The 65,483-nt window shown below is 46.5% G+C and overlaps 6 protein-coding genes and 1 long non-coding RNA gene across 7 annotated transcripts; 4 read left to right on the top strand and 3 right to left on the bottom strand.

Moving 5' to 3' along the window:
* Positions 1 to 4,993: 4,993 nt before the first annotated feature.
* On the bottom strand, positions 4,994 to 6,790 carry LOC115551371 (C-type lectin domain family 4 member C). The gene has a single exon (XM_030367081.1). The coding sequence runs from the start codon at positions 6,446 to 6,448 to the stop codon at positions 5,681 to 5,683; it is 768 nt and encodes a 255-aa protein (XP_030222941.1). The 5' UTR covers positions 6,449 to 6,790; the 3' UTR covers positions 4,994 to 5,680.
* Positions 6,791 to 11,785: 4,995 nt separating this feature from the next.
* LOC115551474 (natural killer cells antigen CD94-like) lies at positions 11,786 to 13,846 on the top strand. The gene is made up of 2 exons (XM_030367253.1): positions 11,786 to 12,210; positions 13,563 to 13,846. Exons 1-2 carry the CDS (start codon positions 11,820 to 11,822, stop codon positions 13,808 to 13,810), a joined length of 639 nt encoding a protein of 212 aa, XP_030223113.1. The 5' UTR covers positions 11,786 to 11,819; the 3' UTR covers positions 13,811 to 13,846.
* Positions 13,847 to 14,773: 927 nt separating this feature from the next.
* Positions 14,774 to 17,408, bottom strand: LOC115551681 (uncharacterized). The gene is made up of 3 exons (XR_003978184.1): positions 17,160 to 17,408; positions 16,289 to 16,378; positions 14,774 to 15,485 (listed from the first exon to the last, which is right to left on the bottom strand). It is a non-coding gene; the product is annotated as an uncharacterized LOC115551681 (long non-coding RNA).
* A 5,377-nt stretch (positions 17,409 to 22,785) lies between these two features.
* LOC115540650 (natural killer cells antigen CD94-like) lies at positions 22,786 to 23,926 on the top strand. Its single transcript, XM_030352162.1, has 2 exons — positions 22,786 to 23,491; positions 23,922 to 23,926. Exons 1-2 carry the CDS (start codon positions 22,858 to 22,860, stop codon positions 23,924 to 23,926), a joined length of 639 nt encoding a protein of 212 aa, XP_030208022.1. The 5' UTR covers positions 22,786 to 22,857.
* A 7,322-nt stretch (positions 23,927 to 31,248) lies between these two features.
* On the top strand, positions 31,249 to 33,062 carry LOC115551378 (C-type lectin domain family 4 member C). The gene has a single exon (XM_030367090.1). The coding sequence runs from the start codon at positions 31,586 to 31,588 to the stop codon at positions 32,351 to 32,353; it is 768 nt and encodes a 255-aa protein (XP_030222950.1). The 5' UTR covers positions 31,249 to 31,585; the 3' UTR covers positions 32,354 to 33,062.
* Positions 33,063 to 41,320: 8,258 nt separating this feature from the next.
* Positions 41,321 to 57,126, bottom strand: tti1 (TELO2 interacting protein 1). Its single transcript, XM_030365937.1, has 14 exons — positions 56,987 to 57,126; positions 55,767 to 56,523; positions 54,637 to 54,992; positions 53,091 to 53,391; positions 52,445 to 52,628; positions 51,480 to 51,811; positions 50,621 to 51,028; positions 50,131 to 50,290; positions 49,590 to 49,787; positions 49,023 to 49,159; positions 48,765 to 48,905; positions 47,888 to 48,092; positions 42,283 to 42,370; positions 41,321 to 41,924 (listed from the first exon to the last, which is right to left on the bottom strand). Exons 2-14 carry the CDS (start codon positions 56,499 to 56,501, stop codon positions 41,693 to 41,695), a joined length of 3,477 nt encoding a protein of 1,158 aa, XP_030221797.1. The 5' UTR covers positions 56,502 to 56,523; positions 56,987 to 57,126; the 3' UTR covers positions 41,321 to 41,692.
* Positions 57,127 to 57,378: 252 nt separating this feature from the next.
* On the top strand, positions 57,379 to 63,724 carry zgpat (zinc finger, CCCH-type with G patch domain). The gene is made up of 7 exons (XM_030365751.1): positions 57,379 to 57,704; positions 57,987 to 58,650; positions 59,138 to 59,271; positions 59,759 to 59,917; positions 61,000 to 61,122; positions 61,704 to 62,106; positions 62,974 to 63,724. Exons 2-7 carry the CDS (start codon positions 58,040 to 58,042, stop codon positions 63,110 to 63,112), a joined length of 1,569 nt encoding a protein of 522 aa, XP_030221611.1. The 5' UTR covers positions 57,379 to 57,704; positions 57,987 to 58,039; the 3' UTR covers positions 63,113 to 63,724.
* Positions 63,725 to 65,483: the final 1,759 nt, after the last annotated feature.

Below are 65,483 nucleotides of genomic sequence, written 5' to 3'. Positions count from 1 at the left end.
CATGTCTTCATGTGCATTTTGATTGCTTTGAAGTAAGTAGAATAATCAGAACATTATTTTTTATTGTCACATATTCATCTTTATTGCAATAAATTACATTGTGTAGGCCTACTTGAGCAAGGGTCTTCATGTTGAACCCTCACGTGAACATTGATCTAACGGTGGCAATTACGATAACTGTCTCCGATTAGAGAGGGGCGTGGAGCAGAACCAATATGTATTTGACTCGATGGACAGATGAGAGCTGTTGGCCCTTCTACCCTCTGGGTAGAGGGAATCTGTTGACTGTAGCGCTGCTATCTTAGACACGCCCCCTGAAGGCTGATTGGTTGTCTGCAGCTCAGCCTCACCTGAAACACAGAGGAATAAATACGTGTGAATTAATTGTGTGTGTATGGGAGCGGGGCAAGTCTAGTGGGTAGGGCGTCCAAAGGGTCCAGGTTCGATCCCAGAGGTCCTCTGCTTCTCTCTCCAGGATGATGGCTGTTAAATGTAGGAGTAGGAACCAGAGAGGGAAATGTCTTTAACAATAATTCAGTTATCTTTAAGGAGCTTAGTTTGCTCCTGGGAATCCCGTCTCTGCCACACTGTACACTCAAGAACACAAAACGCAGCTTGCAGTTTCTTTAGAAATTACAAAGTCTTGTTTGACCACACGGGGGCAGACTTGTACAGTATGTAAAGTCAGGCTGTGGGAGCAGAACCACGAGCCTAATAGCAGAATACAAGTCTGCTGTTCTGTTATCTGCCCACCAGATGGCAGTACAGCTTTGAATAGACATCAATGTTGCCAGAAGTATTTGTTAGTTGCGTTTGGCAAAGGAGCAGTAGGCATTTGTGGAGTGTGTGTGGATGATGGCTGGTTGAGGCAGCCTCACATGGCCCGAGTCAGACTGATTGAACCCTGGGGCTGGGTGGGACAGTACATCAGTTCTGCATTGAGTAATCAATGCGGCAGGTTAAACCAGCCATCACCACAACACTCAAGGAGATCTGCTGCATGGCAACATGGAGCACCAGGTCATGCCACCTAGATGGTGTGTAACGTCGTCCTTGCTCCAGTCCTCATGATTGTTATAGATGATGGTTGTTATGTTACGTATTTTAAGAATCTAAGCTACCCACACATAGACCCAATGATGCAGGACCAAACATATAAGCTGCGTTACCCTCACATAGCCACAAGGGGAGCATGATGTTATTGAAGGCTGCTCCCTCTTCACCTTTAATTAAGTGAAGAAGCCGAAGCCATAACGTCACCCCGGCCACGCCCCCACTAGGCAACGCCCACTGCATAGGCCACACCCACTTGACGTCCTGTACGGAGGACGTCGAGTGAACAGGCCAGAGTTCAATAGGTAGACGGCGCAGCAAGCCACCCGGGCCTTAGCCCGGGGGGCTTGAAGTAGATCACGGTATTTTCCTCTCACTCGCGTTAGAAACAATTCCCTCCGTATAGCTTCACTTACCATGCCGAAACATGCCGACTTTATAATAAATGAAGTGAGTTAAAGCAACCCGGGATTGGATAACTTTCTTCGAGAATACTCAACAGAGCCAACTCTAGCCGGCCGGCTCTCCCGCCTATCCTGCTCTCCAACGTCCGCTCCCTGGAGAATAAACTGGACTACATCCGACTACAGCGGACTACTCAACGGGGGACTAGGGACTGCTGTGTCTGTGTTTTTACAGAGACATGGCTCAACGATCGAGTCCCGGATGCGGCCATTCAGCTAGCTAGACGGACTAACCTCGCATCGAGCCGACAGGGACTCATCACTGTGCGGCAAGACCCGAGGTGGCGGACTGTGTGTTTACATCAACACTGACTGGTGCAACAACTCTGCCCTAGTCTCAAAGTACTGTTCATCGCTGGTGGAATACGCGGTTGTGGGATGTAGACCCTTTTATTTGCCACGAGAGTTCTCCTCCCTGCATGTGGTAGCTGTTTACATTCCCCCCAGTGCAAATGCTAAGGATTCGCTGGCCGCACTTTACGGAGCCATTAGCGATCTCCAAAACACTCACCCAGAAGGACTGCTCATTGTCGCTGGAGATTTCAACCATGCAAATCTCAAACTGTGCTTCCTAAATTTCATCAACATGTGGATTTTGCGACGAGAGGGGCGAGCATGCTGGACCTTGTTTACACCAACGTAATTGGTGCGTACCGGGCTGAGCCCCGCCCCCACCTCGGATACTCTGATCACATCTCCGTCAAGCTGATCCCAGCATACAGACCGCTCGTCAGACGCTCCAGACCAGCCAAGAAACAGGTGAAAACCTGGCCAGCAGGAGCCATCTCTGCCCTCCAGGACTGTTTTGAGTGCACCGACTGGCATATGTTTAGGGAAGCAGCAACCACCGACGGCTTCATTGACCTGGAGGAGTACACAGCATCAGTGACTGGTTACATCAGTAAGTGCACTGATGACGTCACTGTAACCAAGTCCATCACCACACGCTCCAATCAGAAGCCATGGATGACTGCAGAGGTACGTGCACTGCTGAGAGCCCGAGACATAGCCTTCAGAGCAGGTGATAAGGAGGCTCTGAGCATAGCGAGGGCAATACTGGCCCGGGCTATCAGGGACGCTAAGCGTGCACATGCTCAGAAAATCCACGGCCACTTCAGAGACAGTGGAGACACACGGCAGCTATGGCAGGGCATCCAAGCCATCACCAACTACAGGACATCTACACCAGCCTGTGACAGCGATGCCTCATTGCCTGATGCGCTGAACGTGTTCTACGCCCGGTTTGAAGCAAAAAATGATGTGGTGGCGGAGAAGAACATTCCCTCTCCCGACGAACATGTGCTACGTCTGACCACGGCTGAGGTGAAAAAGTCACTGCGCAGAGTGAATCCGCGTAAGGCTGCTGGCCCAGACAACATTCCCGGGAGTGTGCTCAAAGGATGTGCAGACCAGCTGGCAGATGTTCTCACGGACATCTTCAACATCTCCCTGAGCAGTGCCAACGTCCCATCGTGCTTCAAAACTACCACCATTGTCCCTGTGCCGAAGAAGTCACCTGTGTCCTGCCTCAACGACTACCGCCCCATAGCACTCACTTCTACCATCATGAAGTGCTTTGAGAGGCTGATCCTGAGGCACATAAAGAGCCTCCTGCCTCCCACCCTAGACCCCCTGCAGTTTGCGTATCGAGCAAACCGCTCTACCGATGACGCCATCTCATCCACCCTCCACCTAGCACTCACCCACCTGGAAAAAAAGGACGCATATGTTAGAATGCTGTTCATAGACTTCAGTTCAGCATTCAACACAATCGTCCCCCAGCACCTGATCACGAAGCTGGGCTTGCTGGGCCTGAACATCTCCCTCTGCAACTGGATCTTGGACTTTCTGACGGGGAGACCCCAGACAGTCCGGATCGGGAAAAACACCTCCAACACCACCACTCTGAGCACAGGGGCCCCTCAAGGCTGTGTGCTCAGTCCACTGCTGTTCACACTACTGACGCACGACTGCACGGCGCTACACGGCTCGAATTACATCATCAAGTTCGCCGACGATACGACCGTGGTGGGTCTGATAGAAAAGAACGACGAGTCAGCTTACAGAGAGGAGGTGAAACAACTGCTAACCTGGTGCAAAGTCAACAACCTGTCCCTGAACGTAGACAAAACCAAAGAGATTGTTGTTGACTTCAGAAGAGCACAGAGGGACCACGAGCCGCTGGACGTTGATGGCTCCCCGGTGGAGATCGTGAAGAACACCAAATTCCTTGGTGTCCACCTGGCCGAGAGCTTAACCTGGTCCCTCAACACCGGCTCCACGGTTAAGAAAGCCCAGCAGCGCCTCCACTTCCTGAGAAGGCTGAAGAGAGCCCACCTCCCACCCCCATTCTCACCACTTTTTACAGAGGGACCATAGAGAGCATCCTGGGTAGCTGCATCACTGCCTGGTTCGGAAACTGCACCAAACTGGACCGCAAGAACCTGCAGCGAGTAGTGAGGACAGCTGAGAAGATCATCGGCGTCTCTCTCCCCTCCATGTCAGACATTTACACCACTCGCTGCATCCGCAAGGCAACCAGCATTGTGGATGACCCCTCCCACCCCTCACACAAATTTTTCTCACCCCTTCCGTCTGGCAGAAGGTACCGGAGCCTCCGGTCCGCCACAACCAGACTACAGTACAGCTTCTTCCCCCAGGCCATCCGACTCCTCAACTCTAAGGGACAGATCTGATCATCTCTGTTGCCCTTGGTTTATGCACTATTGCACTATTGCTTTATATTCATATTTATTATATTCATATTTATATTCCCGCACTACTCAGACACATAGTCATATTTATATTTATATTCCCGCACTACAAATTCCACACAGTCACTTTACTGGTTTGCAGTTATATGTAGCATGTTGTTGTTGTTGTTGTTGTTGATTTTTTGTTATTATTGTCGCTCTATGTTGCACCTTATGTTCTTGGGAAACGCTATTTCATTTCACTGTATACTGTGTATATGGCTGAAATGACAATAAATTATCTTGAATCTTGAATCTTGAATCTTAATATGCAATGCAAAAATTCAGTTCAACTAATGTTTAAACTGGCCTGACTCTATCCTGGAGCTGGTGGATGTTTGAGGAACGGAGTTGACAAGAAAGAACCATCACAACCAGGTTTTGCTGCAGGAACAAAAGAGATAGGACCTAAAAGCAGACGAGAACTCGGGGAGATTTAACATAAAGGCGTTGATGAAGAACTCAAAAACCTCAGTAACATGAACTGGCATTGCAGAGACTGATGCCACGTTTACATGAAGGGAAAACGCAGATATTTCCACGCGGTTTGGCCTCTCATTTACACGAAAACGCAGTTTTTATCACAGAAAACGATCATTTCTAAAAAACTCTGGTCATTTTGTTCCGTAATTTGTTTCCTCCATTTGATAGCCACATGTTGGAGCTGGCTGCAAAGTGTTAAGAAGAAGGCAACACTTAAGGAGATAAAATGAAGACACTTGCTCTAGGACACAATGTAATTTATTGCAATAAAGCTGAAATGTGAAAATAAAATTTGTATTAGTCGCTCCAACATCAATTGTGATCAGATACCTGAATATCAATGATGTGTAACATGTTTATACACTGATATCCTCTTAGAAACGAGTTGGAATTGGTTTCTGTTTGAAGAGAACAAACACAGCACCTTAAAATATTTATTTTCGACAGATAAAAAGAATAAGAGGATTTCAAATATTGTTTCATATACAATTTGTTAATGATAAGAGTGGGATCAAAATTCAAAAGATGGTACAACATTTTTCATGATGGATTTTTACAACAAGAAACAAATAACTAAACTAATTAAATTAAAAAAATAATCTAGTTTAAAACATCTGCTTTGAACACACATGTTATAAATGACAATTCCATTTTGTAAATGGTGATCTTCACATCGTTGAGGGGACAAAGGCAGCCCTAGATAGAGAACTAGTCTGGTTTGCAGCAGCTGAAAACCAACCTTTACCTCTTAACCAAGAGCAACAGTGAAAAAAAGCAGCTATGTACATCTCCTGCAGTGACCAGTGCATCTCATCTCCCTTTAAGGAACAACTTGCAGCCAATCACAGCTCTTATTGAATGAAGGAACCCATCAAGTATGAAACAAAACAGCTGATGTATGTTGCCATTAAGAAATGTATTCATCAATCATTTTATTACATTTTGTTCACAAAGCCCCAATGTTATGGTATCACAGCTCTCATCTGTCCATTTGAATTGGTTCAGCTCGTAGGCCCTCAATAAGCAGTTCTTGCCCTCACCACCTTGAGGTCCCCCTGTACTCCAGGAGGGGTTATCCAGTGACAGGACGGTCCCATCAACCCATCTCCACATCCCTTCACCGGCCACATCTGTCGCTCCGAACCAGAAGTACGAGTCGTACCTGCTGATGAAGTCCATTTTCTCTTTACTGTCCACCACCACCAGATCTGCTCCTTGGGAAAAACAGAACTCCCTGCTCTTATTCCAGGATCCCAACACGTTGGAAATCCGGTAACATTTCATACCAAACTTATCCCAACCACTTGGACAGCACTGTTGACTGTTGACTGAGTCTCTCTGTTCTGTTACGTTCTTCAGCCTTTGGAGAAGTTGCTCCACGTCTCTGTCCATGCTCACAGTCTTCTTGTGTTGCACTGCCAACCCAATCAGTCTGGCCAGCATTACCACAGACAACAGGCCCAGAAGCACCACCACTGCCCAGATCTGACACTTGGTAGCGATCACAGCGTCCGGCCGCTGACTTCTTCCTGTTCCCAGAGACTTGGAGGACTCCTCTGTCCCCACATAGTCCTGCTGTTGATCTCTGAGGCTCTCAGGACAAACCACGATGTCCACTATCCTCTCCTCTCTCTCTCCTCGTGTGTTCCTTCCCTTGGCAATCACGTTGGGTCTGGTGTAAATCACTTCAGCCATATTCTGGTATAAAGTGTTTTCAGAGTGTATATCTTATCCTCTTACCCCTACGAGTGCTTGGCCCTTCTGTGTGTTTTGTATGACAGCATGTCAAAGTCTTAAGAGCAACTTTGATGAAACAGCATTTTGACCACATGCTACTTTCTACTTCTGCTTATAGAGACACTGTGTGTCAGTGGAACGTCCGCAGCATGACTTAGGGTAATTTCAGTTATGTTCCGATTATTCTACTTGCTTCAAAGCGATCAAAATGTGCATGAAGACATGTTTAAATTAGTGCTGTCAAGCGATTAAAATATGTAATCGCGATTAATCGCATTAACGCCATAGTTAACTCGCGATTAATCTAAAAAAATATATATATTCGAAATATCCCTTGATTTCGTGCCGCTATCCTTTTAGTGAGATCAGGGATTGTTGAGAAGGACAGTGTTACGCGTGTGGTTGTTTTCCTGTGTCTCCCCTCTCGTTCTCTGTAGGTCTGAGGCCATTATATTGGAGTGAACGGAGCTATCTACTTCTTGGTCCCTTGAATCGAGGGAACAAGATCACAGCCCGCTTAAACACTTGGTTTGCTGTTGTGCCCTGCTTTGTTGTTCTCCCAGTCAGTGCAACACATTGGATGTGACTAAACAAATGGCTTTTGTTCCGCAGTTCCGGGAATCGGAAATCGATTCTTATTTTGTTGTGTTTGAACGCATCGCAGTTTCTATGCAATGGCCTAAGGAGGTGTGGCCCCTCTTGCTTCAGTGTAAACTATCTGGTAAAGCTCAAGAGGTGTTGACGTCCATTTCGTTGGAGGACAGTCTAGATTACGAAATTGTTAAAACCACTGTTCTTCGTGCGTATGAGTTAGTGCCTGAGGCATATAGACCAAAGTTTAGGAGTTGCAAAAAGTCTCCTGATCGTACTTTCATGGAGTGTGCTCGAGAGAAGGCCACCTTGTTTGATCGGTGTTGCACCGCCACTAAAACTACAGATTTTTCCACTCTTCGAGAATTAGTCCTGCTGGAGGAATTTAAGAATAGTATATCCGAACGAATAGTAACATACCTGAATGAGCAAAAAGTGATGTCACTGTCCCAGGCAGCTGTATTAGCGGACGAGTTTGTACTGACCTACAACCCCGCTCATGTGTTCTCTACCTCTCCCACCACTCAGTTTCGCAAGTCAGTTTCGCTTCCTTTACTCTCTAGGGAGGAACGGGAGTGTTTTTATTGTCAGGAACTTGACCATTTAATTGCTGACTGTCAGCTTCGTATGAGAAATCATCCACCGCCCGTTCAACAACCAAAGGGGGTTGGCTTGATAAGTACAGTTTCTCGCTCTGTGGCAGCTATGCCGAATGTGTGCGTTTCTGACCTTCCTGACCCCAGCTACAAACCATTCATTTTGAGTGGTCTCGTGTCACTGACCGGTGATCCAAAGGACCAGCAAAAGCTTCCGATTCTCCGAGACACTGGGGCGGCCCAGTCGTTTATCCTCTCTGATGTAGTGCCATGGTCAGGTGATTCATTCTGTGGTTCCAGTGTTTTGGTTCAGGGCATAGAGATGGGGTTTGTGCCAGTCCCCTTGCACCTGGTACATTTAAAATCTGATTTGGTCAGTGGAATTTTCAAAGTCGGGTATCCCGATATTGCTGGAGGCAGAGTGCTGCCTATGTTAGAGGTATTGGACTGTCCCGAAGCTAACGGAAAACCAAACCAGGTTATTCAAGCCGCTACTCTGTCCGATACCCGTGTTAGTCGAGCCTTTTGAGCATGTGTTTGATGATTGTGTGGACACCATTGGGTCTGCCCGGTACGTGACAAAGCTGGATCTGTTAAAGGGATGTTGGCAAGTCCCACTTACTGCTCGTGCTTCGGAGATCTCTGCATTTGTCACTCCAGACAAGTTTCAGCAGTAGGCCTACTCTGTGATGGCGTTTGGGATGCGGAATGCACCTGCCACTTCCCAGCGCTTGGTGAATATCACTTTAGCTGACGTCCCACACTGTGCTGCATACCTCGATGATGTGGTTGTATATTCGTCTCATTGGGCCACTAATGTAAATATCTTGACAACAGTGTTCAAATATGATTAAAAATTAGCATTAGTGGCTCCAACCTCGCTTGTGATCAAATACCTCGATATCAATGTGTTACCAATAACTTGTTTCAGTTTGAAGACATTGACTCTGTATGTGTGTGAATGCATATACAGGTGCTGGTCATATTATTAGAATATCATGAAAAAGTTGATTTATTTCATTAATTCCATTTAGAAAGTCAAACCTGTAGAATGTATACATTCATTCCAAACAGACTGATACATTATAAGTGTTTTTTGCCAAAAAGAAGATGATTATAGCTGACAACCAATGAAAACCCTAAATTCAACATCTCAGAAAATTAGAATATGGTGAAAAGGTCAGATATTGAAGACACCTGGTGCCACACTCTAATTAGCTAACTAACTCAAAACACCTGGAAAAGCCTTTAAATGGTCTCTCGTTTTGATTCTGTATGACACACAATCATGGGGAAGACTGCTGACTTGACAACTGTCCAAAAGATGACCATTGATACTTTAAAGAAGGAGGGCAAGACACAAAAGGTCATTGCCAAAGAGGTTGGATGTTCCCAGAGCTCTGTGTCCAAGCACATTAATAGAGAGGCGAAGGGAAGAAAAAGATGTGGTAGAAAAGAGTGTACAAGCAAGAGGGATAAACGCGCCCTGGAGAGGATTGTCAAACAAAACCGATTCAAAAATGTGGGGGAGATCCACAAAGAGTGGACTGTAGCTGGAGTCAGTGCTTCAAGAAGCACCACACACCGACGTATGCAAGATATGGGCTTCAGCTGTCGCATTCCTCGTGTAAAGCCACTCTTGAATAAGAGACAACGTCAAAAGCGTCTCGCCTGGGCTCAAGACAAAATGGACTGGACTGCTGCTGAGTGGTCCAAAGTTATGTTTTCAGATGAAAGTAAATTTTGTATCTCCTTTGGAAATCAAGGTCCCAGAGTCTTGAGGAAGACAGGAGAGGCACAGAATCCACGTTGCCTGAAGTCCAGTGTAAAATTTCCACAGTCAGTAATGGTCTGGGGTGCCATGTCATCTGCTGCTGTTGGTCCACTGTGTTTCCTGAGGTCCAGGGTCAATGCAGCAGTCTACCAGGAAGTTTTAACACTTTATGCTGCCTGCCGCGGACCAACTTTATGGAGGTGACGATTTCATTTTCCAACATGACTTGGCACCTGCACACAGTGCCAAATCTACCAGTACCTGGTTTAAGGACCATGGTATCCCTCTTCTTGATTGGCCTGCAAACTCACCTGACCTTAACCCCATAGAAAACCTATGGGGTATTGTGAAGCGGAAGATGCGAGATGCCAGACCCAACAATGCTGAAGAGCTGAAGGCCACTATTAAAGCAACCTGGGCTCTCATAACACCTGAGGAGTGCAACAGACTGGTCGACTCCATGCCACGCCGTATTGCTGCAGCAATTCAGGCAAAAGGAGCTGCAACTAAGTATTGATTGCCATACATGCTGAAACTTTCCATGTTCATACTTTTCAGTTGGCCCACATTTCTAAAAAAATCATTTTTTGTACTAGTCGTAACTAATATTCTAATTTTCTGAGATACTGAATTTGGGATTTTCAGTAATTGTCAGTACTAATCATCCAAATTAAAAGAAATAAACATTTCAAATATATCACTCTGTGTGTAATGAATTGATATAATATGTAAGTTTCACGTTCTGAATATAATTACTGAAATAAATCAACTTTTTCATGATATTCTAATAATTTGACCAGCACCTGTATATGCACCTTCAAAAGTGTTCCAAAAGTGAATTTTTTAATTGTCTTGTTTGACCACTAGGGGTCACGCTTGTACAGCTTGTAAATTCCGTCTCTTGGAGCCACTAAAACAGTCCGAGCGCAGACCTACCTGTTTATTTCACCATTATTAATTCAGGAAGGCCTGTTCTATCTGAACACCGTAGAACAACCAGACAATTTATAAACAAGTTTTTTAAAGTGATAAAACCACATGGTAACAAAGTCAAGATACAATTTAACATTTAACTACTGTATTAATATTTTTTCATACGTCTACTTTGAATACAATGTTGTAAATTAGGTACGAGGTATATGTACAAAATAGGCATAGAAAAATATTTTATAAATCCTTTTATTAAATTAATTTCACAAAGCACGCGCATACATGGCCAACATTTGTCATCTGTCCATCGAGTCCATACATATTGGATCTGCCCCACGCCCCTCTCTAATCGGAGGCAGTTATCGTATTTGCCACCGTTAGGTTCCCCTCCGCTCCAGGAGGGGTTATCCAGTTACAGGACGTTGGGTTGATGGGAAAAATTTCCTCACACATAAAATGATATAGAACGCTATGTTTATTCAGCATTTTAATGAGCGAGCACAAGTCAACGTTACAACTGCTCGAATCTGCTCCTGCAAGTCTCAGCTGGGGTTTTTTTGCAGGTAGTTTTGCAACACGTCTAGGTGGTACATGTGTAGCAAAAGTGATTTGTATCCATGAGGCAGAGCATCCGTGAGCGGGAAAAAATTAAAGCAGTAACCATTAAAGACCATTAAATGCATTGAAGGACACTTGCGGCGTGTTAATGCAATATTTTGGGGGGAATTCAGTTAAGCTAAGTAATTTAATTTAACATAATGTAAGATACCCAACTCCGTCGTGTAAGATGCCTTCTTGTCTACTTTCAATACTCCAGAAAGTAAGAGTTTGCTTGGAAAAATGAACCCCTTTATGGAAGCATATATGTAGCAAAATTCAAATGGCAATGCAATTTGGAATTACATTATGCATTTGACAATTCATTATGCAATTTTATAATGTAATTTGTAAATACGTTATTCAAAGTGTATTTTAACATGCAAAGTGACAATGCAATCCTCAATTAAATTTGCAAAAGTTATAACAATACAAAAAGAGTAACATTTTGTCCAATTATTTGAGTTCCTTTATACAAATTGAAAAGCTATAGGCTATCTGTTGTCCTGCTGGCTGGACTGCTTGGATATGCAGTGAAATTCAAGACCGACCTGAGGAAGACCGTCAAAAGATTTTTAAATATCTTTTGGACTGAAGGCTTCAGTTGACACTCCACAATTTCTTCAGCTTCCATCCTTTAAATTGCAGTGTTTTCCCTGAACTTTCCCTTTACCATGTACCAAACATTCAATAATATCTCACTCCAAACAAATTGTCTATTAAACCCACAAATAATATTATCTAACATTGAATATTAAATTTAAATTTTTATTTAAATTTTAAAGCACTCATAGGGGTAAGAGGAAAAGATAAACTCTCTGAAAACACTTTAGACCAGAACATGGCTGAGGCGATTCACCCAGGGCCCAACATGATGACAGAGGTCAGGACCACACGAGGAGAGGGAGAGGAGAGGATAGTGGACATCTTGGTTTGTCCTGAGAGCCTCGGAGATCAACAGCAGCACTCTGTGGGGACAGAGGAGTCCTCCAAGTCTCTGGGAACAGGAAGAAGTCAGCGGCCGGACGCTGTGAGCCCTACCAAGTGTCAGATGTGGGCAGTGATGGTGCTTCTGGGACTGCTGTCTGTGGTAATGCTGGCCAGACTGATTGGGTTGGCAGTGCAACACAAGAAGACTGTAAGCATGAACAGAGACATGGAGCAACTTCTCTTAACGCTGAAGAATTTGACGGAACAGAGAGACGCACTGCTCTGTAAACCGGAATGTCCAGGGGCCTCATGTACTAAGGTTGCGTACGCACAAAACGGGGCTGAAATTGGCGTACGTGACTTTTCACGCCAAGGTTGTGATCTATAAAAAACCAACTTGACGGGAAAATGTGCGCAGCCCTAAGCAAACTCTGACCCATGCGTACGCATGGTTTGGAGGAAAAGGAGAATTGGCGACACAGACGGTGTGGTGGTGAACTGAAGTCAGACCGAAGAATTGCAGAGTGAGAAGAACGATTATGTTTTATCATCGCCCTTCATCAATTTAATTTCAACCCGTATCATGCGTTAAATCCTAATCAGAATAATTTAAGTCCACTGCGTTATTTCTCAGTTATAACTCCAGAAATATCTCCTTAGAATAGAAATAAAAAGAAATTCTCTATATTTAATCCCGTCACTCCATACTGTCCACTGACGGCGCGACTGCATGGAATAAAGCATCTGTCCAACATGTGTCAATAACATAATATTTTTATGTGACACTGTAAACACATGATCGAATGTCAATTAAATCCCAAGTGTGAAAAACCAAGCCACACTCATCACAATCGTTGTCCGTTACTCTTGATGCTTTTCATGACAAATCAGGCATTAAAAAGGGGTTATGTTCAAGAACATTTTACGTGGGTAATTACAAACTGATTATCCAAGGCGTTCTCGTCAGTCTTATTACCGTAACCCTATAAATACAGAGGTGAGCGCCGTGGTAATGCTGCACCATATGGCACTTCTGGCGGACCATGCAAATGGCAGGATTCGGAGGGAGAGGGTATTTAGGGACCATAACGATTTATTGGTAGGCTAGATAAAAATATGTAACTATGTCAGACCACTTCTTTTTTTAATTCTGGGACAGTGCGCTCCGTGCTACTGACAGAGTTCACTGCTGCAGCAACATGTTGCCACTCACTCTGCTTTTTGTTGTTGGCGATCCCAATCCCGTGACCGCCGAACAAAACTACCTTTCGGGCCTCCATCTCACCCACAAGTGTCTCCACTTCAACCTCCGTGAAATTTCGCTTTTTTGATTTTCTCAGTACTTCTGCCATTGTTTCCAACAAGACATAATACCGGCATCTGAGTCTGTTTTATATGCAGATCGCATTCATGAGGTCATTTGCATTGACCATTTATGGTTAAAAAGGGGCGTGTAGAGGGCGGAACGTGAAGCTGATTCAGCTGCGCACAATTGTAGTCAGTATGTGATTTATAAAGCAAAGATTGCGTACAGGTGTGCGTACGCAGTGTTTTATAAATCTGAATATTTTTTGGCGCACACAAAACTTGGCTTCTGGGCGTACGCACATTTTTAGTAACGATCCTACGCACAGTTTTATAAATGAGACCCCAGATGGTTGGAAGAAGTTTGGTTGTAAATGTTACAAGACTTCCGACACGTATCTATCCTGGAATGAGAGCAGGGAGTTCTGTGTTTCCCACGGAGCAGATCTGGTGGTTGTGGACAGTAAAGAGGAGATGGACTTCATTAGCAGGTGGTACAACGTGTACTTCTGGCTCAGAGCGACAGATGCGGCCGGTGAAGGGACGTGGAGATGGGTTAATGGGACCGTCCTGCCACTGACGGTCCCACCGTCCTGACACTGGACGGTCCCATCAACCCTGATGTGTTTAAAGTGAGCGTGAAAAAACATAAGCACTCTCTGAGAAAAAAAAGATGAGAAACTCGTCTCAAGATCACCTTCACAATTGTCACGACTATGGAACCACGTACCGAGTCCGTGATTGTACGGTGTCTGGTGAGGCCCCACTGTGCGTGGCGAGAGTAGGACACCTCGCGGTCGCTGCAGCTCTGCCGCTTGGCAGTTTGCCCTGAACTGTTCATGTAGCCTATATATTTTAATCATTGGTTCCAAACATTGTATAATATCTCACACGAAACCAATTGTATATTAAACCCTAATTTTTAATCTTCTAACCTTCTATATTTAACTTTAACTTTAAACATTTATTTTCGCATAGGCATATGGCAAAAATGTGTATTCAAAAAAGGTCTTCATGTATATTTTGATCGCTTTGAAGTAAGTTGAATAAGCTGTTCATTGCTGATTTGACCCTAAATGATGCAGCAAAAGTACCAATGACACAGTGTCTCTATAAGCAGAAGTGGAAAGTAACATCTGGTCAAATACTTCCTGTTTGATCACAGTACACTGAAAGAAATTTGGAGTGACATTTACTTAAAAAAACTAAGGCATGTTTTTCCACACAGAAAGTGCTAGTAATCTTTACTCAGGCTATTTCTAAGTAATATTTACTTACTAGAACCACTTATTTTTTATGAAAAATTCACAAGTAAATTGCACTGACAATACTTGCCTATGGATTGTAACTTTCACTCAGATTACCATTGCATCTAATTACAAAACCCAAATAAACGTTGCTCATGATTCTTTGTGTTTCTTACTCATCTTCTTTGTTATATTTTATGTAATTATTAAGTAATATTTATTAGGAATGTATTAGTTAATAATTGAATTTAGTAAATATTTTTACTATTCTAATAATTCAATATTTTCCAGAAACAAATATTTGCAGCTTAAGGGATGTTTGAAATACACGTTTATTTCACATTTTAAATGGCATAGATGCATTTAAAATACATAACATAACCACACTGAACTTCCTGCTAGCAAATTTGAAAACAGTGTACACACACACACACACACACAAAAGCTCAAAAGTAAAGCCGTTTAGGATTTGAGAAATTCAATGCGGAATGACAAAGCACCAACTGACTTTAGGACTGATATTCCAGCATACAAACGAATACAGTGTTACAGTTGACTTTTCAGAACAGCAAAGAATGCATACATAAACTGCAATGGCTACCTTTGCAGACATTCTCAGGATGTTCAGAACAGAAATAACTTAAAAACTAAGCAAAGCTTGAAATTTCAGTCAGAAAAATGACAAAAGTAAAGAGATTGTTTTTGCTGGACAAAAGCACAAATAGCACTGGAACACTCACGCTAAAAGTTTATTGTGGAGAAACTGGACCTTTGGTGACATTGTAATGACGTCAAGCTCAAGAAACAGCTTCTGAAATACTTCAAACGTATATTTCAGTTTAAGTGGGTAACTTAAGTTTACAGCATAGATGACACCCATGAGCAGGAGGCAAGCGTTTGTCACAATTGATGATGACTGACACATACACAGGATCTTGGTTTTCCTGTGCCACATTGGGATGGATGACGTTGATCTGCATCATGTGATTACTGCAGTCCTCTTTCACTGCTTCTTGGCTGACGTCCTGTGAAAACAAATAAGGCACAATGAGAAACAAACTAAGAATCGATTCCAAGTAAAAGAAAAGCTTAAGAGAAAAAAAACTTGAAAATAAAAACAAAAAAGGTATACTCAATTTAGTGTACTCAAATCCAACAATATTCATATGGCACTTTTCATACATAAAGTTACACAACGTGCTTCACAGAGGCTGACCCTGAGCCAAAGAAAGTCACTTTTGGGGGCCATCCAGACTGAGAGGGGTCATCGCCCACGACCATAGGGAGTGCCGCCACAGTGACCACCCTGGCCCGGGCAGACAGGAGGCTCCACACAGGGGTGCAGAGCCCTCCAGCCACCCAGGCTGAAGCTATCTATGGGACTGCACCCGTGTTGGTAGACCAGAACTAGTCCCAGTGTGGAAGGTCCCCATGGGGGAAACACTGGTGCTGAAAACTGAGGGATTAAAAATAGGTTATAAAAATGGTATTAATTAAATTACTCTTTTGCTCATAAAATAAAGTTAATAAGTGATTGTTAAATAGAGACAAAAGGCAACCCTTAAGTGTTCTTAAATTATTTACTTTGTGGATGTTCCGAAAGCCAAAACGTGGCTTGTTAAATAAACAGGTTGGCTGGAAATATCCCCAAGAACACTTAAGGGTTAAAGTTTAAGATAGGTAAGAGCATAAAAATAATTTAAGAAATCAGTTAAAAGCCTGATTGAAAAATGTGCATCTTTTGAGTCTTTTAAAAAACATCACAAGTGAACACCAGATTATAAGGCTAGACAATCATTTTAATATGGTCATGATTATCATCAGATACCTGATAGTCTTTGATCAGCTCCTCTCCACTCTCTCCAAGATACTCAACTAAGCAACGGATGATAATGTCCCTTCTGCCGTCGACATGATGCTATTAAACACAAAAATAATTGATTGCAGAGAATACATAACATATGTAGCATACATACATCACAGCACGTATAGATGGAAACAGAAAGTTACCCATGGGGAATGTAAGCCTGCAACTGCATTCTAACGTGAAGTGTGCAACTTAACACACCTTTTACAGTAGAGGTCAACCAGAAGTTCTATAACCACTGTATGAAAGGGCTACAGCGCCACTTAGGGTAGCGGATTCAGCCATGCTCCGGCCATTATCCGATCTCTAAAGGCCATGTACGGTCGGGCAATTGACATGGTCCGTTCGAGTAGCAAAATCGGTATAAGATTTAATCCAAGCTATCCCATGTAAAAGCACTGTGTGTTCTACTAGCGGGAGGTTCAGATCTACAGGTGTGTTCAGGGTCGAAGTCAAAACACTCGGACACAGTGGTTCCGGCCACGTTGGTTGAACATACATCGCTGTAAAATGTGTGCGGGAATTCCACACATTATAAGGGTTGGATTTGCAGGCATAAATTAAATTGTGCACAATCCCACGCTGAAATTCAGCCCGTTTTTGTTTTTGAAGACGCTAGTTAAGGCGGCAGGCATGTGTTGCTTTGGCGGCCGCCTAAGCTGTAAAGTGCTGTCGGAAACCCTGGACATACCTCGTGGCGCTAGCAAAGTTAGCTAGCAGGAAAATACACAATTTGTTAGCGCCGCAGCCGCATCTGCTTTCAGTGCGGAGAAACTGACTTAAGTAGGTGAGCCAACAGGAACGTACAACATTTGTTTCGCTTAAAACTTACCTTCGTGGTTCATTCACGTTCTTCCCCATCTCATTCAACAAAGTCTGCCAACCCAGTTGAAATGTGGAACTTGGACTGGAGTGTACAGCACGTCTCGGACGAAAGACCGTTCAAATGTGGGGAGGGGCTTTGACGTCATGCTCCGAATGTTCGTGAAAGTTGCCAGGTTCACTGATATCACTCAAGTACATTTTACTTGGAAATATCAACTAATTAGGCCAATGAACTGGTTTAGTGAATATTACTTGGATCGAATGATTCAATTTACATACAAAACGGAGTACACATAATTACAAAGAATCACCAAGTAATCCACTACATTAAAAACTGGTATTTTAAAGTAAAAGCACTGAATTCGGATTTCTTTGTAGAATTTACATACATAATTGAAATAATAATTACAGGGCCAAAAAATCATTTTTTACAGTGTAGGTGTTAAGACTTTAAAAATGGACAGAAAGGCCAACCACTCGTAGGAGTAGGATGATAAGAAAAACTCTGTGAAACACTTTACACCAGAATATGGCTGAGGTGATTCACACCAGAAAAAGAAAAAGGAAAAAGGACGTCTGGAATACAAATGGAGTGAGAGAGGAGAGGACAGAGGACATCTTGGTTTGTCCTGAGAGCCTAAGAGATCAACAGCAGGACTATGTGGGGACAGAGGTGTCCTCCAAGTCTCTGAGAATAGGAACACTGGCCAGAAACTTTGATTCCTACCGATCTGGCCAGTGATGTTACTTCTGTGCCACTACCTTCAGAAAATGAAAGACATTTATAAATCATAAATTTTTTATATTGGAATGTATCTTGACTTTGGTACCATGTAACCATCCCTCCAGGACCTGCACAGCTCCAGGGCTCTGAGGCGGGCAGGCAGGAATATGGCCGACCCCTCCCATCCTGGTCACAGTCTATTTGGAACTCTACCCTCTGGCAGGAGGCTGCGGTCCATCAGGACCAAAACCTCCCGCCACTTGAACAGTTTTTTCCCCTGTTCAGTTGGCTTCCTTAACAGGGCCCATGCAGGACCACCACCCCCACTGACTGACACTGACTCTGGCACTCATACCCATCACCAATTTGTAAATTCTTATACACTTTTAAGTATCTTTTACTTTATTCTATTATCACTGTTTGTTCATTGTTATTGTCTCCATGTATGCACCTTATTCACCAAGCCAAATTCCTGGTTGGTGTAAAACCCTTCTTGGCAATTAAATCCTTCCTGATTCTGATTCTGATGTAGTGTGATCACTATAAATTTTCTACTTATTCTACTGTGTTCAGATACAACAGTAGACTTGTGTCTTGGTGTGTGTGTGAATAGGCTTGTAGGGCTGCACTATTTTGTTTGACTTTTTGACTGTTTTAGCGGCTCCAGGAGACTGATTTTAAAAGCTGTACAAGTCTGACCCCTAGTGGTCAAACAAGACTTCGCTTCAGAAATGCGAGATGCTCAGCTTTGCGTATCTAAAGGAATACTTTTGAAGGTACACTCATGCATTCGCACTTATTCAGAGTGAATTACGTTGAATTTGAGATTTATTTTATTTTTCCAAAGGGTCAAAATATATTGATGAACATTAAAAAAATAAAAAAAGTAAATATACTACGGCTATAATCCTATGATCTGTAAATCAAGTGTCTATTCTCTGTGAATTTAGTCCTTTTTTCTAAAGTTCTTCAGCAATATGTTTTGTTCATATTTTATTATTTGGATTTCGTTTGGACTGGTCCGTTTGAACTGAACCTATTTTACTATTGGGACTGATGAATAAAAAAATCATGTTTCCGATCAAGCAATGTTTCATCCACAACATTTCTTACTCCAGTATTTTCTAGAGTAAGAAAATGCTTTTGCATTTTCACGAAAAATGTAAAACAGCTTTTGAATGTATGTTCCATGTTTATTAACAATCTTAAAACATTCAGATGTTAGTTTTTAATATACCGTTTGTTCTCTTCAGACAGAGGAAAAAGTTCTGCTATTGAACTCATTCCTCAGTAAATTAGGAGACTTTGGGGTATGGTAACGCATCATTGATATCCATTGTGTGTCGAGGTCACATGCTGTTATCTGTTGACTGCTGATAGGTTGATTGATCAGCTACCCATTTGCTGGAAAACTGCAATCTGGCAACAGTGGTCCCGCTAGACTCCACAGCCCAAGTGAAGGTAGCTGCAGCACCGCGTGTGTGTGTGTGTGTGTGTGTGTGTGTGTGTGTGTGTGTGTGTGTGTGTGTGTGTGTGTGTGTGTGTGTGTGTGTGTGTGTGTGTGTGTGTGTGTGTGTGTGTGTGTGTGTGTGTGTGTGTGTGTGTGTGTGTGTGTGTGTGTGTGTGTGTGTGTGTGTGTGTGTGTGTGTGTGTGTGTGTGTGTGTGGAGAAGCTGTGAAGAATGAATCTGTATAGAGTGAATCTGTTGACTTTAGCACTGCTACCTTAGACACGCCTCCTGAAGGCTGATTGGTTGTCTACAGCTCAGGTAGGGAAGGCAAGCATCACAGACAGCATCAAGGCCAGCCTCACCTGAAACACAGAGCAATAAAGAAGTGTGTATTAATATATTTGTGTGTATGGGGGCGGGGCTAGTCTAGTAGGTAGTGTGTCCAAAGGGTCCGGGTTCGATCCCAGAGGTCCTCTGCTTCTCTCTCCAGGATGATGGCTGCTAAATGTAGGAGTAGGACCCAGAGAGGGATATGTATCAATTATCTTTAAGGAGCTTAGTTTGCTCCTGTGAATCCCGTCTCTGCCACACTGTACACTCAAGAACACAAAACGCAGCTTGCAGAGTTTCTTTAGAAATGACAAAGTCTTGTTTGACCACTTGGGGGCAGACTTGTACAGCGTGTAAAGTCAGGCTGTGGGAGCAGAGCCACGAGCCTAATAGCAGAACACAAGTCTGCTGTTCTGTTATCTGCCCACCAGATGCCAGGACAGCTTTGAACAGACACCAATGTTGCCAGAAGTATTTGTTAGTTGTGTTTGGCAAAGGAGCAGTAGGCATTTGTGGAGTGTGTGTGGATGATGGCTGGTTGAAGCAGCCCCACCTGGCCCGAGTCAGACTGATTGAACCCTGGGGCTGGGTGGGACAGTACATCAGTTCTGCATTGAGTGATCAATGCGGGCAGCTTAAACCAGCCATCACCACAACACTCAAGGAGATCTGCTGCATGGCAACATGGAGCACCAGTCCATGCCTCCTAGATGGTGTGTAACATCGTCCATGCTCCAGTCCTCATGATTGTTATAGATGATGGCTGTTATAATCTGTAGATTGGTGGAGTGTGTCATTGTCTTTGTTACAGCAATATTGCAGCAAAACGATTAAGTAAAAAATACAAAATGAGTCTTGACATTCAGGCAGCTATCTGTAAAGTAAATAGTTCTACAAAACCTCCAGGACTGCTTTATGACTGAAGCAGACCGTTGCTGGACAAAAAACAACCATTACATCTTTTACGTTTCTTATTGGTTTGCGGGTTTCCTCTAAATCTAGCCTACTGCTCCTTTTAAGAACTAGAAAATGCTTTCCGAAATCCATATAGTTAAAGAAGTAAAGAAGAAAAGAATAGGGGGATTTTTGAAAAGAAAATAATAAAATGATAGTTGCCCACATTTCTTTCTGCCTATGTTGTTCATGTACCTCTTCACTCTGCTATTTTGTTTCATACTTTTCATGTTCCTTCATTGGATACGACCTGTTATTGGCTGCAAGGTGTTCCTTAAAAGGAGATGACATGAATACTTCACTTTTTGTTTGACACCACAATGGTTCGAAGATCACCCTTCAGAAAAGGAAATGGACATTTATAACAGATGTGTTTAAAGTGAGTGAAAAAAAAACAGACTTTCTGGGAGAAAACAAGGTGAGCAACTCGTCTCAAACACTATTCACAATAGTCACAACAATGGAACAACGTACCGGCAACGTTCAACAGGATGTTCAATGTTCAATCATACATATACCGTATGTTTAAATAATTACCGAACATTAAATAATATCTCTCTCAAAGCAAATTGTATATTAAACCCTAATTTGAAATGATCTGACCTTTTACATGAACTTTAAACCTTTATTTTGGCATCGGCCTTTGGCAAAGATATGAATTTCAACAATGTCTTCATGTACATTTGGATCGCTTTAAAGTAAGAAGAAGAATCTGAAGATTGCCGAAATGACCCTGAGTGATGCTGAACACGTACCACTGACATAGTGTCTCTATAAGCACAAGTAGAAAGTAACAAGTGGTTAAAGACTTCCTGTTTGATCAAAGTTGCCCTTAAGACACACAGAAGGGCCAAGCACTCATAGGGGTAAGAGGATAAGATAAACTCTCTGAAAATACTTAAGACCAGAACATGGCTGAGGTGATTCACGCCAGTCCCAGCATGAGCAGATCGGGTGTTTGTGGACAGTAAAGAGGAGTTTGACTAGAAGGTACAACTCATACTTCTGTCTCGGAGTGACGGATGAGGCCACGTGCTGAAGGGATGTGGAGATGGGTTGATGGGTTGATGGGACCGTCCTGTCACTGGATAACCCCTCCGGGTGCGGAGGGGAACCTGAAGGTGGTGTGGACAATAACTGCCTCAAGGTAGCGAGGGTCTTGGGGAAGAATCAAGATAAACGGCCATCTGAGAGCTGTGAAGAACAGGACAGGGGGCTTTGTGAAAAGAAAATAATAAAATGTTTGTTGAAAACATTTCTCTGTGCCTATTTTGTACATGTACCTCATTACTCTGCAATTTTGTTTCATACTTTTGGGGTTCCTTCATTGGATAAGAGCTGTGATTGGCTGCAAGGTAGTCCTTAGAAGGAGATTACATGAATACTTCACTGGTCACTGCAGGAGCTGTACATAGGTGCTGCTCATGTTACTTTATTTTTGTTCAATGTTTCCACAGTTGCTCTGGTGTAAGAGGTTGAGGTTAGGAGGTAACGAGTCAGAAAGCCATTGGCTGGTTTTCAGTTGCCGCAAACCACACTCTATCTAGGGCTGCCTTTGTTCCCTCGACAGTGTGAAGATCACCCTTCAAAAAAGAAAAATGGATCTTTACAACGGATGTGTTGTAGATGTAAACTAATCATTTTATTTTTCATATTTAATTGTATCTTGACTTTGGTACCATGTAGTGTGATCAATCAAAAACACTTGTATATTAATCATTTGCACTTGAACGGTTTTAGCGGCTCCACATTGAACTGATCTTTGATCTGCTTTTGTGTTGAAGCTTTCTGTGGCCAATCCACTATTTTTTCAGCCTCCATTCTTTTAATTGTAGTTTTGCCCTGAACTTTTCCTTTTATATAATATAAATCAATGGGACCAAACATTAAATAATATCTAACTCGAAATAAATTGTATGTTCAACCCAAATTTTAAATCATGGAATCTTTTATATTAAATTTAATATTGTATTTCAGCATTTGCCTGTGACAAAGAGCTTCAAACATGTCTTCATTTACATTTTGATCGCTTTGAAGAAGTTCGAATAATCTGAACATTAGGGAAATGACCCTAAGTGATGTTGCAGAGGTACCACTGCACACAGTCGAAAGAAACATGTGGTTATAGACTTCCTGTTTGAAGTTGCTCCACTTTGACATGCTGTCATACAAAACACACAAAGAGACCAACAACTCACAGGGGAAGGACGATAAGATAAACTCTGTGAAAACGCTTTAAACCACAACATGGCTGAAGCGATTCACCCCCGCCCCAACGTGACGACCGAGGTCAGGACCACACGAGGAGAGGGAGAGGAGAGGATAGTGGACATCTTGGTTTGTCCTGAGAGCCTCGGAGATCAACAGAAGCACTCTGTGGGGACAGAGGAGTCCTCCAAGTCTCTGGGAACAGGAAGAAGTCACGCTGTGAGTCCTCCTTGGTGTCCGATCAGGGCTGTGGTGGTGCTTCTGGGCCTGCTGTCGGTTATCCTGCTGGCTAGACTGATTGGGTTGGCAGTGCAACACAAGAACGACATGGACCAGGTTCTCCTTACGCTGAAGAACTTAACAGAACAGAGAGACGCACTTCTTTGTCAAGAGGACTGCCCAAATACTTGGGATAAGTTTCGTTGTAAGTGCTACAGGATTTCCACTGAGTGGCTATCCTGGAATGAGAGCAGGGAGTTCTGTGTTTCCCAAGGAGCAGATCTGCTGGTGGTGGACAATAAAGAGGAGATGGACTTCATTAGCAAGGCCACCTTATACCACGACTTCTGTCTCGGAGCGACAGATGAGGCCGGAGAAGGAATGTGGAGATGGGTTGATGGGACCGTCCTGCCACTGGATGACCCCTCCTGGAGCAGAGGGGGACCTGTTGGTGGTGAGGACCAGAACTGCTTAGTGAGGGTATCGGATCCTAACCAATTTAAATGGGCAGATGAGAGCTGTGAAGAACAGAACCGGGGGGTTTGTGAACAAAATGTACAAAAATGATTGATTAAAACATTTCTTTATGAATATATTTTACATGTTAATGCCGACATATATCGGCTGTTTCTTTTCATACATGTTGGGTGCCTTCATTCGATAAGGGCTGTGATTGGCTGCAAGTTGTTAAAAGGAGGTGATGCAATGGTCACTGCAGGAGCTGTACATAGATGCTGAATTTATTTTTTTCAATGTTTCCACAGTTGCTCTTGGTGCTTGAGGTTGAGGTTAGGAGGTAACGAGTTAGACAGCCATTGGCTGGTTTTCAGTTGCCGCAAACCACACTAGTTCTCTATCTAGGGCTAACTTTGTCCCCTCGACAGTGTGAAGATCACCATTCAAAAAAAGAAATGTATCTTTATAACGGATGTGTTGTTGATGTAAACTAATCATTTTATTTTTTATGTTTAATTGTATCGTGTATATTATTCATTTGCACTTGAACGGTTTTAGCGGCTCCACATTGAACTGATCTTTGATCTGCTTTTGTGTTGAAGCTTTCTGTGGCCAATCCACTATTTTTTCAGCTTCCATTCTTTTAATTGCAGTTTTGCCCTGAACGTTTCCTTTTATGAATATAAATCAATGGAACCAAAGATTAAAAATATCTAACTCGAAATAAATTGTATATTAAACCCAAATTTTAACCTTTTATATTAAATTAAAAAATTTATTTTATCATTGGCCTGTGACAAAGATATGTACTTCAAACATGTCTTCATGTACATTTTGATCGCTTTGAAGCAGGTAAAATAATCAGAACATTAGTGAAATGACCCTAAGTGATGCTGCAGACGTACCACTGCACCCAGTCGAAAGTAACATGTGGTTATAGACTTCCTGTTTGAAGTTGTCCCACTTTGACATGCTGTCATACAAAACACACAGAGAGACCAACAACTCACAGAGGTAGGACGATAAGATTAACTCTGTGAAAACACTTTAGACCACAACATGGCTGAGGCGATTCACCCCCGACCCAACATGATGACGAAGGCCAGGTCTACACAAGGAGAGAGAGAGGAGAGGATAGTGGACATCTATGCTAGCCCAGAGAGCCTCAGAGATCATCAGCAGGACTCTGCAGGGACAGAGGAGTCCTCCAAGTCTCTGGGAACAGGAAGAAGTCAGCGGCCGGACGCTGTGAGCCCTCCTTGGTGTCCTATCAGGGCTGTGTAGGTGCTTCTGGGCCTGCTGTCTGTTGTCCTGCTGGCTGGACTGCTGGGGTTGGCCGTTAAATACAAGATCTACGTGAAAAACACTGTAAACATGGACAGAGATATGGAGCAACTTCTCCAAAGGCTAAAGAACGTAACAGAACAGAGAGACGCACTGCTTTGTCAACAGTGCTGTCTACAGTTTTGGGATAGGTTTGGTTGTAAATGCTACCGGTTATCCAGTGAGAAGGCATCCTGGAATAAGAGCAGAGAGTTCTGTGTTTCCCATGGAGCAGATCTGTTGGTTGTGGACAGTAAAGAGGAATTGGACTACATTACCAGCTACGGTGCGGACATCTGGCTCGGAGCAACAGCAGAGGCCGGTGAAGGGATGTGGAGATGGGTTGATGGGACCGTCCTGTCACTGGATAACCCCTCCTGGAGCAGTGGAGGACCTCATGGTGGTGAGGACCAGAAATGCCTCCAAATAGCTGACATCTGGGAGAATTCCCAATATAAATGGACGGATAAGAGCTATGAAGCCCTAAAGTCTGGGCTTTGTGAACAAAAGTTAACGCAATGATTGATGAAACATTTTTAATGCCAGTAGACATCGGCTGTCTTGTTTCATACTATTTGGGTTCTCTATTGAATGAGAGCTGTGATTTGCTGCAAGGTGTTCCTTAGAAGGAGATGACATGAAAACTTCACTGGTCACTGCAGAAGCTGTACACATAGATGCTCTTCTTGGTGCAAGAGGCTAAGGTTAGGAGGTAAAGTATGAAGGTATTATTGTAGCAAAAGTCTTTAGCACCTGTAACTGCAGATTTTGTTTTTTATTTTTCATGTGTACTCTAAAGTCACAAATGTGTAAAAGTCGTAAGTATTTTTTCTACCATTGTAAACACTAAATAGGGTCTACGAGTTCACAAGTCTGTGTTACAGGTGCACAAATGCTATCCTGTGATTCACAACTTCAAAGAGTCATGCATTTGACCCTTTTGCTACAATCATTGCAGCGCAGTTGGTGCAAAACAAATTCACACACCCGTTTCATAATCTGAGAACATTCACAAAAGTTTTGCATTTGTAAACCCAAATTTGAACTAATGCACCAGAAGTTGCACATCTGTGAAATATTTCCAATGAGCATTTTAATGAGCCAGCACAAGTCCATCGATACAACTGCTCGAATCTGCTGCTACGAATCTCAGCTGTTATTTTTCTTGCAGATACTTTTGCAACACGTCTATGGGGTACAAGTGCACCCCCTGCAGGCGAATTTCATTGGTTACTGCTTTAATTTTGTCCCGCTCAAGGATGCTTTGCCTCATATGGATACAAATAACTTTTGCTACACATGTACCACCTAGACGTGTTGCAAAACTACCTGCAAAAAACCCCCAACTGAGACTTGCAGGAGCAGATTCGAGCAGTTGTAACATTGACTTGTGCTCGCTCATTAAAATGCTGAATCAACATAGCGTTCTATATCACTTTATGTGTCAGGATTTTTTTCACAGATGTGCAACTTCTGATGCATTAGTTCACATTTGGGTTTACGAATGCACACATTTTGGGCATGTTCTCAGATTATGAAACACGGGCGTGCAAATGTGTTTTGCCCTAACAGCGCTGCAATGATTGTAGCAAAAGTGTCAATTGCATGACCCTTTCAAGTTGTTATGCACAGGATAGGATTTGTGCACCTGTAACACAGACTTGTGAACTTGTAGACCCTGTTTAGTGTTTACAATGGTAGAAAAAATATTTACGACTTCAAATGTACTGTTACACATTTGTGACTTTAGAGTACACATCCAAAATAAATATTTACGACTTCAAATTTGCTGTTACACATTTGTGACTTTAGTGTACCCTAAGTGATGCTGCAGACTTACCACTGTCTGACACCCAGTCGAAAGTAACATGGGGTTATAGACTTCCTGTTTGAAGTTGCCCCTTCGACATGCTGTCATACAAAATGCACAGAGAGACCAACAACTCACAGGGGAAGGACGATAAGATTAACTCTCTGAAAACACTCAAGACCAGAACATGGCTGAGGCAATTTACGCCAGACCCAACATGATGACCAAGGTCAGGTATACACGAGGAGAGAGAGAGGAGAGGATAGTGGACATCTACGCTAGCCCTGAGAGCCTCAGAGATCAACAGCAGCACTCTGTGGGGACAGAGGAGTCCTCCAAGTCTCTGGGAACAGGAAGAAGTCAGCAGCCGGACGCTGTGAGCCCTCCTTGGTGTCCTATCAGGGCTGTGGTGGTGCTTCTGGGCCTGCTGTCTGTTGTCCTGCTGGCTGGACTGCTGGGGTTGGCCGTTAAATACAAGACTGACATGAAGAACACTGTAAGCATGGATAGAGACATGGAGCAACTTCTCCAAAGGCTGAAGAATTTAACAGAACAGAGAGACGCACTGCTTTGTCAACAGTGCTGTCTACAGTTTTGGGAAAGGTTTGGTTGTAAATGTTACCGGATATCCAGTGAGAAGGCATCCTGGAATAAGAGCAGAGAGTTCTGTGTTTCCCATGGAGCAGATCTGTTGGTTGTGGACAGTAAAGAGGAATTGGACTACAATACCAGCTACGGTGCGGACATCTGGCTCGGAGCAACAGCAGAGGCCGGTGAAGGGATGTGGAGATGGGTTGATGGGACCGTCCTGTCACTGGATAACCCCTCCTGGAGCAGTGGAGGACCTCATGGTGGTGAGGACCAGAAATGCCTCCAAATAGCTGACATCTGGGAGAATTCCCAATATAAATGGACGGATAAGAGCTGTGAAGCGCTAAAGTCTGGACTTTGTGAACAAAAGTTAACACAATGATTGATGAAACATTTTTCTTCCTATTTTTACATCTTAATGCCAATATATATCGGCTGTCTTGTTTCATACTATTTGGGTTCTCTATTGAATGAGAGCTGTGATTTTCTGCAAGGTGTTCCTTAAAAGGAGATGACAGGAAAACTTCACTGGTCACTGCAGAAGCTGTACACGTAGATGCTCTTCTTGGTGCAAGAGGCTAAGGTTAGGAGGTAAAGTGTGAAGGTATTATTGTAGCAAAAGTCTTTAGCACCTGTAACTGCAGATTTCGTTTTTTATTTTTCATGTGTACTTTAAAGTCACAAATGTGTAAAAGTCCTAAATATTTTATCTACCATTTTAAACACTAAATAGGGTCTACGAGTTCACAAGTCCGTGTTACAGGTGCACAAATCCTATCCTGTTCATCACAACCTCAAAGAGTCATGCACTTGACACTTTTGCTACAATCATTGCAGCGCAGTTGGTGCAAAACACATTCACACACCCGTTTCATAATCTGAGAACATGCACAAAAGTTGTGCATTTGTAAACCCAAATTTGAACTAATGCACCTGAAGTTGCACATCTGTGAAATATTTCCAATGAGCATTTTAATGAGCCAGCACAAGTCCATCGATACAATCTGCTGCTACGAATCTCAGCTGTTATTTTTCTTGCGGATACTTTTGCAACACGTCTATGTGGTACAAGTTTAGCAAAAGTGATTCGTATCCGTATGAAGCAGTGCGTCCGTGGGCGGGACAAAATTGCAGCATTAACCAATGAAAGTCGCCGGCAAGGGGTTCATTTTTCCAAGCAAACTCTTACTTTCTGGAGTATTGAAAGTAGACAAGAAGGCATCTTACACGACGGAGTTGGGTATCTTACATTATGTTAAATTAAATTACTTAGCTTAACTGAATTCCCCCCAAAATATTGCATTAACACGCCGCAAGTGTCCTTCAATGCATTTAATGGTCTTTAATGGTTACTGCTTTAATTTTTTCCCGCTCACGGATGCTCTGCCTCATGGATACAAATCACTTTTGCTACACATGTACCACCTAGACGTGTTGCAAAACTACCTGCAAAAAACCCCCAGCTGAGACTTGCAGGAGCAGATTCGAGCAGTTGTAACATTGACTTGTGCTCGCTCATTAAAATGCTGAATCAACATAGCGTTCTATATCATTTTATGTGTGAGGAAATTTTTCCCATCAACCCAACGTCCTGTAACTGGATAACCCCTCCGGGAGCGGAGGGGAACCTAACGGTGGCAAATACGATAACTGCCTCCGATTAGAGAGGGGCGTGGGGCAGATCCAATATGTATGGACTCGATGGACAGATGACAAATGTTGGCCATATATGCGCGTGCTTTGTGAAATTAATTTAATAAAAGGATTTATAAAATATTTTTCTATGCCTATTTTGTACATATACCTCGTACCTAATTTACAACATTGTATTCAAAGTAGACGTATGAAAGAATATTAATACAGTAGTTAAATGTTAAATTGTATCTTGACTTTGGTACCATGTGGTTTTATCACTTTAAAAAACTTGTTTATAAATTGTCTGGTTGTTCTACGGTGTTCAGATAGAACAGGCCTTCCTGAATTAATAATGGTGAAATAAACAGGTAGGTCTGCGCTCGGACTGTTTTAGTGGCTCCAAGAGACGGAATTTACAAGCTGTACAAGCTTGACCCCTAGTGGTCAAACAAGACAATTAAATTCACTTTTGGAACACTTTTGAAGGTGCATATATATGCATTCACACACATACAGAGTCAATGTCTTCAAACTGAAACAAGTTATTGATAACACATTGATATCGAGGTATTTGATCACAAGCGAGGTTGGAGCCACTAATGCTAATTTTTAATCATATTTCAACACTGTTGTCAAGGTATTTACATGAGTGGCCCAATGAGACGAATACACAACCACATCATCGAGGTATGTAGCACAGTGTGGGACATCAGCTAAAGTGATATTCACCAAGCGCTGGGAAGTGGCAGGTGCATTCCGCATCCCAAACGCCATCACAGAGTAGGCTACTGCTGAAACTTGTCTGGAGTGAAAAATGCAGAGATCTCCGAAGCACGAGCAGTAAGTGGGACTTGCCAACATCCCTTTAACAGATCTAGCTTTGTCACGTACCGGGCAGACCCAATGGTGTCCACACAATCATCAAACACATGCTCAAATGGCTCGACTAACACGGGTATCGGACAGAGTAGCGGCTTGAATAACCTGGTTTGGTTTTCCGTTAGCTTCGGGACAGTCCAATACCTCTAACATAGGCAGCACTCTGCCTCCAGCAATATCATTGCCCATGATAATCTGAACGCCTTTTACCGGCAGGTTATGACGTACCCCGACTTTGAAAATTCCACTGACCAAATCAGATTTTAAATGTACCAGGTGCAAGGGGACTGGCACAAACCCCATCTCTATGCCCTGAACCAAAACACTGGAACCACAGAATGAATCACCTGACCATGGCACTACATCAGAGAGGATAAACGACTGGGCCGCCCCAGTGTCTCGGAGAATCGGAAGCTTTTGCTGGTCCTTTGGATCACCGGTCAGTGACACGAGACCACTCAAAATGAATGGTTTGTAGCTGGGGTCAGGAAGGTCAGAAACGCACACATTCGGCATAGCTGCCACAGAGCGAGAAACTGTACTTATCAATCCAACCCCCTTTGGTTGTTGAACGGGCGGTGGATGATTTCTCATACGAAGCTGACAGTCAGCAATTAAATGGTCAAGTTCCTGACAATAAAAACACTCCCGTTCCTCCCTAGAGAGTAAAGGAAGCGAAACTGACTTGCGAAACTGAGTGGTGGGAGAGGTAGAGAACACATGAGCGGGGTTGTAGGTCAGTACAAACTCGTCCGCTAATACAGCTGCCTGGGACAGTGACATCACTTTTTGCTCATTCAGGTATGTTACTATTCGTTCGGATATACTATTCTTAAATTCCTCCAGCAGGACTAATTCTCGAAGAGTGGAAAAATCTGTAGTTTTAGTGGCGGTGCAACACCGATCAAACAAGGTGGCCTTCTCTCGAGCACACTCCATGAAAGTACGATCAGGAGACTTTTTGCAACTCCTAAACTTTGGTCTATATGCCTCAGGCACTAACTCATACGCACGAAGAACAGTGGTTTTAACAATTTCGTAATCTAGACTGTCCTCCAACGAAATGGACGCCAACACCTCTTGAGCTTTACCACATAGTTTACACTGAAGCAAGAGGGGCCACACCTCCTTAGGCCATTGCATAGAAACTTTGATGCGTTCAAACACAACAAAATAAGAATCGGTTTCCGATTCCCGGAACTGCGGAACAAAAGCCATTTGTTTAGTCACATCCAATGTGTTGCACTGACTGGGAGAACAACAAAGCAGGGCACAACAGCAAACCAAGTGTTTAAGCGGGCTGTGATCTTGTTCCCTCGATTCAAGGGACCAAGAAGTAGATAGCTCCGTTCACTCCAATAGAATGGCCTCAGACCTACAGAGAATGAGAGGGGAGACACAGGAAAACAACCACACGCGTAACACTGTCCTTCTCAACAATCCCTGATCTCACTAAAAGGATAGCGGCACGAAATCAAGGGATATTTCGAATATATATTTTTTTTTAGATTAATCGCGAGTTAACTATGGCGTTAATGCGATTAATCGCGATTACATATTTTAATCGCTTGACAGCACTAATTTAAACATGTCTTCATGCACATTTTGATCGCTTTGAAGCAAGTAGAATAATCGGAACATAACTGAAATTACCCTAAGTCATGCTGCGGACGTTCCACTGACACACAGTGTCTCTATAAGCAGAAGTAGAAAGTAGCATGTGGTCAAAATGCTGTTTCATCAAAGTTGCTCTTAAGACTTTGACATGCTGTCATACAAAACACACAGAAGGGCCAAGCACTCATAGGGGTAAGAGGATAAGATATACACTCTGAAAACACTTTATACCAGAATATGGCTGAAGTGATTTACACCAGACCCAACGTGATTGCCAAGGGAAGGAACACACGAGGAGAGAGAGAGGAGAGGATAGTGGACATCGTGGTTTGTCCTGAGAGCCTCAGAGATCAACAGCAGGACTATGTGGGGACAGAGGAGTCCTCCAAGTCTCTGGGAACAGGAAGAAGTCAGCGGCCGGACGCTGTGATCGCTACCAAGTGTCAGATCTGGGCAGTGGTGGTGCTTCTGGGCCTGTTGTCTGTGGTAATGCTGGCCAGACTGATTGGGTTGGCAGTGCAACACAAGAAGACTGTGAGCATGGACAGAGACGTGGAGCAACTTCTCCAAAGGCTGAAGAACGTAACAGAACAGAGAGACTCAGTCAACAGTCAACAGTGCTGTCCAAGTGGTTGGGATAAGTTTGGTATGAAATGTTACCGGATTTCCAACGTGTTGGGATCCTGGAATAAGAGCAGGGAGTTCTGTTTTTCCCAAGGAGCAGATCTGGTGGTGGTGGACAGTAAAGAGAAAATGGACTTCATCAGCAGGTACGACTCGTACTTCTGGTTCGGAGCGACAGATGTGGCCGGTGAAGGGATGTGGAGATGGGTTGATGGGACCGTCCTGTCACTGGATAACCCCTCCTGGAGCAGAGGGGGACCTCAAGGTGGTGGGGACAGTAACTGCTTATTGAGGGCCTACGAGCTGAACCAATTCAAATGGACAGATGAGAGCTGTGATACCATAACAGTGGGGCTTTGTGAACAAAATGTAATAAAATGATTGATGAATACATTTCTTAATGGCAACATACATCAGCTGTTTTGTTTCATACTTGATGGGTTCCTTCATTCAATAAGAGCTGTGATTGGCTGCAAGTTGTTCCTTAAAGGGAGATGAGATGCACTGGTCACTGCAGGAGATGTACATAGCTGCTTTTTCAATGTATCCACTGTTGCTCTTGGTGTTAGAGGCTGAGGTTAGGAGGTAAAGGTTGGTTTTCAGCTGCTGCAAACCAGACTAGTTCTCTATCTAGGGCTGCCTTTGTCCCCTCAACGATGTGAAGATCACCATTTACAAAATGGAATTGTCATTTATAACATGTGTGTTCAAAGCAGATGTTTTAAACTAGATTATTTTTTTAATTTAATTAGTTTAGTTATTTGTTTCTTGTTGTAAAAATCCATCATGAAAAATGTTGTACCATCTTTTGAATTTTGATCCCACTCTTATCATTAACAAATTGTATATGAAACAATATTTGAAATCCTCTTATTCTTTTTATCTGTCGAAAATAAATATTTTAAGGTGCTGTGTTTGTTCTCTTCAAACAGAAACCAATTCCAACTCGTTTCTAAGAGGATATCAGTGTATAAACATGTTACACATCATTGATATTCAGGTATCTGATCACAATTGATGTTGGAGCGACTAATACAAATTTTATTTTCACATTTCAGCTTTATTGCAATAAATTACATTGTGTCCTAGAGCAAGTGTCTTCATTTTATCTCCTTAAGTGTTGCCTTCTTCTTAACACTTTGCAGCCAGCTCCAACATGTGGCTATCAAATGGAGGAAACAAATTACGGAACAAAATGACCAGAGTTTTTTAGAAATGATCGTTTTCTGTGATAAAAACTGCGTTTTCGTGTAAATGAGAGGCCAAACCGCGTGGAAATATCTGCGTTTTCCCTTCGTGTAAACGTGGCATCAGTCTCTGCAATGCCAGTTCATGTTACTGAGGTTTTTGAGTTCTTCATCAACGCCTTTATGTTAAATCTCCCCGAGTTCTCGTCTGCTTTTAGGTCCTATCTCTTTTGTTCCTGCAGCAAAACCTGGTTGTGATGGTTCTTTCTTGTCAACTCCGTTCCTCAAACATCCACCAGCTCCAGGATAGAGTCAGGCCAGTTTAAACATTAGTTGAACTGAATTTTTGCATTGCATATTAACTCACTTAATTTGGATATTAACCAATTTTTTGAATTTTTAGAACAAAATTTGAATAGGGCTCTGGAAAATGTTTGCATTTCAAAAATGTACCTATGTATATTGGGTCCATTAGATGGAGGGACAATGAACCTCACTGTTATGACGCTAAGTGATGCAGTGCACGTACCACTGACAGAGTCTCTAAGCAGAAGTGGAAAGTAACTTCCACTTTTTTATCAAAGTGGTGCTATGACCTTGACATGACACAGGGGTAGGGCGATAAGATCAACTCTCTGAAAACAGTTTAGAGGAGAACATGGTTGAGATGATTCACACCAGACATACTTACATGATGACCGAGGACAGGAATACAAAAGGAGTGTGAGAGGAGAGGATAGTGGACATAATGGTTAGTCCCGATAGCCTCAGAGATCAACAAAAGGGGACAGAGGAGTCCTCCAAGTCTCAGAACAGGAAGAAGTCCTAGGTGTCCGATCAGGGCTGTGGTGGTGCTTCTGGGCCTGTTGTCTGTTGTTCTGCTGGATGAACTGCTTGGGTTAAATACAAGACGGTCGTGGAGAAGACTGTAAGCATGGACAGAGACATGGAGCAACTTCTCCAAAGGCTGAACAATTTAACAGAACCAAGAGACTCACTGCTTTGTCAACAATGCTGTCCATATGGTTGGGATAAGTTTGGTTGTAAATGTTACTTGTCTTCCAACACGTGGCTATCCTGGAATGAGAGCAGGGAGTTCTGTTTCACACAGAGAAGATCTGGTGGTTGTGGAAAGTAAAGAGGAGATGGACTTCATTAGCAGGTACAATTCGTACTTCTGGCTCGGAGCAACAGTTGAGGCCGCTCATGGGACATGGAGATGGGTTGATGGGACCGTCCTCTCACTGGAAAACCCCTCCTGGAGTGGAGGGGGACCTGATGGAGGTGATGACAAGAACTGCTTAAGGATGGCCTTGGAATTAGCTGAACCTATTTTTATGGGAAGATGAGAGCTGTGAAGCCAGAAATGGAGAGATTTGTGTGCAAAATTTAATGAAAATATTGAAAACATTTATTTGGACCTTTTCTGTACATGTGCCTCTTCACTTGATGCAAAAATACATTCGCTGCTTTGTTTCAAACTAGTTGGGTTCCTTCATTCGGTAAGAGCTGTGATTGGCTGCAAGTTGTTTCTTAAAAGGAGATGAGATGCCCTGGTCACTGGTGGAGATGAAAACGTTGTACATAGATGCTGTTCTTGATACTAATTGTAAAAAAAATGCAATGTTTCCACAGTTTCTCTTGGTCCTAGAGGCTGAGGTTAGGAGGTAAAGAGTCAGACATTTCATTAACTGGTTTTCAGCTGCTGCAAACCACACTAGTTCTCTATCTAGGGCTGCCTTCGTGCCCCCAGGGGTGTGAAGATCACTCTTCAGGAAATGGAATTGTCATTTATAACAGATGTGTTACAAGCAGATGTTTTCAACTACATTCAATTTTATATTGAATTAGCTTAGTTTTTCACTTCTTTTTGGGGCAAAATCCATCACGAAAAATGTTGTACCATCTTTTGAATGTTGCCCCCACTCTTAACCTAGTTCTTTGTCAAATCATCAATAAATTGTATTTGAAACAATCATTTTAAATCCTCTAATCCTTTTTATTCAACTAAATTGGCAATATTTTAAGGTGCGGTGTTTGTGCTGTTCAAAGAGAAGCAAGTTCCTCCTCATTCCTAAGTTAATTGGATATCAGTGTATAAAAATGGTAACACATCATTGATATCCAGATATCAATGATGTGATACTTGATCACAAACGATGTTGAGGCGAACAAGCCACTTTCTTCATCTTCACATTTTCATCTGTATTGCAATAAACTACATTGTGTCCTTGAGCAAGTGTCTTCATGTTATCTCCTGAAGTGTTGCCTCCTTCTGAACACTTTGCAGCCAGCTCCAACATGTGGCTATCAAATGGAGGAAACAAATACGGAACAAAATAACCACATCCTGAGAGACATGAAAAAGAAGACGATTTTTGTAGAGTGACATAAACAAATGTCATTGTTTGACTGACATAAGGTCCATGGACCTCAGAGCCCCCAGGTCCATTGGTAAAGTCCATTGGTTCTGCTCACAGACACCCGTCATCTCGAGGACCTTCTCCTCATCGTCTGACTCTGTTATTTATGTCATTTGGTTCCCATTCTCCATCTTTTCACCACATGTCCTGGTCCTTCTCCCCGCACTCACAGATCCTGCCACTTCCATCTGCAATCACTTCCTTCCCCTCACCTGAGCTTCCTCTTCAGTCCTCCCACCTGCATCTCATTCCCTCATCAGTCTCTCCCTGTATGACCGGTTCACCTCCTTTGTTCCCTTATCGGTTTGTTGTATTCGTCATGTCTCTTTCTCCTTGTTGCTCTCTTGTGATTAGTCCCTGATATGCCAGTTAATGTAACTGAGGTTTTTGAGTTCTTAGTTAAAAGACCCTTATGAAGGAGCGGGACACCACCTTCAGGTCTGGAGATGTGGTACATTACAGCGCTGCCAGAACCTGCCTGAAGAGAGGCATCAGGGAGGCCAAGGCAGCATACAAGAGGAAGATTGAGGACCACTTCAGCAGCAACAACTCACAGCAGGTGTGGGTCCAACGCATCACAAAGTACAAGTCCAGCAACCTCACCGTAACCAACAGTGATGCCTCGCTATCTGAGGAACTAAACTGCTTCTTTGCCCGCTTCGAGGCTGAGACACTGGAGGTGGCCCCATCACATCCACCAGCCCCCAGCAACGACATATTCACGGTGCAGGCACATGAGGTTAGGCGCACACTACGGGCAGTGAATCCTAGGAAAGCTGCTGGACCGGATGGTGTGACGGGGAGAGTGCTGAGAGACTGCGCTGACCAACTGGCTGATGTCTCCACTGATATATTCAACCAGTCCCTGTCCCAGTGCAAGATCCCACCCAGCCTGAAGTCCTCCACAATCATTCCTCTACCAAAAAAGACTACTGTCAGCAGCCTCAACGACTACCGGCCGGTGGCCCTTACACCAGTCATCATGAAGTGTTTCGAGAAACTAGTCCGGAGCCACATCACAACAAGCCTGCCAACCACTTCTGACCCCCACCAGTTTGCATACAGAGCAAAACAGGTCTACAGAGGACACCATAGCCACCGCGCTCCACACCACGCTGCAACACGTGGAACATCAGGGGAGCTACGCCAGGCTGCTCTTCATAGACTTCAGCTCTGCTTTCAATACCATCATACCAAAACAGACTTCTCACCAAACTAATGGACTTGGGTCTTTCACAACCAATCTGTTATTGGATCAAAGACTTTCTGACAGAGCGCTCCCAGAGAGTTAGAGTAGGTGCCCATCTTTCCTCTGCACTTAGCATCAGCACCGGCTCCCCACAGGGCTGCGTGCTGAGCCCCCTACTCTACATTCTCTACACCAATGACTGCATCCCCAGCCACCCCAGCAATACCATCATTAAGTTTGCGGATGATACAACAGTGGTGGGGCTTATCTCCGGTGGGGATGAGACTGCATATAGGTAGGAGGTCCAAAGACTGTCTATGGTGTGCGGAGAACAACCTCATCCTCAACACCTCAAAGACCAAAGAGCTGATCATTGATTATAGGAGGAATAAGCCACATTCAGCCCATCTATATGAACGGGGAGAGCGTGGAGAGAGTCTCGGACTTCAGGTTCCTGGGCATACACATTCAGCAGGACCTGACCTGGACAATAAACACCAAGACGCTTATGAAAAAGGATCCTCAGGAAGAACAATCTTCAGGAGAAAATGCTGATGACCTTTTATCGTTGCACCATTGAGACTGTCCTAAGCTATGGCATCTCGATGTGGTTTGCCATTTGCACTGCAGCTGAGAGGAAAGCGCTCCGGAGGGTCATAAAAACGGCACAAAAAGTCATTGGATGTCCTCTTCTCTCTCTTGAGGATGTCTACAGACACTGCCTCAGGAGAGCTCATAGCATCCTGAGAGACTCATCCCACCCAGCACATAACCTGTTTGAACTGTTGCCCTCTGGGAGGCGCTACAGAGCAATCAGATCAAAAACAAATAGGCTTAAAAACAGTTTCTACCCCAGAGCTGTTATTTCTCCAAATAATGCAGAATTATAAATTATTGCATTATTATACCAATCAAAATTGGCTGACATTTTAAACTATATATATTTGTTTGAGTTCTTTACAATTCTATATACATTTTTAAAAAATACCCCTTTTCTCATTTAGTTTCAATTTCGTTGCACTTTGTGCAATGACAATAAAGAGATTCTGATTCTGATTCTGATAAGCTTTTTTGTTAAATCTCCCCGAGATCTCGTCTGCTTTTGGGTCCTATCTCTTTTGTTCCTGCGGCAAGAACTGATTGTGAAAGTTCTGGTTCTTGTAACCTCTGTTCCTCAATCATCCACAAGCTCCAGGATAGAGTCAGGCCTGCTAGGCCCAGCTCATCTCCTCAACCAGTGAGATAGATCTATAAACATTATTGATCACTTCTCTCTAGATTCTCTGTTATACATTTTGCCTTTTGAAGGTAAGAGTTTGAATTTTCAGATTTTGCATAATATTTGCATAACTTACTAAATGAGCAGAAAAGGGATTCTGTTCGGACTTGTTGTCTGTAAACAGACATTGAACTGATCTTTTATTTGCGTTGGGCTAACAAAGAAAGATTTTTATAATCCCAGCCAGTATTTCTTCAGATTGAATTATTATAATTGCAATGTTTGGTCGTAACTTTTTTATTATGTCAATCTTTTTTTTTCAATCGTGAATATCAAATAGATAATATCTCACAATTGTAGGGTTAGGGGGGGGGCTAGTCTAGTAGGTAGGGTGTCCATAGGTTCCGGGTTCAATCCCAGAGGCCCTCTGTTTCTGTGAAGCCACGAACAGGGGGATCTCCACACCCCTGGGGCCTCATGTACTAAGGTTGCGTATGCACAAAAACGTGGCGTACGTCCTTTTCCACGCTCACGTTCAGATGTACAAAACGTGAAATGACCGTAAAAATGTGCGGTCCCCACGCCAGCTCCAGAGCTGTCGTACGCACGTTTCTACAGCTATTGTTCCTTTGGCGACACTTAGAGGTGACGCTGGGAAACTGGGAAAAAAGGTGAAAACAATGACTCAGAGTGATTTGCACATCAGAGACACATTAATGAACAATTAACACACCTTGCAATTATATGGGTGGCTATAAAAGCATGCGCAATGGATGAAGAAAATTGTTTTAAAAATGGCTGCGTTAGCGTTGTTAGAGGACATCGCAAATGGTCAAATCCGAAGGGCGCTGGAGACGCCGGGGCCGACGGAGGAGACGCCGGGGCCGACGGAGCAATCCGTGCCCTCTCCTTGCTTGTCTATTCAAAAATAAACATTTAAGTTAATAAACACGAGTCAAAGTCTTTAATATCCTGGCATCTTTACGCACGACTTATGTGTATTGCAAGCAGCCAATTGTATGACCAGTATAATTACAGCATTTATGACTTCAGCATATTTACCTTGGGGATGATCGGCGTCCCCTTCATGGGCTCCCACCACTCCGGTGAGAGCTGTGTCACCGATCAAAGCGGCCACTCTCAAATCGAAGGGGGAGAGTTCCCCCACTCCCGTCCCCCCACCTGTTGCGGTCACGCTTCGGCGGTGGGCAGAAACCCTCCGCTTCACCTCCACCTTGAGGTCTGACCACTTTTTTTTAATTTCAGAGCGTGTGCGCTGCTGAGACCCCACTGCATTGACGGCCTCGCAAACACACTCCCACTCACTTCTCTTTTGTTTTGCATTTATCCCTGTTGACAGAGTTCCAATAGCATATGCTTGCGCATTTCTACCTCGTGGAGCAAAATCTCGAGCTCAGACTCCGTGAAGTTTCGTTTTTTGCCTCTGTTCATGGTGCCAGGTGATCGGATTAAGAGGTGAATCTCAGGTCCAGAGGCCTATTTAAATGAAATTGCATATTTAAATGAGGGCGTGGACAGGGAGGAGTTTGGCACCTCGGCATGTGCGCTCAATTCCACGTTGATCGAGATGTACAAAAGAAACGTGCTTGGATCCATGCGTTCGCACACTTTGATACATCTGAATTTATTTGTGCGTAAGACAGTTTCTGGGTTTTGGCGTACGCCAAGTTTCAGTATGAAATCCACGCAAGTCTTAGTACATGAGGCCCCAGGGGTCTCATTTATAACCGTTGCGTACGCACAAAACGGGGCTGAAATTGGCGTACGTGACTTTCCACGCTAAGGTTGTGATCTATAAAAAAACAACTTGACGGGAAAATGTGCGCAGCCCTAAGCAAACTCTGACCCATGCGTACGCATGGTTTGGAGGAAAAGGAGAATTGGCGACACAGATGGTGTGGTGGTGAACTGAAGTCAGACCGAAGAATTGTAGAGTGAGAAGAACGATTATGTTTTATCATCGCCCTTCATAAATTTAATTTCAACCCGTATCATGCGTTAAATCCTAATCAGAATAATTTAAATCAACTGTGTTATTTCTCAGTTATAACTCCAGAAACATCTCCTTAGAATAGAAATAAAAAAATAATCTCTATATTTAATCCCGTCACTCCATACTGTCCACTGACGGCGCGACTGCATGGAATAAAGCATCTGTCCAACATGTGTCAATAACATAATATTTTTATGTGACACTGTAAACGCATAATCAAATGTCAATTAAATCCCAAGTGTGGAAAACCAAGCCACACTCCTCATCACAATCGTTGTCCATTACTCTTGATGCTTTTCATGACAAATCAGGCATTAAAAAGGGGTTATGTTCAAGAACATTTTACGTGGGTGATTACAAACTGATTATCCAAGATGTTCTCGTCAGTCTTATTACCGTAACCCTATAAATGCAGAGGTGAGCGCCGTGGTAATGCTGCACCATATGGCACTTCCGGCAGACCATGCAAATGGCAGGATTCGGAGGGAGAGGGTATTTAGGGACCATAACGATTTATTGGTAGGCTACATAAAAATATGTAACTATGTCTTTTTTATTCTGGGACTGTGCGCTCCGTGCTACTGACAGAGTTCACTGCTGCAGCAACATGTTGCCACTCAATCTGCTTTTTGTTGTTGGCGATCCCAAACCCGTGACCGCCGAACAAAACTACCTTTCGGGCCTTCATCTCATCCACAAGTGTCTCCATTTCAACCTCTGTGAAATTTCGCTTTTTTGCTTTTCTCAGTACTGCCATTGTTTCCGACAAGACATAATACTTGCATCTGAGTCTGTTTTATATGCAGATCGAATTCATGAGGTTATTTGCATTGACCATTTATGGTTAAAAAGGGGTGTGTACAGGGCGGAACGTGAAGCTGATTCAGCTGCGCACACTTGTAGGCACTCTGTGATTTATAAAGCAAATATTGCGTACGGTGTGCGTACACAGGGTTTTATTAATCGGAATATTTTTTGGCGCACGCAAAACTTAGCTTCTGGGAGTACGCACATTTTTAGTAACGATCCCACGCACAGTTTTATAAATGAGACCCCTGGAATGTTGAACTGTTGAACTTTTGAACTACTGTTGCATCAGTACATAGTGTAGCGACTACCTTGTTGAAACAGGATATAGCTTTACCGCAACGACGCACAAGGCTGCATATGCACACACACGCCAGCTGGTGACTAGCGAGTGTGACTATATAAAGCGCACCCAGGACACTCGTTACTCGCTGTCTTCCCTTCCTTTACTCAGATCTAGCTTATTGTAACACTGCCGCGTATGCTTATCAACAACAAATCCTAAAACATTAAGATCGAATGTTTTAATGTCCCGTGTTTGTTCTCCTCAAACAGAGGAACAAGTTAATCTATTGAGCTAGTTCCTCAGTAAATTAGGATATCACAGAGTATAGACATGGTAACACATCATTGATATCCAGGTATCTCATCACAAGTGAGGTCAGATACTCATTTAAAATTCATATTTTGCTCTTCATTGCGATAAATGACGTTGTGTCCTTGAGCAAGTGTCTTCAGAGCAGCAGGTCACTGGCGTGTCTTTAAAACCACAGCAGCAGTTCCACCGCACCAGTTTGACCAGTAGGTCACGTGACGACCTGACGGAACAGCCCAGCATGTGTCCACATCAGGCCTCATCTGATTGGTCGTCCACCTGCCCATCATCCCAGAGACCCGGGGCTCTGGGAGCCAGAGGCCTCGAAGGCGTCCCTCAGCAGCTGGTCCAGGTTGTGTGTGTACTGGTCCCGGGACGGGCCCGCCCCCGCCCCCGCCCCGCCCGGTCGGAGGGGCTGGAGGTGGGGAGGGGGCGGGGCGTGGGGGAGGGCAGCGTGCAGCTGGCTCAGCGTCAGCCAGAAGGCGTCCGGGTCCACCTGGATCAGGTGACGGAACACGCTGGAGGAGGAAGGGGAGGAGTCAGCAGCACGCCCAGACACCCCCTGGTGTCAGGATCTCCGTAGGATTCATGGATTCATGTTTCACCCATCGTGATCATTTAGCTTGAAGCCAACATTTATTTGACCCAATTTTTGGATGATTTGCAATAAGAAGTGAATCACATGCAGGCCATAAGATCCACTATTTAATGAAGAGTGTGTGTGTGTGTGTGTGTGTGTGTGTGTGTGTGTGTGTGTGTGTGTGTGTGTGTGTGTGTGTGTGTGTGTGTGTGTGTGTGTGTGTGTGTGTGTGTGTGTGTGGAGAATCTGTGAAGAATGAATCTGGGTAGAGTGAATCTGTTGACTAGCGCTGCTACCTTAAACACGCCTCCTGAAGGCTAATCGGTTGTCTACAGCTCAGGTAGGGAAGGTAGGCATCAAAGACAGCATCCAGGTCAGCCTCACCTGAAACACAGAGCAATAAAGACGTGTGTATTAATATATTTGTGTGTATGGCTTCTAAATGTAGGAGTAGGAACCAGAGCTTAGTTTGCTCTTGGGAATCCCGTCTAGCCACACTGTACACTCAAGAACACAAAACGTTGTTATAATGATTGATAGTCATGTGTAACCATACTAAAGTGTCAAATAATGACGTACATGCATTTCGACGTATTCCCTGCCGACAGTCTGGGGATGCTGTGCAGAGCGCTAAACACTCGGGACAACGTTTGCGATTCAGTTGTTCACATTTCCGGGAAATCATCTACGTAGAGGCACTCCTGCCGCGCCCCCATATGCCTGGTCCAATCTGCCCGCGCGCGCGCTTCAAGGAAGGTAACCAATCACAACGGAGTTGGGTTGGCAGGAGGGGGGCGAGGGGGCGGAGAAGGACGAAACCGAGTGAGGCTGAAAGCGCCCAGATGAGAGGAAGCGTTTCCCGAAAATCGACATCGTTTTTTGTGTATGGTTAAACATGACTATCAATCAATATAACAACGTTTATAGGTCATAAAGTCGAAAAAGCATAATAGGTCCCCTTTAAGCACATCCTGCAGATTCTCATAAAACACATTAGACGTTGATGGTGGCCAATAAATCCCTACCAGTGTCACTGACATTTATTCAGAAAGAATGGCATTGAGCCCTATGCGTTCTATGTTGTTTACACAGGCCCATTTGATTTGATTACACTTAAGATGTTCTTTTACATAAAACATTACCCCCCCCCACCCCTTCCCCCGGATCTGTCTAATCTAAAGATATTGGAACCCGGTACATGTAATCCAGCCATTGGAGAATTACTATGCCAGGTTTCAGTGATGTAAAGAAAATCCAAGTAAGACTCACTTAATAGATGCTGGATTTGGTCACATTTGGATATTATACTATGAATGTTAATATGACCTCCTAACAGGACCTATGGTTTACAGTGTGGATCCCAAATTACTTTTCAATTTGGTGTTTTACCCAATTGTGGAAGGAGTAGGGTAACACAAGTTTGTAGAGAATAAGAAAGAAAGAAAGAAAGAAAGAAAGAAAGAAAGAAAGAAAGAAAGAAAGAAAGAAAGAAAGAAAGAAAGAAAGAAAGAAAGAAAGAAAGAAAGAAAGAAAGAAAGAAAGAAAGAAAGAAAGAAAGAAAGAAAGAAAGAAAGAAAGAAAGAAAGAAAGAAAGCAAGCAAGCCTAGGAACAACAATAGTTGAGCTCTGTTTGCAGAACTAAACTAATGACTCAGATTACAGGCCATGAGATCTGATCATTTCAGCTATTTAAAATTAGCTATTGGATTTTTCTGGTCGACTATCAGTTTCGGGAATCAGTCAAAATGAGAAAGTTGGCATTACAAGATCATATGTGCTGTAGGGACACTAAATGGTACCAAGTCAATTCAGCATAAAACATGCTGTATATTGTTGATTAAATTAAAGTCTACATGCAATACATTTGTCAAAATAAAAATGATTTTGCTTGATCTTCACCTCCAGCCCCAAGAGGAACTGTGGAAACAAAAGAATCTGAATTACATCGATGAACAGATCCTGTAGTGCCCAATGTATTGAAATCTCCTTAATTATGGCTCCTTAGTAACGCAAGATTGAGTCAGGCCTGCTAGGCCCAGTTCCTCTCCTCAACCGGTGAGATCAATCCATTTTATTCCTCACTTTCACTTTCACTTCACTCTTAATGTAATGTAATTGGTCTTGTACCGTCTCATTATCATTGGTCACTAAAGAGCTCTTTGATATAGTTGGTTCTTGTTTTAACATTTAAGTCCTACAAAATAAATACTTGCAGCCTTGTTACTTATGAAGCGCTGAACCCATGATTAGTGATTTGAACTAATTACCTGCAGGGTCTTGGTGCTGGGGGGCTCTGTGGTTCAAAAAAGACTGGAGCTTTATTATTCTAAATCAAATATACAAGCTTTGGCCGGGAATGGAGCAGACAAAATGATTGTGGTAGTTTGTCATCCCCTGCGATTGCCTTGGCAACACAGAGGTATGCAATATTGCAGTAAGCGCAACGGCTCATCCGGTGAGAAGACTTCCTGCTTGGGTATCGTGGGTGTGAAGACCTCGCCCTGCTGTCAGACAGAACGCACAGAAAGACGAACCGCTCACAGGCGTAGGACGATAAGATCAACTCTGTGAATACAGTCAAGACCACAACATGGCTGAGGTGATTTACGCCATGCCCAACATGATGACCAAGGCCAGGTATACACAAGGAGAGAGAGAGGAGAGGATAGTGGACATCTACGCTAGCCTGGAGAGCCTCAGAGATCCACACCAGGACTCTGTGGGGACAGAGGAGTCCTCCAAGTCTCTGGGAACAGGAAGAAGTCAGCGGCCGGACGCTGTGAGCCCTCCTTGGTGTCCTATCAGGACTGTGTCTGTGCTTCTGGGCCTGCTGTCTGTGGTCCTGCTGGCTGGACTGCTGGGGTTGGCAGTGAAATACGAGACCGACATGGCCCACGCTCGCCTTATACTGAAGAATTGCACGGAACGTAGCAACACTAGTTTGGGAACAGGACTGTTCAGGTGGTTCGGATGAGTTTGGTTTTAAATGTTACCGGATGAACAACGTGTTGGGATCCTGGAAGAAGAGCAGGGAGTTCTTTGTTTCCAACAGAGCAGATCTGGTGGTTGTGGACAGTAAAGCGGAGATGGACTTCATTAGCGGGTACAACTACCACTTCTACTTCTGGCTTGGAGCAACGGATGAGGCCTCTGAAGGGATGTGGGGTTGATGGGACCGTCCTGTCACTGGATGACCCCGCCTGGAGTGGAGGGGAGCCTGATGGAGGTGAGGACCAGAACTGCTTAGGGATGGTCGTGGAGCAGAACCAATTTAAATGGACAGATGAGAGCTGTGAAGATGCTTGGGGATTTGTGAACAATATTTAATAAAATGATTGAAAACATTTCTTTGTGACTATTTTTTCATCTTAATGCCAACAGACGTTGGCTGCTTTGTTTCATACTTGTTGGGTTCCACCATTCGATTAGATCTGTGATAGGCTGCTTAATGTTCCTTAAAAGGAGATGTCATGAATACTTCACTGGTCACCGCAGGAGCTGTACATAGATGCTGCTCTCTGATAGTCGCTGAGGTTAGGAGGTAAAGAGTGGTTGGTTTGGCTGATTTTCAGTGGCTGCAAACCACACTAGTTCTTTATCTAGGGCTGCCTTTGTCCCCTCAATGATGTAAAGATCACCCTTCAGAAAAATTAGTACGACCCCTGGTCGTCAAACAAGACCTTGACACTTAAATAATGCTAGAGGCTTCGTTTTGTGTGTTAATACAGATCTCAGATATTTTTCTGTAGTTATCCATGGAAGTAAACACATGCATAAAAACGGTCAGATGATCTGGAAGTGAAGGCAGGGAGTACTAGTTCAGTGAACAGCATACTAGACCCAAGATTGCACGTTCAATGCATCTGCAAAACTTGACAGGAAACCGCACCCAACCCAGATCTATTCAGTTTATCGTGATCGGGTAGATCATAGCTTTAGCTAGCAAATTCTTCCTTAATGACTCGACTGCTGGCCTTCAGAGCAAAGGTAAATGGGGGTGTTGCAGTAAAACCTGGCAACCCACCAGCAGCCTGTTGTCCACAAAGGACAATCATTAGCGTGGGATTGTCACTGTCCCCCGTGTTTGGTATATCAGACCGTTTCTTTACATAACATTTACAGTATTCAGACCCTTAACTGGAGCCTCAAGCCCTCTTGGGTTTACTTTGCACAGCTCTTCAGGTCTCTCCAGAGATGTTCCACGGTGTTCAGGCCCAGACCCTGAATCTGCAGACCACGGACCTTCAGAGATGACGCCCCAAAGCTTCTCCGCAGGGATGGTGTTAGCCATTGGTGAGCCGTGCCTGGATTTCCTCCAGACAAGGTCCAAACATTGTCCAATCAGATAATTCGCCCACAGAGGATCTCTGTCAGAGCGGTATAAGATCCATAAGACTGGTGGTTGGTCGCCTGTCACCTTGCATTTAAGAACGATTGGATGCCAGATATGTTCAATCTTTAGATCTGTCGCCTCAACACAATCCTGTCTTGAATGGTCTAAGTACAATTTATTAGACTTCATGGCTTGTTTGTTGGTCCTAAATGCACTATAGTGACAGTGCCTTACCAGATCATGTCAAATCCATTGAATTAGGTTATCAGGTTTTTTCGTTTGTTTCCCCTGAGTGACGGTGATGTTAAAAAAACTCGAACGAGCTGTGGTGGGATCGCTTGTTCTCTAGAGACCAATGATGAGCAAAGAACTGGAACAACCAATGAGCGACGGCACAGCAAAGTGGGTGCACATGGCTCAGAGACAGAAAGACGTCAACGTCCTCTTCCACTTTCGGCTGTAAAGCACTGGCACACGCTAAATGACCAAATAACTAAAATAGAAAGCCAGCTCAGCCTATACTGTCTGAATACACGTGTCAGCTGGTGCAGGTGAGAGGTCAGAGGTCAGCTGGTGCAGGTGAAAGCTTAGAGGTCAGCGTTGTGTGTGCAGGTCAGAGGTCAGCGTGGTGCAGGTGAGAGTTCAGAGGTCAGTGGTCAGTGTGGTGCAGGTGAGAGGTCAGCATGGTGCAGGTGAGAGGTCAGCGTGGTGTGTGCAGGTCAGAGGTCAGCGTGGTGCAGGTGAGAGTTCAGAGGTCAGCGTGGTGCAGGTCTGAGGTCAGCGTAGTGCAGGTGAGAGGTCAGCGTGGTGTGTGCAGGTCAGATGTCACTATGGTGCAGGAGAGAGGTCAGAGGTCAGCGTGACGCAGGTGAGAGGTCAGAGGTCAGCGTGGTGCAGGTGAGAGGTCAGAGGTCAGCGTGGTGCAGGTGAGAGTTCAGAGGTCAGTGGTCAGTGTGGTGCAGGTGAGAGGTCAGCATGGTGCAGGTAAGAGGTGAGAGGTCAGTGTGGTGCAGGTGAGAGGTCAGAGGTCAGCGTGGTGCAGGTGAGAGGTCAGCGTGGTGTGTGCAGGTCAGATGTTAATATGATGCAGGAGAGAGGTCAGAGGTCAGCGTGGTGCAGGCGAGAGGTCAGATGTCAGCGTGGTGCAGGCGAGAGGTGAGCTCAGTGTGGTGCAGGTGAGAGATCAGCGTGGTGCAGGTAAGAGGTGAGAGGTCAGTGTGGTGCAGGTGAGAGGTCAGAGGTCAGCGTGCTGTGTGCAGGTGAGAGGTCAGCGTGGTGCAGGTGAGAGGTCAGTGGTCAGCGTGGTGCGGGAGAGAGGTCAGAGGTCAGTGTGTTGCAGGAGAGGTCAGCGTGCTGTGTGCAGCTGAGAGGTCAGAGGTCAGCGTGATGCAGGTGAGAGGTCAGTGGTCAGCGTGGTGCGGGAGAGAGGTCAGAGGTCAGTGTGTTGCAGGAGAGGTCAGCGTGCTGTGTGCAGCTGAGAGGTCAGAGGTCAGCGTGCTGTGTGTAGGTGAGAGGTCAGAGGCCAGCGTGGTGCGGGAGAGAGGTCAGAGGTCGGCGCGGGGTCCTACCCAGGTCCAGCCTCAGGCAGAGAGATCCCAGGCCCTGCAGGACGGCCAGCTGCAGCTTGTAGGCCAGCGTGTGGGTGTAGACGGGCCCGGCGCGCGCGCTGACCGGGGCCTGGCGGGCCAGCGAGGCACCCAGCCGGGGCAGCACCTCCTTGGACACCCTGCCCCGGAGGAAGTCGCCGCAAGCCTCGCCCAGGGTGCACAGCACCTGGGAGCAATTACAATTACAATTGGGGCATTTAGCAGACGCTTTTATCCAAAGCGGCTTACATCGGTTGATACACACATTGACACACCGCCGGCAGAGTGAACCATGCAAGGCGACAGCCAGCTCGTCAGGAGCAGTTAGGGTTAAGTGTCTTGCTCAGGGACACATCGACACGCTGGGGATCGAACTAGCAAACCTTTCTGTTACAAGACAACTGCTCTACCTCCTGAGCTAAGCCGTCACCCGGGGGGGGGAGCAGGGGGGGGGGGGGGGGGGGGGGGGGGCCAGGGGGTCACTCACACCGCCCGATCAGAGGGGAGCCAGGTCTGCAGAGATTGTTGGGGTGTGACGCCGTCACCAGCCGACGTAGCTGTGGCGGTGTACCCGGTGGAAACGGGTCAGACTCCGAGGGGCTCATTGGAACAACCCTTAACTCTTAACCCTTAACCCCTGAACTGGAAAACTCCTCAAAACAAACAAACGCTCAGAAGGGATGGCTAACCCCAACCCTAGGAGTGTAATGTAGAATATAAGACATAACCGAGAGGATCTTGGACAAAAAATAACTTGACTTGGTGCTTTGGACCGAATTCTGCTAAACTACCGGGGGGCAGAGTAGGGGTCCCCTGGAAGGCTCCGGGGGTCCGGGGGTTCTTGGGGGAGAGGACTCACCTTGAAGCCCCGGAGGACGGCGAGGGGGTCGTCGTCGGTCAGCCTGCGGAGGAGCGCTGGCCAGCAGTGGTGCACCATGGGTAACAGCTCGTCCTCCGCCTCGCGCAGAACGCACACGCACAGCTCCAGGATGTCCAGCACCTGGAGGCGGAGACGCATCAGTGGGCGCACGCACGCACGCGCGCACACGCACACGCACGCACGCACGCACACACGCACGCACACACGCACGCACACGTACACACGCACGCACGGTACCTTGAGTCTGATGCGGAGGCTGGGGTCTGACAGCAGGTGGGTGCACCGTTGCATCACTTCCTTCGTGATGACGATGTGGGCAGGAAGCTCCTTCTTCACATCCGGCCCCTCCTCTTCCTCTGCCTCTTCTTGGGCCACTTTTCAAAACAACAGCCACAAAGTGGTGACTAGGTCCCCCTCCTTACATGTTAACATTGTGTTGACTAGGTCCTCCTCCTCCTCCTCCTGACATGTTAACATTGTGTTGACTAGGTCCTCCTCCTCCTCCTAACATGTTAACATGGTGTTGACTAGGTCCTCTTCCTAACATGTAACATTGTGTTGACTAGGTCCTCCTCCTCCTAACATGTAACATTGTGTTGACTAGGTCCTCCTCCTCCTAACATGTTAACATTGTGTTGACTAGGTCCTCCTCCTAACATGTTAACATTGTGTTGACTAGGTCCTCCTCCTGACATGTTAACATTGCGTTGACTAGGTCTTCCTCTTCCTAACATGTTAACATTGTGTTGACTAGGTCCCCTTCCTTACATGTCATCACCGTGTTGACTGAACACAGATCTTTACCTGGCTGCTCCTCTTCCTCCTCCTCCTCCTCCTCCTCTGCTCCAATGCCCTGGGCCAGCTCCCGCTGCCGGCTGTGGTCCAGGAGGAACTGCCTGACGTCCAGAGCCGTCATGTCCTCCGGGCGAGGGCCCGAGCCCCCCTGCTCCCGTCCGGACGCTGGCACGCCCAGGTGGTCCCTGCTGGGGGGGAACCACCTCACTACAGGGGGAGGGGGTTAGTCACGGTTGAGTGGCTTAGGGGGGGGGGGGGAATAAACTTAAAATACTGTAGTTTTGCTTTTGTAAATGGAGGTGTATGTGTTTAAATCAGCTCATTATCTCAACTGTCAAATACTAGGAAAAATCTGTATTTTGAAATTATTTGTAATATTACTTTTAGTAAAATGAAAGTGTCCGTCTAACACTTGGATCAATAATAATCATTTCCCATGCGTGTCCTTAATGAGCAGGGAGGGGCTACGTCCTAGGTCATGGACGCCGACTGTGGACGTCGGGAGTCGAACCCAGAACCCCTCAGCGGCCCCCAGGGGGCGGAACCTCACCGAGAGCCTTCATGAGGGAGTGCAGCACGGCGCAGAACAGCGCCGCCGTGTGGTCGTACGAGAGGTCCAGGGCCAGCAGCACGTCGCCCACCATGTCCCCCACCAGGGGCAGCAGGCCGGAGTCCGAGTGGGCCAGGATCACCGCCAGCACCCGGGGGGCCTGTGGACCAGAGCACCGTGTGAGGCGTGCCGCCCCTGGCTCCGAGAGAGAGAGAGAGAGAGAGAACGAGAGAGAGAGAGAGAGAGAGAGAGAGAGAGAGAGAGAACGAGAGAGAGAGAACGAGAGAGAGAGAACGAGAGAGAGAACGAGAGAGAGAACGAGAGAGAGACAGACAGACAGACAGACCGAGAGAGAACGAGAGAACGAGAGAGAGAGAGAGAGAGAAAGAGAAAGAGAAAGAGAGAGAGAGAGACTCTCGTAGAGTAGTTCTTGGAAGCGGCTGATTGGTTGCGCGTCCGGCTGGGGCTAGCCAATCAGGGAGCGGGTTACCTGCGGGCCGTGCTGGAGCCGGCGCAGGTTGAGGGAGACGTCGTTGAGCAGGTAGTCCGAGTTGTCGGCGATGAGTTGCCGCGGCGACGCGTAGCCGCAGGCCCCGGCGACGCCGTGGACGCACGCCAGCGCGGCGCGGCTGACCAGCAGCGCCTCGTCCCCCGCCTTCTCCAGCACGGGGTACAGCGACGTCATCAGCAGGGGACGGAAGGCGGGGCCCAGGGCGTGGGCGCCGCAGGCCACGCCCTCCAGCTGGATGCACAGCTGCCAGATGTTGCTGTTGAGCTGGTGGACGGAGGAGGAGGAGGAGCAGGAGGAGGAGGAAGAGGAAGAGGAAGAGACCACCTGGAGGAGGCTGGAGCTGCAGATGCCACCGGGAGATATCGAGAGCCTGGATGGACTGAGCAGCTGGGAGGGGGGGGGGGAAGAGAGAGAGAGAGAGGGATTAATGGAGAGGGCGAGAGAGAGAGGGCGAGAGAGAGAGGGGCGAGAGAGAGGGCGAGAGAGAGAGAGACGGCGAGAGAGAGAGATTAATGGAGAGGGCGAGAGACCGAGGGCGAGAGAGAGAGAGAGAGAGAGAGGGAGCGAGAGGGCGAGAGGGCGAGAGAGAGCGAGAGCGAGAGTGACAGAGAGAGAGAGACCAAGAGGGATGAGAGTCAGATCTCATAACGTTTTGTGTCATGCATTTTGGCAGCAAAGGACCAACGAATAGCAAGTTACCATTATCTATTATTTATTCAGGTTCCGGAAATTTGCACAGTGACAGAATAATAACCCCTTTTTAATTTCACTGCATGTAAAATGCTATTTTCTACAAAAAACTTTTAACTTTGCGGGTGACGAGGAGCAACATGTTTACCTCCCGGTCCTGGGGGGCCTCTGGGTGCTGGGGGGCCGTGGCCAGGTTCCAGTTCCTCTCGCTGGTGTACTCCTCTATGACCGCCACCACCGCCGCCCTCACGCTCTCCCCCTCCCCCCCGTCCCCACCTCCTCCTCCTCCCTCCGCCGGGGCGTGGAGCCCCCACCCTCCTCCGCCCCCGCCCGACCCCTGACCCCACGTCGCCACGCCGACGCCCGCGGCACCCCTCAGGGTCTCGTTCAGCACCATGGCCGCCTGCTTCCGGTAGGCCGACGACTCCCGGTACAGGTCCAGGAAGTGGTCCACCAGCAGGTAGGTGTTGCCGTAGTAACCTACAGACCAATCAGAATCAGCGTTTGATTGGATTAATTTGAACGGTTAATTCACACACAGGAAAAATCTGGAGCGCGAAAAAAGACAAGAGGAGCATGATCGAGAAAAGGGCGAATAATTCAGAATTAATGTTGGTTTTGGTTTTTGGCTGCAGTGTGGTCTTTCAGCCACTGGGTGGCGGTAGAGTGGGCGTATTCGTGGCAAGGGGTTGGTTTCTAGTCGGCCTTCTCCGCTGTTCAGAGATTCCAAAAAGGTTTTTGTTTGGAAGTCAGGGGGATGTTTCTGGTTGTTGTCTTGGCCTTGGCCAGCCTGAAGCTATTTCGTTACTGTTCTTCATACAGTTGGGATGAAATAAACCCTTGTTTCCTTGAACGGTGCCTGGTTATGAAGCGTCATTTCGATCCCTTTCTGCTGTGTTACCCCCCTACCACGTCTGTCACCTTAGGGCTGCTACACACTGGCCCAACCGTTGGCCCCTTTGGGCTGTGTGGGGGCCCCTTTGGGCTGTGTGGGGGCCCCTTTTAGGGTCGTAACAGCAGCGATCCAGTGGGATGGAACGTGAATGAGGCCATACGTAGGCCTTGCCTCTGACTATAGGCGATGTGGTTGTGTGACGGGGGGTCAGCTCTGACCTAGAGTGCGACAGATCTCCATGAGCACGGAGAAGATCTTCTCGTCCCTGAAGTACAGGAAGTGCTTCCTCTGGGCGTGGCCCGCGAGGGGGTCTTCCGAGGCTGCTCCCGAGGTCGTTTCCATGACGGCGGCGGAACTCCTCTCCTCCACGATGCGAACGTCCCTTACGTCCAGCTCTAGGACCTGCACAGGAAACAGGAAACAGGAAGCGCTGTTTAAGCAAGACTTACAACCCTGGTTTATCAGGATTATATCATAACTTTCACTGACTTAACAATCTACTATTCGTTTTATTAAAGGTGGCATATTATACCACCCGGTGTGAGTGTGATTAGCCGTTACAAGCTGGTTTTAAAATCTGCCTCTTCTGACATCACAAGTGGGCGTGTCCACCTAGATGTGCAACGGATAGATGAGCAACATTTATGTAATATGTCACCTTTATACGTAGGCATTATTTATCATATTGTTACTCAAAAATGTACAGATAATTGCCATAATTTGTCATAAATATGTATGTATATACACACACAAGATAAAAAGTGAGGGTCATTTGACGTGAACTTCAACGCCCATCTCCCGCCCTCGGAGAATGAGGAGCAGCAGGAGGAGGAGGAGGCGGTGACGGTTGCCACGGTGACACACCTGCATCAGGGCCATGGAGATGCGCTGGAGGTGGGCGGCGGAGTTGAGGGCCCGGCCGACCAGGGGCCCCAGCAGCTTGAGGTACCCCAGGAACACGTTGAGCGCCAGCAGCTTCCTGTGGTCGTCGGCCGCCCTGAGGAGGCGGGGCAGAGAGGTGGCGAGGCCGTGGAGGTTCTCCGACAGCACCTCCACGAACGTCTGGCCGGGGCTGGGGCCGGGGCCGGGGGGGGGGCCGCCGGCCGCGTCGCCGTGGCAACCGTCGCGCCCGCGCTCCGACGCCGCCCTCAGGGCCTCCTCACACCTGCGAGGGGGGGGGGGGGGGGGGGGGGGGGGGGGGGGGGGGGGAGGAGTCACGTTCAGCCAAGGTCACATCGGAGGGAGCACCTCTCATAGAGCATCTTAACTCGACACTAGAGCTTAAACAAGCTCTCAGTTTGTAAATAGGTGATAGTTCATCGTTTATTCATTATTAATTATTATTATTATCATTATTAAATGATTCAGGGCAATAGTAAAGAGGGATTAGTAATAGTAAATAGTAATAGTAGATGATAGTCATTATCATAATAAATAGTAATTCTGATCATTTGAACTCTTAAAGTATTCGGAATAAGTAATTGTAATAGTCATAGCAGTAGTAAACGTGGATGGTCATAGTAACAGTGGATAGTATTATAGTCATAGTAATAGTAAACATTGATAGGAATAGTCATAGTTATGTAAAGTGGATAGTAATAGTCATAGTGATAGTAAACATTGATAGAGATAGTAAACGTGGAAAGTAATAGTCATAGCAGTAGTAAACATGGATAGTAAGTCATAGTAATAGTAAACGTGGAGAGTATTAGTAATAGTGATAGTAAACATGGATAGTAATAGTCAAAGTAATTGTCATAGTAAACATGGATAGTAATAGTCACAGTAATAGTAAACATTAATAGTCATAGTAAACGTGGATATTAGTAATACTCATAATAATGGTAAACGTGGAGAGTAATAGTAAACGTGAATAGTAACAGTAAACGTGGATAGTTATAGTCATAGTAAAGACGATTAGTAATAGTAAACGTGAATAGTAATAGTAAACGTTGATAGTGATAGTCATAGTAAAGGTGATTAGTAATAGTAAACGTGAATAGTAATAGTAAACGTGGATAGTTATAGTCATAGTAAAGACGATTAGTAATAGTAAACGTGAATAGTAATAGTAAACGTTGATAGTGATAGTCATAGTAAAGGTGATTAGTAATAGTAAACGTGAATAGTAATAGTAAACGTGGATAGTGATAGTCATAGTAAAGGTGATTAGTAATAGTAAACGTGAATAGTAATAGATAACGTGGATGGTGATAGTCATAGTAAAGGTAGATAGTAATAGTAATATTAACAGTACACTTTGATAGTGATAGTAATAGCAAAGGTAGTAGCACTAGATAACGTGGATGGTGATAGTCATAGTAATAGTAAAGGTAGGTAGTGATAGTAATAGTAAAGGTAGTAGTAGATAACGTGAATAGTGATAGTCATAGTGGCTTATGGTGTTCACCTCTCTCGTACGCGGGGCTCCTCGTCGTTCACGGCCCCCACCAGGGCCTCCAGCAGGGGCCCCATGCACTCGCCCCCCAGGGAGCGGCCGCAGTGCTCCAGCAGGTGGTCGGCCAGCGCCACCAGCTCCAGCCGCACCCTCCAGTGGCGGTGGGCGGCGGTGCAGGAGATCAGCCTCTTCAGCAGCAGGGCCAGCCGCCCGGCCGCGCCCTGCACCCAGTCCGGGGACCGCACCACCACCAGCTCCCCCGCCCGGCCCGGGGCCCCTGGGCCCCCCGGGTCGGCCGCCTCCCCCCCAGGGGCCGCGCCCCGGAGCTGGGCGTCGCCCATCACCAGGGCAACGGTCCGGTACCACACCTGGAGGTCCACAGGTGGAGGGGAGGGTCAACACACAGACACACAAGTGTTTTTCTATTCATGGAAACTTAAAATAAAATATGTATATTTATATGTATGATAAATACATGTTTTAATATTAGCAATACTTTGAACTATTCAACTTCTTATGATACTGTATGTTGTCATGTGGTGGACGTGGTGGGTTGTTGGTTTGGGGTGGTGGGGGTGGTGGTGGTGGTGGTGTTGGTGGGGGTGGGGGTGGGGGGGGTGGTGGGGGGGGTGGTGGTGGGGGTGGTGGGGGTGGGGGTGGGGGGGGTGGTGGTGGTGGTGGTGGTGGGGGTGGTGGTGGTGGTGGGGGTGGGGGTGGGTGGGGTGGTGGTGGTGGTGGTGGTAGTGGTGGGGGTGGTGGTGGTGGTGGTGGTGGTGGTGGTGGTGGTGGGGGTGGTAGTGGGGGTGGTAGTGGTGGGGGTGGTGGTGGGGGTGGTAGTGGTGGTGGTAGTGGTGGTGGTAGTGGTGGGGGTGGTGGTGGGGGTGGTGGTTGAGGTGGTGATGGCTGAGGTGGTGGGGGTGGCTGGTGGTGGGGATGGTGGTTTGGAGGGGTGGTGGTGGTGGGGGTGGTTGAGGTGATGGCTGAGGTGGTGGGGGTGATGGTTTGGGGGGGTGTTGGGGGTGGTGTGCCCTTGAGGTGGGTTGGATACATGTGAGCCGGGGTGGTAGCCTGTGTACGTGGCTGCGCGTAGTCATGACAACGACAACAACAGAGGACATTTGGGGGGGGGGGGGTTTACTGACCTTGATGGCCCGGACGGTGACGGCGTGTCCGTGCCGGGGGTCTCCGGCCACCAGCCGGGTCAGCGCCACGGTGATGCCGGGCAGGAAGGACGCCATGGCGCTCCCCGCCGCCCGCCGCTCCTCCTCGCCCAGCGCCGGGTGCTCCCCCCCCCCCCCCCGGCCGCAGTCGCACTGGCCCCCAAGGGTCAGCAGCACGCCCAGGGCCCCAAGCTGCACCTCCCGGCTCTGCTCCCCCTCCCCGAGGGCCAGCAGCAGGGACACGGCGGCCCCCAGCCCGGGCAGCGTGGCGGGCTCGTACAGCCGCGGCAGCACGTCCCCGTAGGCGGCGTGGAGCAGGGCGCTCAGGCAGCGCAGCACCGCCCCCTTCAGCTCCTCCGACACGCCGGGCGCCGGCCGGCCCGGGTCGCGGGGCGAGGCGAGGCAGAGGCACAGCTCCGACAGCAGCTCGCGCAGCGTGTCCCAGCTGCGCACGCAGGTGGTCTCCAAGACGTGGCTCATGGCCTCCACCACGGACTGCGTCAGGCGCTCGCGGTGCGGCGCGGCCGCCGGCAGCCGCAGGACGAAGCGCAGCGGGAACAGGACGTACTCCTGCAGCTGCTGCAGCGTGGCGTCGTCCAGCTCCCTCAGCTGCCCCCCCAGCGTCTCCACGTTGGCCACGGTGGGCTCCCGCGTCAGCAGGACGCACGCCGGCCTCAGGTAGGCGAAGGCGATCTTAGGGTTGTCGATCTGGGTCATGGTGGGGGCGGATGGTTGCTCGCTGGAAAGGAGGGAGGGAGGGAGGGAGGGAGAGGGGAGAGAGAGAGAGAGGAGGAGGGAGAGAGATTATACTATACTATTATAGTACTGTCGTTAAATAAAACCGGGTGACGTTCAATTACGTTGAGGAGCCGGCGATTTTGCGGAATGCACCAAATTCAACCCTCAAACATTCAAGAGTCCTTAATTTTCCCCGTGAGGAGGTTGTTTCTGCCGCAGTAGCTACACAGGTGGAGAAACACGCACTCTTAACCCTTCATAATAGAAGAACATGTGAATAACCCACAAACACAACGTAATGATTACGATTATACTATGGATCCTATTGTTATCGATGGATATAAAAAGCGAAACTCAATGGTATCAATCATTTCAATTAGACAACTTAACATCATGCATAGTTCTACACTCTGTATAGTTCTACAGTCTTGATATAAACTACCATTTAATCAACAAGAGCCTACCTTAACCTTGAAGTTATTCAGCGATGAAGTAATTGAGAAATGCACACATGCATGATGTGGACCATAACATTGGACATTTTAGGGAAAATAAACTCAGCATCCACACGTTGAGGATGTTGTGGCTGACGTACTAAACACGCGACTCGTCCCGACCGCACAACACAACGTGGTTTCCGGTCATTTCGATTTATCTTAAGTAAATGTTCACAATGATAATTTACCTCATCTTATTTATCGATAAATGAGATAGTTTGGACTATATGTTTCAGTTTCTGTATAAATGATATTAACTGACTCACTTTATTCAGACGTATCTCCTTTAAACAGCAAATGCAATCCTATTTCAACAAGCCTCTGGACTTTTACTTTGAAAATACAGCTTTACTAAACGGAAATCGTGTTGTCACTACGGAAACTCGTGTTTTGATAGCTTTCTACTCCTGGCAGCACCGGTAGCTCCTCGAACGACCACGAATCGTGTCTGTAAACACAGACGAGCCCCTGTGATCGGGTGTGAACGATGTCGCTTTGGTCCCCCCGCGTCAGCTCCAAAGCCCCGGGAGGTCGAGTCGATGTGGTCGATGAGCTGAACACACCTCTGGACACACACCCTGGGAGGGAGGCTAGCTGCTAGCTGAGGACCCGAGGACCGTAGATGTCGCTGTTATACAAACGCCATGAATTAAACGTTGCACTACATGTCATATTTATAACACAGGTTTGTAATGACGTCTGCTGTGAATGGAGGTCAATTGTGTGTGGTGGTGAAATGAGAGCGAAGCTAAGGTTGGCCTAGCAACGCTTCTGAATACAGCCTTGTATTCACTAGCTCTATTGGCTAGCTAGTGAAGGTCTAAGATAATAATAGTCACTGAGGCTGAATAGATCAACTAAGCTGAGCACTGTCAAATACATTTCCAAACGTATAGGGCTCATCATGCACTAAAAAATGACAGTACAGACATCGTCCCTCTTGTGACCCTCTGTGTCGGTGTCTCAGGTACCTGACGTGGACGAGCGATAGCCACTGCAGTCTCAGCGGAAACACAAATCATGGACGAGGAGTCGTTGGAGGCGGGCATCACCGCCTACCGGGTCCAGCTCCAGCAGGTGGACACGGCCTTATCGGCAGGCCTGGACCCCAGCCACCAGGCGGACCTGCTGCAGCTCAGAGAGGACCTGGCCCAGCTGATAGAGCTGACCGAGGCCAGCCTGATCTCGGTGAAGAAGAGCCAGCTGCTAGCCAGCCTGGAGGAGACCACCGGTGGAGGGGTCGCGAAGCCCGGCGGGGACCACGAGGCCAACGGAGGCTTCGACCACGAGTTTGCTGCTTTCTACTCTGAGCTGGAGGGCCCTTCCGGGAGCAGCGCCGGCGGGAGGGTGAACAGCAAGGAGGAAGAGGAGGAGGAGAACGGTCATGATGATGACGGTGGTGGTGATGAGGAGGATGGTGCCGAAGACACGCTCAGCGGCACCAAGGTGCAGGCGCCGTACCGGACCACCTGGGGGACTCTGGAGTACCACAACGCCATGGTGGTGGGGCGCGAGGCGCCGGACGGGGACGAGGCGCAGGTCAGGGTGCTCTACGTCTACCCCACCCACAAGTCCCTGAAGCCCTGCCCCTTCTTCCTGGAGGACAAGTGTCGCTTCGAGACCAACTGCAGGTAGGCGTGCTCAGCCAGACGTCTGCCAACAGGGGGACGCGAGTTATATGACCTCTCCGGTTCGGAGAGGTTGATATGCCATCAGATTAACATTACATTTACAATTACATTTCATTTACATTTACATAACATTTACATTTAAGGCATTTTTTCAGATGCTTGCATCCAAAGTGACTTACAATAAGTCCATTTGTCGGAAGAAGGAGGCAGCAATATATCGCTGTCGGCACAGTAAGGATGTTCATAGAACCTAGAATTGCCAGATTACAAGCCAAAGCGACATATAATGATGAATAGCAAACACTTTTAAACACGGCTAAACAGATACAATGCAGGTAGGAGTCGAGGCCTTTCGGGATTAGAACCCCAAACCTTTTGTCTCAGAGTCGGACAACCTGAACCGCCGGACTCTGATCCCAGTGTTCCCTCCTGGGCTGACTGGTTCTCCCTCTGGGTGTGCTCCGGCGTCATGGGGCTCTCCCCTCAGGTTCTCCCACGGGGAGGTGGTGTACGTGTCGGAGCTCAGGCCCTTCCTGGAGCTGGACCTCAGCCACCTGCTGGAGGGGTCCTCCTGCCGGGCGCGCCACGAGGACGGCATCTGGTACCCCGCCCGCATCCTGGGTCAGCCACGCCCTCTGTGTGTGTGTGTGTGTGTGTGTGTGTGTGTGTGTGTGTGTGTGTGTGTGTGTGTGTGTGTGTGTGTGTGTGTGTGTGTGTGTGTGTGTGTGTGTGTGTGTGTGTGTTTGTACATACCAATTAAATTGTATGTATACATTTTACAAGGTTGATTTGATTTTATAGTGGTCGGCACCTGAAACATTAATATCTTGTTAACCACTAAATTGTCAAACCTTCCCGCATATTCTATTGTTTATTATTTATTGTCATTTGTGTGATGTATTGTGCTACAAAATCAAAGAGCCCATTCATGAACCATAAGGTTGCTTTAGGTCCCTCTCTCTTCTCTCTCCCTAAATGAGTATTGGTTATTTAAGGTCAGTATTGGTAACTTAAGTGTTGAGCTGCGTTCCCTCTCCCTTAGGTGAGTAAAGGTTACTTAAGGTCAGTGTTAATCTGCGTTCCCTCTCCCTTCCTTCCTCCTGTGTAGAAATTGACAACGGCTTCTACACTGTGAAGTTTGATTCCCTGTTACTGAAGGATGCGGTCGTCGAGGGCGACGGCGTCATCCCACCAATGAGAGAAGACGACCTTTCCTCGTCCGACTCGTCGGACCAAGACGATGACGAAGACAGCATCTTCGCCAAAGGTCTGTCTCGTTCTTTGTCCCTCTCTCGCTCTGTTAAGTTGTCTGTCTGCTAGGGCTGGGTATTGTCAGGTAATTCAATTTGATTCTTTAGGTCTTCATTCGATTCGATTTCGAATAGATATTGATCCAATTGCTTCGATATCGATTCAATAATGCGTGTAGATGACAAAAATAGCAAAATATTATTTAGAATTAACCATTTCATTGTGCTGCAACTAGCAAAAAAGGAATACACCTTGTGTAGTATTGTTCCTGAGCAAAACTTGCAGCATAAAAGTAATAATCATAAAATGGACAAATGTAAAAGGGCATGTACATTTATGCATACTCGCTTCTAGATTACAATGAATGAGTGTGCTTCTTTTTTTTGGGGAAATAATCGATTTCAAGAAAGTTCTGAATCATATCATCCTGTATAGCAATTCATTGTTGGCAGAATGTTGAATAAGGATGATGAACGATATGAAATGTGCACCGCTGGGACACGACTGAACAACAATAAAAAGTAAAAGGCAGTATGGGGTAAAGGCATCTCTCAGCATACACCACAACACCACCCCCATGGTGGAGCAGTGTGTACCTCATTAAAACAAGCCCTGGCTGGTATCCGCGTCTGGGGGAGCCCAGCTGAGCCCCCCCCCCCAGGAGCGTGTCCTCCTTAACTCCATTTGATCTGCACTGATAACTAATATCTTACTGTATTAATCATGATATCAATCTCTATTAAATATAATAGAATATCTTATTTGGTAGTTATTGATTTTCGCGGCGCTATTATCTTGGTGGGGGGGGGGGGGGGTTGTCTGTTCAAATTGATCTGCTCAAGATGATAGAAAACCTAATTAATCGAAGGGGTAGAGATATAAAACACAAAAGTACGATAATGCAACGGGGGGGGGTTACTGATCCCTCATCACCCGTTAACATCGCCCTCCCTCCGTCGTGTTCCAATCCCCCCTGGGGACTGGAGCCCAAAAGATCATAATGCTAAAATAACAATAACACACTGTAGTGAACGTTGTGTTTAAAGGTGCTCTTCAAATAAGGTGTGTTCTGATAATGATATTGGTGTGGTCTTGCAGTGGTCCAGGCCCACGCCGGGGACTCGACCACCACCTCCTCCGTTGACTTCGGGGGCTGGGAGGCCCACACCAGAGGCATCGGCTCCCGGCTCATGCTGAAGATGGGCTACGAGTACGGGAAAGGTAGGCTGCTCCAGGCCCGAGTGCTAAGGGGAGCGTGTTCCAGGCCCGAGTACTAAGGGGAGTGGGTTCCAGGCCTAAGTACTAAGGGGAGTGGGTTCCAGGCCTAAGTATTAAGGGGAGTGGGTTCCAGGCCTGAGTACTAAGGGGAGTGTGTTCCAGGCCTGAGTACTAAGGGGAGTGTGTTCCAGGCCTGAGTACTGAGTGTGTTCCAGGCCCAAGTATTAAGGGGAGTTTGTGTTCCAGGCCTGAGTACTGAGTGTGTTCTAGGCCTGAGTACTAAGGGGAGTTTGTGTTCCAGGCCTGAGTACTAAGTGTGTTCCAGGCCTGAGTATTAAGGGGAGTGTGTGTTCCAGGCCTGAGTACTGAGTGTGTTCCAGGCCTGAGTACTAAGGGGAGTGTGTGTTCCAGGCCTGAGTACTGAGTGTGTTCCAGGCCTAAGTATTAAGGGGAGTGTGTGTTCCAGGCCTGAGTATTAAGGGGAGTGTGTTCTAGGCCTGAGTATTAAGGGGAGTGTGTTCTAGGCCTAAGTAGTAAGGGGAGTGGTTCCCAGGCCTGAGTATTAAGGGGAGTGTGTGTTCCAGGCCTGGGGAAGCAGCAGGAGGGCCGCGTGGAGCCCGTCATGGCGGTGGTCCTCCCCAAGGGGGCGTCGCTGGACCAGAGCGCCGAGCTCAGCCAGCCCCGGGCCGCGCGCCGGGGCCCCCGCCCGGGGGACGGCCCCCAGCCCGGCCCCAAGAGGAAGAGGGCGCCGCGACCCCGGGCCCCCGGAGGCCGCCGCAACGTCTTCGACTTCCTCAACCGCAAGCTGGGGGACGGGGGCGCGGAGGGGGCGTCGGCCACGCCCTCCCCCGGCGCCGAGGCATACCGCGGCGGCGAGGGCGCTAAGCGGAGCCTCAACGTGCGGCTGTTCCAGGCCGCCGAGCGCGTCTCCCAGACGGAGCGCGAGATCCAGCGCATCACGGAGGCGCTGCGCAAGCGCGCCGGAAGGTAACGTGACCTAGCCTTGCGTACATAAGTGTACCGTAGCATAGCGTACCCGGGCCTAGTGTACCGAAGCATAGCGTATTGTACTGCAGTGTACAGAAGTTAACCGTAGCATAGCGTACTGGACCATGCCGTAGATAGCATACCCTAGCCTAGCGTAACTCAGTGTACTGTACAGTAGTTAACCGTAGCATAGCGTACTGTACCTCAGTGTACCGTACCGTAGCTGACCGTAGCGTAGCCTAGCGTCCCTCAGTACACCGTACCGTAGCTGACCATAGCGTAGCCTAGCCTAGCGTCCCTCAGTGCCCCGTACCGTAGCTGACCATAGCCTAGCGTACCCTAGCCTAGCGTCCCTAAGTGCACCGTACCGTAGATGACCGTAGCCTAGCCTAGCGTAGCGTCCCTCAGTCCACCGTACCGTAGCTGACCGTAGCCTAGCCTAGCGTCCCTCAGTCCACCGTACAGTAGCTGACCGTAGCCTAGCCTAGCGTAGCGTCCCTCAGTCCACCGTACAGTAGCTGACCGTTGCCTAGCCTAGCGTAGCGTCCCTCAGTCCACCGTACCGTAGCTGACCGTAGCCTAGCCTAGCGTCCCTCAGTCCACCGTACAGTAGCTGACCGTAGCCTAGCGTAGCGTCCCTCAGTCCACCGTACAGTAGCTGACCGTTGCCTAGCCTAGCGTAGCGTCCCTCAGCGCACCGTACCGTAGCTGACCGTAGCCTAGCCTAGCCTAGCGTCCCTCTGTGCACCGTACCGTAGCTGACAGTAGCCTAGCCTAGCCTAGCGTCCCTCAGTGTACCGTACCGTAGCCTAGCCTAGCGTCCCATCTGCGCACCGTACCGTAGCTGACCGTAGCGTGTGGTTCCAGGGACGTGTGTGTGGTGAAGCGTCTGGAGGAGCAGCTGGGCGCGGCCCGCAGCCAGCTGGTCTGCCTGAAGGCCCAGGAGCAGTCGGTGCAGACGCAGCACCGCAAGGCCGACACGCACAAGAAGATGACCCAGTTCTGACCCCGGAGCCCGACCCCCACCCCGCTGCCTCGGATCCTAGTGCCATTAACGGAGGGGACCCTACGACCTCCGACCTCTGACCTCAGGACGACCCCTTCCCCTCGCCCCTGGAGGAGGAGGCTGATCCGGAACGCCGGTGTTCCGGTGGTCCTAAAGACGTTTGTTTTTTAAATCGGTGAGCCGCTCTCGCTGGGCGTCAGGAATGGATTGTGAACGAAGAAGAGCGAAGTTCTTAACTACTCCACTCACTCATTTTTTTCGTCCGGTTGAATAAACTCTGTTGACGCCGGGGAGCGGCAGTGTGCGTCGAGATCCCCCCCCCCCTAAAGAAGGTTTTAAAGACGGATTTTCGCAGCCACCCACGCCTGTGTTGTTCGATACAGTCTTTTTTTTGCGGTTTTCAAACATCTCCACCCCATCATAAACTCAACCCTGGTCATCATGAACCCAGATTAACCCCCAAAAAACTGTCCTCGACGTCATCATCGTCCATCCTCCATCATCCGTTTTATCACGGTCACATGACCGTCCACATGATGCCCACACACGGCCTTTCGCTGTAATGTTTTTCTGTACATTGTACATAAAGATTGCAGAAAGCTTCCCTTGTCATCAATTGTACCATTTTTACGTTATGAGTTCTCATCCTTCCTCTCAGATCTGCAGTGTCCCTCAGACTTTCATAAGGGCTCTCTAACTTCTCTGTCAGGTTCATTATTATCAGTCGTCCAGTGGAGGTGTCACACCAAATTTGTACCGGGTGCCAAATTTGTACCGGGTACGTCATCCTTACGTAATCCATTCCAAACCTGCCTGGCAACAGACGATCGCATCTAATGACGTAGGAAGGTTCAAGAACATTCGCAAACTCGTTCATTGAGCGCGACAAGACAGATAACACTTATTTTACAAATTTGATTAAACAATTAAATGCAATACAAATATATAGTAAAAACAAGTGTTATCTAGCGATCCGTTATCTGTATAATGTTATTTCGTCTTTGGCAACATGAGCCCGAATGTTTTTCGAAACCTGCTTTATACACTCAGTTTACTAGCTAAATTCGATTAAACAATTACATACAATACAAATATAAAGTAAAAACAAGTGTTATCTAGCGATCCGTTATCTGTCTAATGTTATTTCGTCTTAGGCAACATGAGCCCGAATGTTTTTCGAAACCTGCTTTATACACTCAGTTTACTAGCTAAATTCGATTAAACAATTACATACAATACAAATATAAAGTAAAAACAAGTGTTATCTAGCGATCCGTTATCTGTATTATGTTATTTTGTCTTTGGCAACATGAGCGGGAATGTTTTCGGAAACCTGCCTGGCAACGGACAACCCCTTACGTAATCTGTTGTTCGTTGCCTGGCAACGGACAACTGATTACGTACCCGGTACAAATTTGGCAGCCGGTACAAATTTGGTGTGACAGAGGCCTTCGTCTAAAGCAGGGGTCTCAAACAACTTACCTGGGGGCCGCTGGAGGTAGAGTCTGGGTCAGGCTGGGCCACATCAAGTATTCCACAAAAAAAAGTAGCACAACTGACCCAATCTAAGTCAATGATCGGGCTATAATGAGATCACGTTGGCTATGTAATCACTGACAACAGGGGACATTTCATAGTGGTGGGTGGGAACCGGGACATTTTTAGCGTTCTTTGGCGTTTGACGGGACTCAGGACACGCAACTCAAAGTTAGGACTGTCCCCGAAAAAAACGTGAAATCTGGTCACCCTAGCACAAGTGATAAAAAAGCGTGGCAAGCGACTCAGCAAAATGTGCGTTTGACAACACGCGGGCCGCACTAACACTAAACTTTGTCAAGTAGGGGGCCACAAAATATCATCCCGCGGGCCTCAATTGGCCCCCGGGCCGCAAGTTTGAGACCCCTGGTCTAAAGCGACCTGCAGTCTCTCAGATCCATGTCCTTAAGGAGCAGGTGGGGGTTAAGGGTCATCCTGCTCTAGGGTGACTTCAGATTATATAGGGTAGACGCACTTGCATTCAAACCCAGGACCTTTCCACTGACCAGCCAGTCCCACCAGCAGATCATTGTGGTCATGCCTCAGCGTTCAAGAGCCCGTCTCCCTCTCTGGCTCTGAGACGGGGCTGTGTCTGTCTGTCTGTATGCTGTCTGTCTGCCGCCACGCTGCACTTTTATCAGACCTTGATTGGCTGCACCTCCCTGGCCTCTGGTTCCTGTCCCTGCAGGAAAGGTTGAAGTCGTGTTTGGTGGGGGGGGGAGGGAGAGGGGGGGGGGGGGGGGGGGTCTGTCACGGTCCGGACACAGTGAACACTGAGCCCTGAATTAAGGACCCATCCTAGAGACCTCGCTGCCTAGATACCTGGTAACCTAGC

The sequence above is a fragment of the Gadus morhua genome, chromosome 1, assembly GCF_902167405.1.
Source record: "Gadus morhua chromosome 1, gadMor3.0, whole genome shotgun sequence".
Classification (NCBI taxonomy): domain Eukaryota; kingdom Metazoa; phylum Chordata; class Actinopteri; order Gadiformes; family Gadidae; genus Gadus; species Gadus morhua.
The sequence above is the reverse complement of the archived record's forward strand: the minus strand, read 5'-3'. Positions and strand labels throughout refer to the sequence as shown.

What these genes read in the sequence shown, in the direction of transcription:
- LOC115551371 (XM_030367081.1), bottom strand. Translation starts at nt 6,448, where the DNA reads ATGGCTGAAGTGATTTACACCAGACCCAACGTGATTGCCAAGGGAAGG.
- LOC115551474 (XM_030367253.1), top strand. Translation starts at nt 11,820, where the DNA reads ATGGCTGAGGCGATTCACCCAGGGCCCAACATGATGACAGAGGTCAGG. An exon ending in CTGTAAACCGGAATGTCCAG is followed by an intron (nt 12,211 to 13,562) that starts GGGCCTCATGTA and finishes ATGAGACCCCAG; the next exon opens with ATGGTTGGAAGAAGTTTGGT.
- LOC115540650 (XM_030352162.1), top strand. Translation starts at nt 22,858, where the DNA reads ATGGCTGAAGCGATTCACCCCCGCCCCAACGTGACGACCGAGGTCAGG.
- LOC115551378 (XM_030367090.1), top strand. Translation starts at nt 31,586, where the DNA reads ATGGCTGAAGTGATTTACACCAGACCCAACGTGATTGCCAAGGGAAGG.
- tti1 (XM_030365937.1), bottom strand. Translation starts at nt 56,501, where the DNA reads ATGACCCAGATCGACAACCCTAAGATCGCCTTCGCCTACCTGAGGCCG. An exon ending in GAGCCCCGCGTACGAGAGAG is followed by an intron (nt 53,392 to 54,636) that starts GTGAACACCATA and finishes CCCCCCTCGCAG; the next exon opens with GTGTGAGGAGGCCCTGAGGG. An exon ending in TCTCCATGGCCCTGATGCAG is followed by an intron (nt 52,629 to 53,090) that starts GTGTGTCACCGT and finishes TTTCCTGTGCAG; the next exon opens with GTCCTAGAGCTGGACGTAAG.
- zgpat (XM_030365751.1), top strand. Translation starts at nt 58,040, where the DNA reads ATGGACGAGGAGTCGTTGGAGGCGGGCATCACCGCCTACCGGGTCCAG. An exon ending in AGACAGCATCTTCGCCAAAG is followed by an intron (nt 59,918 to 60,999) that starts GTCTGTCTCGTT and finishes GTGGTCTTGCAG; the next exon opens with TGGTCCAGGCCCACGCCGGG. An exon ending in CTGCGCAAGCGCGCCGGAAG is followed by an intron (nt 62,107 to 62,973) that starts GTAACGTGACCT and finishes GTGTGGTTCCAG; the next exon opens with GGACGTGTGTGTGGTGAAGC.